This window comes from Musa acuminata, chromosome BXJ2-6, assembly GCF_036884655.1.
Source record: "Musa acuminata AAA Group cultivar baxijiao chromosome BXJ2-6, Cavendish_Baxijiao_AAA, whole genome shotgun sequence".
NCBI classification, from domain to species: Eukaryota; Viridiplantae; Streptophyta; class Magnoliopsida; order Zingiberales; family Musaceae; genus Musa; species Musa acuminata.
Genome location: NC_088343.1, coordinates 15,346,669 through 15,418,757, shown reverse-complemented (window position 1 = coordinate 15,418,757; position 72,089 = coordinate 15,346,669). Strand labels below are relative to the sequence as shown.

General features: G+C 36.2%; 4 protein-coding genes, 1 long non-coding RNA gene and 2 pseudogenes across 7 annotated transcripts; 4 read left to right on the top strand and 3 right to left on the bottom strand.

Annotated features, from left to right (window-relative positions):
- Positions 1-17,887: 17,887 nt before the first annotated feature.
- On the top strand, positions 17,888-20,131 carry LOC135613531 (uncharacterized). Its single transcript, XM_065110563.1, has 3 exons — positions 17,888-18,238; positions 18,466-18,595; positions 19,666-20,131. The coding sequence occupies exons 1-3, from the start codon at positions 17,946-17,948 to the stop codon at positions 19,699-19,701; spliced, it is 459 nt and encodes a 152-aa protein (XP_064966635.1). The 5' UTR covers positions 17,888-17,945; the 3' UTR covers positions 19,702-20,131.
- Positions 20,132-22,498: 2,367 nt separating this feature from the next.
- LOC103988177 (histone-lysine N-methyltransferase ATXR3) lies at positions 22,499-40,786 on the top strand. 3 transcript variants are annotated; one of them, XM_009406731.3, is made up of 22 exons: positions 22,499-22,715; positions 22,905-25,093; positions 25,321-25,377; positions 26,322-27,572; positions 28,208-28,581; positions 28,661-29,233; positions 29,335-29,435; positions 29,695-30,541; positions 30,636-30,839; positions 30,931-31,002; positions 34,729-34,839; positions 34,930-35,030; positions 35,966-36,065; positions 36,145-36,240; positions 37,505-37,672; positions 37,762-37,887; positions 37,972-38,025; positions 38,916-39,163; positions 39,251-39,359; positions 39,458-39,566; positions 39,695-39,760; positions 40,313-40,786. In XM_009406731.3, the coding sequence occupies exons 2-22, from the start codon at positions 23,044-23,046 to the stop codon at positions 40,408-40,410; spliced, it is 6,915 nt and encodes a 2,304-aa protein (XP_009405006.2). In that variant the 5' UTR covers positions 22,499-22,715; positions 22,905-23,043; the 3' UTR covers positions 40,411-40,786. The 3 variants fall into 3 exon arrangements, with proteins under 3 accessions (XP_009405006.2, XP_009405005.2, XP_064969170.1); XM_009406730.3 differs by having other exon boundaries at positions 39,458-39,760; XM_065113098.1 differs by lacking the exons at positions 36,145-36,240; positions 37,505-37,672; positions 37,762-37,887; ... (4 more) ...; positions 39,695-39,760; positions 40,313-40,786 and adding an exon at positions 35,267-35,328.
- Positions 40,787-41,475: 689 nt separating this feature from the next.
- On the top strand, positions 41,476-43,232 carry LOC135615079 (uncharacterized). Its single transcript, XR_010487842.1, has 2 exons — positions 41,476-41,617; positions 43,020-43,232. It is a non-coding gene; the product is annotated as an uncharacterized LOC135615079 (long non-coding RNA).
- On the bottom strand, positions 41,617-45,120 carry LOC135615077 (uncharacterized; annotated as a pseudogene).
- On the bottom strand, positions 44,365-47,985 carry LOC135615076 (pentatricopeptide repeat-containing protein At3g29230-like). Its single transcript, XM_065113095.1, has one exon. It carries the CDS (start codon positions 47,866-47,868, stop codon positions 46,093-46,095), a length of 1,776 nt encoding a protein of 591 aa, XP_064969167.1. The 5' UTR covers positions 47,869-47,985; the 3' UTR covers positions 44,365-46,092.
- Positions 47,986-49,183: 1,198 nt separating this feature from the next.
- LOC103988483 (kinesin-like protein KIN-14H) lies at positions 49,184-56,171 on the top strand (annotated as a pseudogene).
- A 532-nt stretch (positions 56,172-56,703) lies between these two features.
- Positions 56,704-57,785, bottom strand: LOC135615078 (uclacyanin-3-like). Its single transcript, XM_065113096.1, has 2 exons — positions 57,522-57,785; positions 56,704-57,277 (listed from the first exon to the last, which is right to left on the bottom strand). Exons 1-2 carry the CDS (start codon positions 57,688-57,690, stop codon positions 56,844-56,846), a joined length of 603 nt encoding a protein of 200 aa, XP_064969168.1. The 5' UTR covers positions 57,691-57,785; the 3' UTR covers positions 56,704-56,843.
- Positions 57,786-72,089: the final 14,304 nt, after the last annotated feature.

Genomic DNA, 72,089 nt, shown 5'->3' with positions numbered 1-72,089 from the left:
ATGTTACTTGGTGCCCCACTTTGGTAAATATCAACGCTTTTTGAGTCCTTTATTTGGCCCATTTTAAATCCTTCATCCAACATATTTTAAATCCTTTATCTAGTGCATTTCGAATCCTTGATTTGTTAGCACCTCTTTGGAAGTATCCCAAAGGGACACTTATCTCAATCACGAGAGGAGAGAGATCGACTCCTTTTCTATAAATCCTTCCTCACCTCATGGGTGAGATTCATTCTTCCATTCGAGCCTTCATATTCTCATAAATCTTCTCTGCTTTGTCTCGATTCTCTATAGGGGGATTTAGTCCTCGAGTCTCTCATAGTCCCAGCATTGGTCGAGCAATAGATCAATCTTCTTCCATTATGCTCTTTCATCTCCTTAGGTTAGGATATCTCTCTTTTTTGTATAAGTTCCTCTTGATCCACTAACCACCGGATGGTCAAGGTCCATACTTCATCTTTGGATAGCCCAAGGGTGAAGGAAGTCCAATCCTCCCCTTTGTCGAGGGATGCAGTTCCCATGAACTCGAAAGTTCTTCGGGACTTAGAGTCCATGAAAGGCTCGCATGACTATAATTTAGTGGTGAGTGCACCACTTCTCGATCACCTATGAATTAAGTATTCCATCCTAATCAAGTTTGACTTACAAGTCCCTTGACCCAATCAAGTTTAATCAAGGTCCTTTTGCTTATCCTGTGATGCCCTCGAGATGAGTCTTTGTCTCTCTCTCCATCTAGTAGTAGTATCTTGCCTATATTGGTAGAAGATATCACATTCTCATATGATGCTCAACTCATGAAGTTATCTAATAATGTTCATTCAAGAATGTTAGCATGTCGATATTACTCCAACCCACAAACTTTTTATGGCTTGTTTTTTACTATGTAAGGTAAAAAGTGGCTACTCCTTGGCTTCTCGGGGAGGGGGCTTTAAAGTTAGTGGAGCCCCTTCCAACCACAAGGGTTTGAAGGAACACTTCTTCTATGTAAGTTTAGGTTGAGATTTGAGGTTTTAACCTCGCCTAGTCGGCACATGTTAGGACCCTTTTTCTGAGCTTTTGAATAATGTTTATTGAGTCTGTTTAGTCCAATTGTTTATTGAGTCGGTTTGGTTCGGTTAGAGTCAAGTAGAGGTTTATTTAATATTTATTTATTATTAGAGTTCAAGTCATGATGGACTATGGGTGGAACTCTATAAATAGGGATGTAACTACTTCTTTTCAGTTATCTATGAAAAATATTATTCTGTCTTTTGACAAACCCTAGAAGGCTGATCCCCTCGAAGCGATCAAGGAGGGCCGATCCCCTCGAAGCGATCAAGGAGGTCGATCCCCTCAAAGTGATCATCCCCTTTCTCTTCTTCTTTTTTACGATAAGACTTTAGGGTCTTATCATTTGGTATCAGAGCGACGATAAGACTTTAGGGTCTTACCATTTGATATCAGAGCAACGATAAGACTTTAGGGTCTTATCAGCACACTGCATAGACAATACCCCCTTTCTTATCGAACAAGGAGGCAAGTTAAGTGCTTCAACTGAGGGATATACTCTTTTCCTTTATAGAAATCTAGAAATTAGACGAGAACTGATTGATCGACGCGGGTCTCGTATGACCTAAACCTCCAATTATTTTACTTTATCTCTCTTTTTAATCCTTTGCAGCCTTATGATTGTGATGCTTTACAGACATGAATTTGCATTCCTTAAAGAGGAAGGTGCTTGGCACCTCTTCAAGCACAATCGTGGCTTTTTCAGCTCCAACCACTATCCACAAGCCATCGCTCGAGGTGTTGAGCTCAACTTAATCCTATTGAATCTTAAATTTTGATGATGAAACTAATTGATAAAGTTATGATCTAATATGTGTTTAAGTGATGAAAGACTGGCTTCAATCAGACAAAGACAAATCAATTAAAGCAATGGAATTAGAGGTTGGGCCAGAATGGAACATGTCAAAAGATTGTATGTCGGGTCAGAGGACTAGTTGACGTGTCGATAGAAGGTTTCGTGGCATGAGTTCGACCATCGGGCCAGAAGGATCGAAAATTATGCCGAGGAGATCGAATGTTGTGAAGGTCAATATGATTGGGCAATACGCTAAAGGAGAGAACAATGCACCGAAAGGATGGACAAAGTGCCAAAGTGTTGGACAAAGCATCGGATGAACCAATGACATGTTGGACAATATGTGATTTATGCTTCTAATCAATTATGTCTTGATTGAAGTAGTTTAAGTTGTAATTGAGTTAATTTTGAATATAATTAGACCAACTTAATTAGGGGCCCATTGGGCCTTATTTTTGGTTGATTTGGGCCCATTGGTAGGCCCATTTAGTGATCTAAAAGTTGGGTAGGCGGTGGAACTACTAGAGGCTCAGTCTCTAAGAGTCTAGTCTCCGAGGTTGTTAGGCGGTAGTACCGCCCAAACATAGTCTTCTAGACTGTGTCAAGTAGTACTAGGCAGTGGTATCACCTAGTGTCAGCCTATAGACGATGGTACCGCTTAGTACTAGCAGTGGTATCACCCAATACTAGCGGTGGTACTACCAGTACCCTAAAAACCTAAGATAAGACCATTTTGGCTCCAAATTTAAATCTCTTTAGAGCCTATAAATATCTCACTCGTCCCTGCTTGGTTTTAACATGAATTAAGAACAAAAATTAGGGAAAACACTATTGTAATCTTGTGAGAATCCTCTCCTCTAGCTCTAAGTGTTAATTTCAGTTTAAGAGAGAGGTGAGTGGGTTGTAAAGGTTATCTTCTAAACCTATGAAAAAGAGAAAAGGGTTGTAAGAGAGTAATTGATATTTTCCCATTAGAAGAATATCGATAGTAGAAGCTGGTTGCCTTGACGGAGGAGGAATCGGGAGTGGACGTAGGTCACAACGACTGAACCACTATAAATTTGATGTGCACTCTCTTTCTGCTCTTCATTTATATTATTCTCTGTTTTAATTGATTATTACATTTACTTCAAGTGAAGCACACTTTAGATATCATTTCCGATATAGGCTTTATTGAAACAATTTTTCTAAATCATCAAAGTTTTTCAATAGTACTAATTTACCCTCCCTCTTAGTGTCGATTTCGGTCCCACTAATTAATATCGAAACGATTTCGGTCATAGGTTACTCGAGAAAGATATTGAGATAACATGATAGACCAGTACACTATATACTTATCCATATGATAGAGGCAGCTGGTCTCATGGCCACTCTTGTGGGGATACTAGAGGTATAATGCAAGTGCTCATTGGAGAATGAGTTTACTAATTAATCTGCTTATGGAATATTGGGTGGTTAATAATACCTGATGTCAGGCAGCAATTTTGTAGTCCTAATTGTGTGTCTGGTCTTTAGACTTGAGATATTAAAAATGTCTTGTATGAGTACTTCATTCTTTGATGCCAGACTTACAGGTTTGAAAGTTTCAGATCTAGTACAGCCTGTTCTCGGGAATGACAACCAATCTTATGAAGGTAATTGAGTGTCAACAGAGGATCATCCACTCTCGATATCATGAGAGGAATATCTCATGTGTGTTCACTCAGATAAAATCCTTAGTCAGGGTCGTTCAGATTGAGAGAGAAAGAGTTCTCCGGGAGAATCTACTTAGAGTGAGACTCATACAGGATTCTATATGGGTCTAACGTTACCATGCCCAATATATGGTCTTTAGGATATTAGATGGATGAGGAAATATAGACACATAGTAACTAAGGACAAACAAGTTCGATAGATTAAATCCTTTGTACCGTATGGGGACTATGGCATAGTGGCCTAGTACGTCCATAGTTGATGAGTCGAGTGAATTATTACAAAGATTATAATTCACTATATCGGAAGGAGTTTTGAGTTAGAAGGAGTTCTGATAGGATCATTCATGGCCAGCTCGGTATCGAGCCTAAAAGGGTCACATACATATGGTGGATGTTGCGATGAGTAGAGATACATATATGAGATATTCGCGGAGCCCTTAATTTGGATCCTATGGATAAGATCCAATTGGATAATTCAATAGAGATCCAATTGGATAAGTGGATAAGATCCAATTGGATAATTGGATAAAAATCTAATGAGGATAATATCCATTAAGAATTAAGATACTTGCACCTCTATAAATAGGAGGAGCCTCATGGTTCATAGGCTAGAACTATTGGTGGTCACCCCTCCTATTCTCCTTAGCCTCTTCTCTTCCTCCTTGGCTTTGGTAGCCTTGCGGTCGTATGGAGAGGGAGATTCCGCAATAATCTAAAAAGCGTCGTCGCTGCATCCGCTATGTAGATCACCACTAGAGAGGAGTACACAAGTTCTCCTTCATTCACTCTATCATATCTGAAAATTTTAGGGATATACAATCTTCCTAGGTAACACTTCTAATATAATACGTGTGGTTTTTCAATTTTACGATTTTCTCACACACCAATCATCGCACAATGATCAAATACTTGACTTTGGGAAATCTAGTTTTATTTTTATTTTTCGCTATGCATGATATGCTGACCCATGATTTCCTAGTAGACTCGACCAACCATGGTGTTCGATTAAGTCATCACCATCGTTACAAGATGAGTCTAATTCGATGATATGCCCTCAAGGGACTCGACCAAATATACCATGTCCTCAAGACATCGATGGCATCTCTATGTCATAGGCAAGATATCATATCGCGGTATAGGTGAGCCTCAAGGGACTCGACCAACTCAACCTACGTCAAGAATCAATTCGTACCTGTAACGATGGAAGTGTTAGGATTAAGAGCGGCACTAAGAAGGGGGGTAAATTAGTGCAGCGAAAAACTTTCACGATTTTAGAAAATTGTTCATTTCATTTAAAACTGATTCCGATGTAAATAGTTTTGATTCAATCTGTTTCGAAAAGAAGTTAAACTTGAAAGCTTTCATAAAAGTGCAAGAGAAGATTAAAGAGGTTTGTAGTAAAGTAAATTGCACAAATGAAAAGCAAACCAGAATTTAGAGTGGTTCGATCAATGTGACCTACATCCACTTTCGGATTCCTCCTCCGGCGAGGTCACCGGCATCCACTAAAGGCCTTTCTTCAATAGGTGAAGACCGAACACCTCTTTACAGCACTTTCTCTTTTTCACGGGTTTAGGAGAGAACCCTTACAAGTCTCACACCTCTCTTGAATGATCTCAAAATTTAGAAAGTGAGGAGGAGGACTCTAGCACTTATTTACAACACTTTTACACCTCAATAACTCAAGATTATTTCAATATTTTTTGTGCCCTTTATGTAGAAAATGGTGAAGTTTTTATAGGCCCTAATGGCTTCAAAATTGGAGCCAAAAAGTGTCACATCCTTGGAATCTGGGGTACTGACAATACCACCTCTATTACTAGGTGATACTACCGTCGCTGATATGACTCTAGGTGGTACCACCGCTGGTAGCATTGCTGCCAGTGGTACCACTGCCCAGTCTAGGCAGTACCACCACCCAGAAAACATGAAGCACTGCCTTCCAAGCGGTGCCACCGCTGGCCATATTTTCAGGGGCTGAATTGGGTGCTCAATTTAGCCCAATTCAGCCCTGTTAAGAGCCCAGTTGGCCCCTAATTAAGTTAATGGGATCACCTCTCAATCTTAACTTAATTTATGCTCTAACTATGATAACTAAGACATGATTACAGTGCATTTTGTTAGGGTGCGTTAATTGCTCTTCTGGTGAGCTTTCGACGTACTTCCGACGAACATCTGACGAACTCTCGACAATGTTCCGGTGGACTCCCAGCAAGCTCCTGGAATTTACGATGATCTTCTTGGTGAGTTTCGATGAGCTTCTTTGGCAAGCTCTTGGACTTCTCGGTTGGTTCCGATAGAACTTCCGACGAATGTCCAGATATCCATCGAACTCTTGAACTCCCAATGAGATCTCGATCTTGACTCCAGCACAACACCTGTTTTATGTCTTACTACTATCGTAGTTAGTCATGCACACTTCTCTCAACATATAGATTAGATCAAACAAATTACAATTGATTTCATCATCAAAATCCGAGATTCAACAATCTCCCCCTTTTTGATGATGACAATCAATTAATGACAGAGTTAACCTTAACTCCCCTATACCATACTTGAGAAAAGACATTTTTGAATTCAAGACCATTGAATTCAAGAAACAAATTGCTAAGATAAGTTAGTTAAACTTATCAACATGCACATCATGATTCCTATCATGATCTATCATTCTCAAAATACAATGCCAAGTATGATGTCAAGTCATGACATCCATTTTCAAGTATGATATTTCAAATGTGAAAGATGACAAAGATAGTAATTTATTATTCTATGACAAGATATCAATTACAAAATAGCAAGTTAAGCTATAGATATCTTATCATAATGAAAGAAATTTATCAAGTAACATTTCAAGTATATATGATGATATACATTGCATTCATTTTTCATCAATTTACCATATTTTGGTATTATTTCTCCCCCTTTGTCATAAAAAAAAAGGAGAACAATTCAACAATGCAAGTGTGGTAAAAAAAATCAAGCAAGTTTCACACTCAAAAGTTCTCATCATTAAATGTTATGAACATTAAAACGATAGATTCCAACAACTTCTCCCCCTTTTTCATCACATTTTGCATGAAAAAGAGGAAAGAAGATAAGGAGGGAATCCATTAAGAACTAAATTTGTGAAGTGATTTGAATCAAGTCAAAAATGATAAATAAGTTTTCGTTAAAACATGCTTTCATTTTGACAAAGAGAAGGAATTCATGAAAAGAATCAAGATATCCATATGAAATCAAATCCCTACGAAAATTATCACACACATACTTTCATTATCACATACGAAAATTTATCTTTCAAGGATTAATATATCCATTAGAATTCTTTCAATTATTCATGGGAGAGTTGTATCACATGAAGGAGAAATTTATAAATAAAACTTTATAGTGAGAAGAGCATTACATCAAATCCATTTCTCATTTAAAAATTCATGAGAGTGAAATCTATGAGAAAACACTTCATGCATTTATAAAATGTTTCGTCATAGCTTTTCATCACTACTTGCATGACGTAATTCATTAGTGCTTGTGGCACTCAAAAATTAAAAATCTGATATTGCATCATGTATGATTAAAACTTCTCAATATTCAATAGAGATCATAATCATCATCAAAACACAAAAGAAGTTTTAAGTTTAAGTTAAAACTTTCTTGATTAATCAAAGTAAACAACATCAAGGTAAACAATTTTTAGCTTCATAGGAGAAGATTTTAAGTTTGCAACATTTTAAGTTTACAACATCAAGATAAACAATTTTCAGCTTCATAGGAGAAGATTTAAGTGAGTGATCCAAAGAATCAAGAAAGTTCGAAAATAAATTTTAACAAATTCATGCATTCGAACAAATTAACATTCCTAATTCTCTTCTAATAAAATCAAATTATTCTTCACTTAAGGGCTTTATAAAAATATCAACTAATTGATGTTTCGCATCAATTAACTCTAAGATTACATCATGATTATTAACATGATCTTGTATAAAGTGATGCCTAATATGAATATGTTTAGTTCTAGAGTGTTGAATGAGATTTTTTGTTAAACATATTACACTTGTGTTATCATATTTTATAAAAATGTTTTTAAGATGAATCTTATAATCCGCTAAAGTATTTTTCATCCACATAACTTGTGCACAACATACATTAGCTGCAATGTACTCGGCTTCGGTTGTAGATAGTGCAACCGAATTATGTTTCTTGGAAGACCAAGAAATAAGTGCGTGTCCTAAAAATTGATATATTCCGAATGTACTTTTTTTATCTAATCTACATCCAACAAAATTTGCATCAGCATAAGCAATTAGCTTAAAGTTCTCAGATTTTGGATACCATATTCCTAGATTTGTGGTTCCTTTAAGATATCCGGTCTAGGATTATATTGAAACCTAGGACAAAGTCCTACACTAAATATGATATCTGGTCTAGTTGCAATGAGGTATAATAAACTTCCTATCATACCCCTATAAGCTTTTTGATCAAAGCTTTCTCCACTTTCATCAATGTCTAACTTAGTGGAGATGCTCATAGGAGTGTTGATAACCTTTGGGCTATCCATATTAAACCTTTTTAGCAAATCTAAAGTATATTTTGTTTGACTAAGAAAAATATCATTGCTAAGTTGTTTAATTTGTAAGCCTAAAAAGAATGTTAGTTCCCCTATTAGGCTCATTTCAAACTCTAGACTCATACTTTTAGCAAATAATTCACATGGAGATTCATTTGTGGAACCAAAAAAATATCATCAACATAAATTTGAACAATAAGAAAATTATTTTTAAATTTTTTGATAAACAATGTAGTATCGACCTTGCCTTTAGAGAAATTATTTTCGATAAGAAATGAGCTAAGTCTCTCATACCAAGCCCTTGGGGCTTATTTCAATCTATAGAGAAATTTAGTTAATTTAAATACATGATTAGGGAGATTATCATTCTTAAATCCGGGAGGTTATTCAACATAAACTTCTTCGGAAATAAAGCCATTAAGAAAAGTACTTTTAACATCCATTTGAAATAACTTAAAATTGTTACTACTAGCATAGGCAAAGAGCATCCTTATGTCTTCTAATCGTGCCACAAGAGCGAAAGTTTTTTCATAATCGATACCTTCTTCTTAGTTGAAACCCTTGGCCACTGATATAGCCTTGTTTCGAACCATGAATATCAAATTCATCTTGCTTATTTCTAAAGACTCATTTAGTACCGATAACTAAATGGTCATTTGGCCTAGGAACAAGCTTTCACACCTCATTTCTCTTAAATTGATTTAACTTATCTTGCATTGCGATGACCCGTGAATCATCTTTCAAGGCCTCATCAATGCATTTTAATTCAATTTGGGAGAGAAAAGCGGCATTGACACAAAAATTTTTAAGAAAAGAATGAGTTTGAACCCCTTTAGATGTGTTTCTTATTATTAGCTCCTTGGGATGAGCATCTGCATACTTCCATTCCTTAGGTAAGGAAGTTTCAGAAGAAGATACATCCAAGTTGCTAGGTGGAGAAGGGAATTCATTTAAATTCAAAGTATCAAAATTAAGATCATCATCAAAATCATTTTTCTTAACTTCAGAAATTTTAATAGATTCTTTTATAACTAAAGTTCTTTTATTGAAGATTCGAAAAGCCTTTGAAATAGAAGAATAACCAAGAAAAATTTCTTCATCGGATTTTGTATTAAACTTTCCTAAGGTATCTTTTTCATTTAATATAAAGCATTTACATCCGAAAACTTTAAAATATGAAACATTGGATTTTTTGTTATTTCACAACTCATAAGGAGTTTTAAAAAGTAATGGTCTTACTAGAACCCTATTCATGACGTAGCATGCCATATTTATAGCTTCGGCCCAAAAATATTTAGGTAGGCTACGTTCATTTAACATGGTTCTAGTCATTTCTTGTAAGTTTCTATTCTTTCTTTCTACTATATCATTTTATTGAGGATTTCTTGGAGTAGAGAAGTTGTGGTTGTATCCATTAGATTCACAAAATTCTTGGAAATCACGATTTTGAAATTCACCACCATGATCACTTCGAATTGATGAAATCATAAATTCCTTTTCATTTTGAACTAGTTTACAAAATATAGAGAAATACCTAAAGCAATCACTTTTGTATGCCAAAAAGTAAGTCCATGTGTATCTACTAAAATCATCCATAATGACGAATGCGTATTTGCTAAGCTTGATGTAGTAATTGGTCTGAACAAGTCCATATAAATCAATTGCAAAGGTCTAGAGGTGCTTATTTAGTTCTTAGATTTGAAGCTACATTTTATTTGTTTTCCTAGTTGACATGCATCACACATATTATCTTTAACAAACTTGATATGAGGAATTCCTCTTACATGTTCTTTAGATGAAATTTGAGAGATTAGTTTCATGCTAGCATGACCTAATCTCCTATGCCAAAGCCAAACATCATCATTCAAAACTAAAAAGAATATTTCATTACATAGATCATTAATGTCGATAGTGTATACGTTATTTTGTTTGAAGGCAATCATAGATATGTTTTTGTATGATTTTTCAATAATTCAAGCATTAGATTTAAATTTAACAATATATCCTTTATCACACAATTCACTAATGCTCAAAAGGTTATACTTTAAGCCATCAACCAATAACATATCTTTAATAAAGAAGTTGGATTTGTTACCTATGGTTCCTTTGCCAATGATTTTACCCTTATTATTGTCTCCGAAGGTGACATATCCTTTGTCTATGTTAGTGAGCTTAGAGAATTGAGATGGATCTCTGATCATATGCCTTAAGCATCCACTATCAAGGTACCATCTCTTGCTTCTAGCTTGTGATGATAAACGTTTTTATAAAAAAATAATGATTTTTAGGTACCCATTTGACCTTGGATGCCTCAAAAATCGATCTACATAGTTTATCATATTGCATTGGGTCATTTGAGGTTCTTTTAGGAACCCAAATCAATTTGTGTGGACTACATTTCTTAAATGGACAATGATAAGCTACATGCCTAAATTTGCAACAAAAGTTACATTTCTTTCGGGGTGAAATATGCAAAGTAGGGCCTTTAACAAAGGTAGTTAGATTTTGGTGAGAGCTACTCACAAATCCAATTCTGCCTTTTCTATGAACGTGACCCTTATTGGTAAGGATCATGTTCAAGGATTTGCTATCAACCTCAAATTTTTCTAAGGTTTTCTTAAGTAGCAAATTTTCTTTTTAAAGTAATTCTAGTTCATCACATTTCATACATGAAGCTAAACTATCGTTGTGCTCAACTTTTAATCTATCAAAATCGCTAATAAGAGAAGCATGTTCCTTTTTTAAAGAGTTATATTTTTTACTCAAGGTTCTACATTCATCAAATAATTCATGAAATGCATTTAAAAGCTCATCAAAAGATAAATTTATGCCTAATAAACTTGTTACCTCATCTTCAATATTCATTAGTGCATAGTGAGCAACTTGCTCGGTGATGGTAGGCTCCTCTTCTTCGGAAGCACTTGAGTCGTCCCATGTAGCTTTGAGAGCCTTCTTCTTTGGTTGCCTCCTCTTTGCTTGGGGACATTCACTCTTGAAGTGTCCCGACTTCTTGCATTCATAACATATCACTTGTTCTTTCTTAGGTTCAAATTTATTTTTAGTATTATTTTTAAATTTATTTTTTTTATGAATCTTTTGAACTTCTTTGTTAAGAGTGCCACGTCATCATCAAAGTCCTCATCACTTGAGTTTTCTTTCAAGTGGTCTTCTTGTGTTCTTAGTGTTATATCCTTCTTGTTCTTTGGAAGGGTGTCCTCAAGCTCTTCATGAGCTTTACATGTTATTTCATATGTCATTAGTGACCCAATTAGTTCTTCAAGAGGAAAAATATTTAGATCTTTGGCCTCTTGAATGGTTGTTACTTTAGGGTCCCAATTTTTTAGAAGGGATCTTAAAATCTTATTAACAAGTTCAAAATCCGAGAAACTTTTACCAAGTTCTTTTAGACCATTGACGACATCTGTAAATCGAGTGTACATGTCTCCAATGGTCTCACTCAGTTTCATTCGAAACAACTCATAAGAATGCACCAAAAGATTAATTTTTGACTACTTCACTCTACTAGTGCCTTCATTAGTCACTTCGAGTGTATGCCAAATGTCAAAAGTCGTTTCACAAATCGATATTCGATTAAACTCATTTTTGTCTGATATACAAAACAAGGCATGTATAACCTTGGCATTTAAAGTGAAAGTCTTCTTCTCCAACTCATTCCAATCATTCATCGAAAGACAAGACTTTTGAAAGTCATTTTCTACAATATTCCATAATTCGAAATCCATTGAAAGTAGGAAAATCCTCATTCTAGTCTTCCAATATTTGTAATTCGTCCTATTGAACATGAGTGGACGTGTAATTGAATGGCCCTCTAGGTTGTCGGTAAATGCCATCTTTCTTGGGTTTAAAACCAAATGAGAGTGAACCTTACTCCGATACCAATTGTTAGGATCAAGAGCGGCACTAAGAGGGGGGTGAATTAGTGCAGCGAAAAACTTTCGCGATTTCAGAAAATTATTCATTTCGTTTAAAATCGATTCCGACATAAATGGTTTCAATTCAATCTGTTTCAGAGAGAACTTGAACTTGAAAGCTTTCGTAAAAGTGCAAGAGAAGATTAAGGAGGTTTGCAATAAAGTAAATTGCACAAATGAAAAGCAAACTAAAATTTAGAGTGGTTCGGTCAATGTGACCTATATCCACTTTCGGATTCCTCCTCCGACGAGGTTATTGGCATCCACTAAAGGCCTTCCTTCAATGGGTGAAGACCGAACACCTTTTTACAGTACTTTCTCCTTTTCACAGGTTTAGGAGAGAACTCTTATAAGCCTCACACATCTCTTGAATGATCTCAAAACTTAGAAAGGGAGGAGGAGGACTCTAGCACTTATTTACAACACTTTTACACCCCAATAACTCAAGATTATTTCAATACTTTTCATACCCTTTCATGCAAAAAAGTGTGAGGTTTTTATAGGCCTCAATGACTTCAAAATTGGAGCAAAAAAGTGTCACATCCCCGGAATTCAGAGTACTAGTGGTACCACCATCGTTACTAGGCAGTACTACCACCGTTAACATGACTCTAGGCGGTAGCACCGTCGAATAGGGGTGGTACCACTGCAGGTAGCATTGCTGCTGGTGGTACCACTACCCAGTCTGGGCAGTACCACTGCCTAGAAAACATGGTGCACTGCCTTCCAGGTGGTGCCACCACCGGTCATGTTTTTAGGGGTTGAATTGGGTGCTTAATTCGGCCCAATTCAGCCCTGTTAAGGGCCTTGTTGGCCCCTAATTAAGTTACTGGGATCACCTTCCAATCCTAACTTAATTTACACTCTAACTACGATAACTAAGACATGATTACAGTGCATCTTGTTCCGGTGCATCAATTGCTCTTCCGGTGAGCTTCCGACATACTTTTGACGAATATCCGACGAACTCTCGATAATATTCCAGCAGACTCTCGACCAACTCTTAGACTTTACGATGATCTTCTTGGTGAGTTCCAACGAGCTTTTTTAGGAAGCTCTTGGACTTCTCGGTTGGTTCCAACAGAACTTCCGATGAACTTCCGAACTTTCATCGAACTCTCGAACTCCCAATGAGATCTCGATCTTAACTCCGGCACAACATCTGCTTTTATGTCTTACTACTATCGTAGTTAATCCTACACACTTTTCTTAACATATAGATTAGATCAAACAAATTACAATTGACTTCATCATCAAAATCTGAGATTCAACATAAAGGCCACGTGGGTTAATCTAATTACTTTACGTTTACCAACTTAATATTATTGAGAGAGGGTATTTTGATTCGGTATCTTATGATGTGTCACACATATATATATTTAATATATATCTATATCGCATGCAAATATATATACATATCTCGTAGGTGTATAAGCAATTACACATCATAAGAGCAATCATACTAGATGATCATGAACCATAGCCTAATGTGATCAGGCCCAAGCCATAGGTCAAGTGAGAGATTGCTAGTTATATGTGCCCTGCAAGCCAATCACATGAGTGATGACACATATGATATGATACGTAGTCTTTTTGCTTATTATGATTATTATGATATTTTTTCACTTTATATTTCTTATTACATAAATATATTATGATTTTGATGGATCTATGCAATGAGAATCGAATCACAATGAGATTACGATAATGAGATCGATTCACTTCTAAACACAGATTCTAAATAATCTTGGTCATAAGTTATTCAAGAGGAACATCAAGATAAATGGACATATTGGTTTACTATATACTGGTCCATATGATGGAGGCGGTTAGTCTCATAGTTGCTCATGTGGGGACACTAGGGCTATAGTGTAGATGCTCATTAGAGAATGAGTTCACTGATTGATCCACTCACGGAATGCTAGATGGTTGATGATGGTTTATTGTCAAACAGCGATTTCGTCATCCTAGTGGTGTACCTGGTTCTTAGACTTGAGACACTAAGGATGTCATGTATGAGTACTCCACTCTTTGATACAAGACTTATAGGTTTGGAAGTTTTAGATCTAGTACAATCTATCATCGAGAGTGGTAGCCAACCTTACGAGGGCTATTAAGTGTCAATAAAGGATCATTCGCTCTCGATATCATAAGAGAAATATCTTATATATTCTTGCTTAGTCAAATCCTTGACCAAGGTCATTCAGATTGAGAGAGAGAGTTCTTTAGGAGAATCTTATTAAAACAAGACTCAATGAGAAACTATATGGGCTTGATAGCACTATGCCCAATATATGATCTCTAGGATATTAAATGGATGAGGGACTATAAGTACACGATAATTGAGGATAGATAGGTCTAAAAAATTAGATTCTCCTATATCGTTTGGGGATTATAGCGTAGTGGCATAGTACGTTCGCAATCGATGAGTCAAATGAATTATTATGGAGATAATAATTCACTGAGCCAGAAGGAGTTCTAATAGATATGACTCACGGCCAGCTTGATATTAGGCCTAGAGGGTCACACACATATAGTAGGGGTTATAATAAGTAGAGGTTTGAATATGAGATATTCGTTAGAGCCCCTTTCTTATTGGATATCCATTAAGCCCCTGAATTATTGGATCATATAGATAAGATCCAATAAGAGCTAATAAGATATTATTGGATAGAGACCCACTAATCTAAGAGGCTTGGATAATTGGATAGAGATCCAATACCCAATATGAAAGGATTCATTATGGTTAAGTTGACAAGGGACATCTGTAAATATGAGAGAACCAAAGGGCTATAGGTTAGGCTTCTTGGTTGTCACCTCCTATTCCTCTCTCATTCTCCTCCTCAACCAATAAGTGTGGAGATTTGGATAGTGATTTGAGGAGCGTCTTCGCAGCTCTTGTTGTGTGGATCACCACTAAAGAGGAGGACGTTTGACCTCCTTCATCCTCTCTCATAGATCTGTAGGAATTCAAGAATATATGATCTCCCTAGGTAACACAACTATCTCACGTGATTTTCAATTTCGTGAGTTTTTGTAAACCAATCTTCCCACGATGATGAACATCTTTTGGAAAATTGAGGATTTTTGTTTTATGTTCTTCTACTGCACATGTGATGTCGCCCCTATATTTCCCTACACCTACTTCACTTTCATCATAATGCCAGCACAAATCCTTTGTTGTTCATTCTTTGAGTTCCTCTTGGATCAGTCTTCTAGTATTAAAATTTTGAGTAAGAATGGTTGGAGTAGTTGACTTGCTAGTCACATATTTATTAACACTCCTGGTTTGACAATTTTTCATGTTAATTTTTTCTTCATGCACTCGTGCAAAAGAAATTACAACTCTCATAGTGCAAGGTTGGTGAGCCTTAACTTCATAACAAATGTCTGGATTAAGAAATTATTAAATATTCTCATAAATTATCTTTTAGACTAATCTTTAGCTCGATTTGATGGTTGTTCAAATTGACTTTGATACTCTAACATAGTAGAAGTATGACAAATATTGGGAAGCTGTCCATTAACATTCTCATGTTCAAATAGTCCAAAATGAATAAGAAAACATTTTTTGAACTACTCCAAAACTTTATGATATATTTCATACCAATCATATCATTGAATAGCATCTTCATCTAGTTGGATTAAAACTATTTTTACTTTTAGAATCTTTTGGAATTCTACGAAAGCAAAAAAATTTCTTTGCTCTAAAACTCTAACTAGTTATATCTCTATCTTCCCATCTAGAAAATTCTACTTTTATACAAGGATAACCATTATCATGCTCTTGGTAACATCATTTTATGACTTCAAATCAATCTAGTTGTTTAATTACATAAGCTAGATTTTCATCTTGTTGATTTTTGTTAAAACTCTCAAGTAAACTATTTTTGAAATCATTGAGTTTCTTGCAGCCTGCTCTTAGTTTTTGCTTCCAAGACTTTAAATTGGGCTTTCGATTTCGAGTTAAGAGCATAAGCACTACTTGGCAATGAAGTTAAAGTCGTTGTTAGTAGCGTAAACATTAAGGCCTATGGCAATGTCGGAGAGGAGATTAAAGCAATACCGATGACACACAACAAAAACTTTAGAAATGTCGAGGACACATCGTCGAGGAAGCGTCGATGACACACTGCAAGAACTTCAGAAATATCAAAGAAAAGTCAAAGTAGCACTGAGGACATATGATTCTGATACCAAATGGTAAAACCTTAAGGTTTTATCTAAGAAAGTAGATAGGGATTTGATCACTTCAAGGGGATCAATATCCAAATTGGCCAAAGACTTTGAGTTATACTTGATTACTTAAGAAAAATAGTCAAAGATATTATATATATATATATATATATATATATATATATATATATATATATATATATATATATATATATGGTTATTAATCCTTAGTTGATTACGATTTCTAACGAAAATAAAAATTGCGATCCCTAATTTGCTATATCAAGGACTCCTAATATAATTAGAATAAACTTAAATTTTATTATCATAATTAGAAAAAACTAAATAAAAATTAAAAACTAATATCCAGTTCCTAAAAACAAACAGTTGCCTCGTACCGCCGCTTGATGCTTCCGACCACAACTGAGAAGACAATTGTCGAGATGGAGGGAGAAGCGCTTGCAAGGAGTTCTCAGTGACGATACACAAACACAATAAAAGTACGCGTCCCAAATTACGGGCAGGCCCTAGCGCGGTGAAGCCTTTCCATTTTCACTTTTATGGCCCCCACGCTTATGAGTCAAGTAAGATGTACTCGTGAGATTTAAACGTGCGTAAGTAGTCCAGAAAACCGGGGGTTTTGATAGACTCACACCTCCGTCCAACTACTCGACGATTTACCTGCCTTGTGTTGGACAAAGCTGGGCCCCTCATCCGACGACGAGTTAAGTGAGACAGACCACGCACTCTGGCGCTCTAGAAATAGGACATGTCGGACGTATTAAGACCATCGTCTTAAATTCTTGTGCATGTATTAAGTCGAATGAGACGTCAACAAACACTGTTCGTAGAGATCCAGATATTTCACTCAGATCCTTTCTTGAGCAAGCATCTTGCACAAGTCAAATCCACATCTATTCTATCTCGTATTAATTGTTGATCCTGCAAAGCATGAAGAAGATGAAGATGCTGATGATGATACTGGCCCTGCAGCTCACTCCAACGCAGATGACAGTGACTCAACGCCACAATGTTCGTCCATGGCCACGCTGACACCATTCATCCACCTGTGGTGTTCGTCGATGCCTTTGCTCGTTTGGTCTGCTGCAGAGGATCTCATTTGTTCTGGTGCACAACAACAACAGAAGTAATTGCGTGACAGCGGCCTCACAGAGTCACCGGGGACCCCCCAACCAAGAGCCCACAGTCCCAGGGAATTGTTCTTTCGCACCTCCTCCTCATCTGGCTCACAAGAGCCACACACAGCGATTCACCGGTCATCTTTCTTGAGGGATCTTGTTGTGCTGTAATCTGGAGTCTTCTCCAGTCCTCCGATCCAGCAACAGCCACAACTCAGTGCCCCATTCGATGCCTCTGATTGCAACGCAGCCCTTGGTAGGAGGCTTCTGCTGTTCCCTGGGCCAACAAAGATCCGATCTTTACTAAGGTTAGTGAGAGACTAGTAGTAGGCTGTTCACTTGACCTTAGAATTCCTTTCTCTTGATTCACCACAGGATCTGAGAGGGCAGTGGGAGTCCATCCCTGTCCCATCAATAGCCTTCGAGCATTGTCACCAGAATCCTGCCTATTCTAATTTCTGCGAAGAGGACTATGTGATGGAATGTAGAGGGTATTTTGGTCCTTTTAGCGGTCCGGCAGGACCTATATAAACGCCACGAGAGGGGAGCAGAAGAAGAGGAAGACGGGCAGCTCCGCTGTGGTTGCGACGACAGCAGATGAGGCTCGCCAGCTTCCTCCAGTGCGGTTGCGGGGCGCCGCGGCCCGAGGAGAAGCCGCAGGCGGCCCGAACGGGGACTGATCCCCGTGACCGTGGCCGCCGTCGCCGCAGCCGTGGGAACGACGCCTCGAAGCCCTGGAGGCCGTCGCTCGCGGCGATCTCCGAGAACGGCGCGCCGACGAGGGCGGCGGCGGGTGCCCGAGATGGAAAGATGACCGCTGACGGGGCAGAGAAGCACAAGGCCGTCGTCTCTCGTCGGGTCCTTCCTCGCGATCACAGTGACCACGACCGGTAACCCCTCCCACCCTCGAAGTCTTCTTGTATTGATTTCTAGGCTTACATCGATCAGAAATCGCACGAATGATCATCACAGCTTTGGTTTGTTTGATTGATTCAAGGAACCTCGAAGCAAACAGTTGAAATGGCAACTGTTGTTGACCTTGTCTGCTTCTGTAGGATTCTCGCTTTGACATGTTTGCAGAAATGACAACTGTTGTTGGTCCTGTCTGCCTCTGTAGGATTCTCTCTTTGATATCACTGTATAGTCCCGCGGTCAGATTGGCTGTTATTAGTTACTATGCTCCAATACAACAGATTCATCTAAAAACTATGGGTTATGACAATTGCAGTGGCATTCCTCTGTACAAGGTATTGTTATTGAGAAATTTGGATTAATTTCTATGACTACTGTGTAAGCTCAAATACATTTAATTCGGAATCTGGCACAGTATTTGTTCCTCTCTGCATTGAGATGATTGGTAAATCACAGACTTGTTTCTGGATGTTATTTGTGAATAGATTGAGGAGTTCTTATTATTTTCTAGTTTTCCAAAAATTTCTTCAGAATTGTCATTTTAGTTCTTGAACTCATCATGTATGCATATTAATCTCCAATCTCTTAAACCATATAAATCTAAGTCAACTCTGTATGGTAAAGCTACAGAGATTACATCCAAAGTTCAGTTTTGTAAGACTAGAAGATGTTTGTATAATTCTATGTTTTCTTTCTTATTCTTATCATTTTCTCCTGCCATAATCATCCGATAGTTCCCTATTCTCCTTCCATCTTTCTTGTTAGAGATTTAGTGGTTCACCAGCCACACTTCCAGAATCTTAAAAGACATACCTCTCTAAACCTTGAAATACACACCTTTATGCTTAAAACTTGAAATAGAATGGGAGAGAATAAAGCCTTTATGCTAATGGAGGGATCCTAGGAACTTTGGGATTGCAATTTGGGAATCATGAGAAAAGAGTAAAGGTCATAGACTAATTCATTTAGCTTTTGAGGAAGTGAAATTTTTGGGAGGAACAAGATGGATCACATCACCTAAAAAGCATCATCTCATTCGAAGATTATACTTTTAGTCAATGGTCAAATTATAATTCTGAAGTTAAATATGATGGAAAATTCTATGATTTTGGCTTCAAAGTTTTAATATGCAAGTGCTTGTGCGCCCACCGGCTAGCATCTTTTGCCGAAAGGACCAAAGTTAACCGGTTTTGGACCAGGGATTAGCATCTTGAACTTAGTTCATTTTTGTGCTCTGATGAGCATGCAGAAGCCTGTAAAGTAAATAGTAAAGAACATGAGAAATTTCATTTAATTTCCAACTAGTGCTTGTTGATACTGTACAGAGGAAATATTTGGAGTGGAAGTAAGCTTTTTTCTTAATCTCCTTTTGATGCATCCTCATGGCACTTTTTTCTATTTTCAGGTATTCAGATGTTTCTTCAGTTGTGCCGGCATTTAGTCCCACTGCCTTTTTGTTCTAGTGCCTAATTCAGTGTTCATCTGCGATGAAAAAGAAGGAAGAGAAGAGTGAAGGATGACCGGAAGATGAAGAATGCTTTGTGCAAGATTTAGTGATTTTGTGCCATTTACTCAGCAGTCACTTCTTCCTATTCATCCTTCCTTTTCTGTATATTTTCCCTTTACAAATCCTTGTGTATACAAAAGCTAGAATGAAATATGTAAATATCAGAACATGACAATTCAGATCAGTATCTCATGATGTCTGAAAGTTATGTAATTCTTGACTTCTGCAGGAGTGCAGTTCAGAAGAAGCTTCAAGCTGAGCCACACTGTGGCTGTAGCTTGAACTTCTGCATCTCTCTTGTTAAAAGGACAATTTAAAGTTTCTTGCCCTCCTGTTTATTGAAACATTGACTAATTTTTGTGTTTGTGTTCTTGTTAATTGATAAACTATATTAGTTTGATATAAAATCCAAGTAGAATGATGTTACTAAATTTACTCTCATCAATAACTATGATCCCAAACTATTATTTATAAATTTATTGCATACTGTAACAAGACATTTGAGAATGTCTGTTTTTGTTTAGTTTTCATTGCATTGCAGTATGTTGATGAAACTGCCTTCTCATTTTCATGAAAAAAAATGAATCATTTATCTAAATATGATAAAGGAATATGTAAGCCAATAGGTAATGGATTCATTTCACATGTGTAGTTAAGAGTTACTGATGGAGGGTTACAAACCATTAAAATGTTTAACTGAGAAAAATTAGAAATTGAAATATATTATTAAGGGATATAATATTAAAAGATGTAAATAGTGATATATCTGTAAATACACTAACACAAAATGATCCATACATATACAAATAGCGCTTACATTTTCAAGATGAACATGAAATTTGAAAAAGAGTGATATGAAAATTCACATAATTTTTTCTTTCTGTTTCTTAGGACAATTATTTTACTGTCTTCTCATGCCAACACCTTCTTCTATGCCCATTACTAATTCTTATGCAAAATGAATTAAAATAATCATTCGTTTAAGCTCACTATATATGAAGATTAAGACTTCAAAATGGCTGATATCACCATCTTTCTAGTGCACTAAATGATGTATCCACAGCATAAGGGTCTCGCCAATGTGAGATATGGGAAGAGTCAATATACACAGCTTTTAGGAGGATATGCAGAGGGTCAATATACATAGTATTACTTTTAAATATATGCTACTTTACCTCTAAATTTACATAGTTTTATCTCGAAATATACGGTAATATGAAGTTTAAGAAAAGTCAATATCCATAGTCTTATTTCTAAATATAGAAATATTATTTTTTTAACTCGAATCCTGATCTCCAATATCACAAGTGAATAATTTGACCTTTTATATTAAGAAATAATATTTTAATATATAAACATAAAAAAAAAATATGATGACAACAAAATGAAAGATGTTACATTATTAGGTTTATTTTAGCTTTAATAATCATGATGCTCTCAAATAGGTCAAAAGAAGATAAAACCATCATTAATATTAAGTATGATACAAGACATATGCAAATTTATACAAAGATATTTACCAGAAAAAATAGAAGGCTATTATAAGACCTCATAACCTACAAATAGGTGTATATGATGGAAAAAAAAACCCTAAAGTGATATCTCCATCTCCAACTTACGATTTAAATATTTTCGAAACTCTAAAGGCCACCATAATCAAAATAGCAATGAGACATGTTAGTCATTTGACCTACTCCTACCGCTCAAACAAGTAGCAATGTATTTAACAATTGAGATAAAAGAACAGAGATCTATGGACCCCATTCTTGTCAACTTTTTTTTTTTCGGGGCAAAATTGCACGTGTATCCCTTCAAAGTCAATGGTTTATATATTTATTCCTTTAAATGCACTAAATATAATTTTAATATATATATACATATATATATATACATATATATATATATATGTATATATATATATGTGTATATATATATATACATATATATATACATATATACACATATATATATACACACACACATATATACATATATATATATATACATATATATATATATATATGTATATATATATATGTACATATATATATATATATATGTACATATATATATATATATGTACATATATATATATATATATACATATATATATATATACATATATATATATATATATATATACATATATATATATATATATATATATATATCTTGCGGCACTCAAAAAAACGTATAAATAGGGTTGTAGCTAATCTCATCCTTAGCATAATAAACATTAGTTATCTTAAAAATTATCTTCATAAATTAATATTTTTTGTAAAATATAGTAGCATTTTTGGAACTTTAAAGCTTAATTTTGTTAAAACTCATTAGTAATGGTGCCTATACTTATAATAGTAATTAATTAACATGAGTTTATTGAACATATGCTCACACGACTGACATATACAAAGAATTTAAATATTTGAAAGAGGTATATTATATATCATATTAAATGTTAGAGGGGCAAATCTGTTATTTTAGAACATTGAAGATATATATGTATCTATATATATATAATTTTTGGCCTTTGAAGATATATATATATATATATATATATATATATATATAAGCACTATTTTCTTGTTTTCTTGCGTGTTGACCGCACCTTAGAGTGCCATATTCGAGATACAAGCAGATGGTACGCTTACCGCCTACGCCGTTTGGTATACCGTAAAGTCCATATTCTACACATGTAAATAACTACACGAGCACGAAACGGGACGCGATTAGTTTAACATTATTCGCACTCCGTCTTCTCCCCCCCATCGCGAGGGAGCGAGCGAGCCAGCGACTCACCGAGAGCGGCCGAGCCAAGAAGGTAACGGCGAGCCAGAGAAGGCAGGCAAAGGGAGTTATCGAGCGAGAAGCCCCTCGGATCGGCCCTTTCGGGCACCTCCGCCGTAGATCTCCGGATCGACGACTTCGCTCCATCGACTCTCCGACTGGTGAGCCCCCCGGCGACCCCCTTCCCTCCTCCTCTTTCTGCTTCCGCACGAATTATGGGGTTTCCGATGCGGAATTTTGGATTCGCCATGCCGGCGTGTTGGAATCCGTTGCATCTGTGTCGATCTTGGTTCTTGATTCGTCATCATTCTTTGGGTATTGAAAATATTTAATGTTGCTTGTGTGTTTAGGTTTTCATTCTTGGAGCTGGGAGCCGAGGGCACTGCGAACCGCGAGATGAGCATCGACAGTCCTGGAACGGTGGAAAGATAGGGTTTTGGCGGCGCGGGTCTGGCTCTGGACCCCATTTAGGGTTCCGGGTGGAGTTCCATGGGAGAGGGGGGAGTCGCGTGCGCACCCTCGCAGCATATCATGGAGAGGTTCCCGATTCCGGAGTCACTCTGTGGGGGCAAAGGCGTGCTTGCTTCGAATCCCTTTGGGGCGGAGAAGAAGACGAGGAATGGCGAGAGGGGGGATGAGGTCAAGAGGGAAGATGAGTTGGGTGCCGAAATAGGTCTGGAACTGGATAGAAGGGCCAAGAAGGGGGAGCTGGAGAGGCATCGGAAGGGGGAGTTGGAGGAGGGAGAGTTGCACAACGGAGAACTGGAGAAGGGGGAGCTTCGAAATGGGGAATTCGAGAAGGGGGAATCAGCTCCAAAGAAATGGCGGAAAAGTGAAGTGGAGGTTGGAGATCGACGGAGGAGAGATGAAGCGGAGAAGGGAGAAATCATTTCAGACAGACGAAATAGAAGAGAACTAGAAAGGGGTGAGTTTGTGCCAGATAAATGGAAGAGATGGCAAGATTTGGAGAAGTCGCAGAATCAGTCAACCAGGGGAAGAAGGGTGGACTCGGAGAAGGGTGACGTCACAGAGAGATCATTGAAGAACAGTCAGCAGAGCTCCCTGGAGGATAGTCACCGGAGAAATGTTAGACGTCCGTGTGATTCCGACCATAGGAAGAGGTCTTCTTCTTCGAGATTGGATGGCAATGTGCATGAGAGGGATGCTAAGAAAAGCTTACGAGTTTCTGAAGTTGAACCTGGTGAGATTAAGCATGATAATAGCAACGGAAGGAGCAGGGACAGGGAGGGCAAGGTGGGAAGGTGGCATAAATGGCAAGCTATAGAGTCTGAGAGCAGCAACCACAAGCACCATTTTGATTTGTCTGATCAGTCAGGCTCAAGAACTCATCGGAAATCTGAAGAGATTGGTCGTTCCACTAACCCGGAGAGGTCACATAGAAATGAATCATCTTCGACATCGAAGGTTCCATCATCCAGCAGGTACTCATCTTCTAGGTATGACGATCCATCCTTCTCTTCTCGAGGTAGCCATGATAGGCAAGGCCGCAGCCCAGGCCATTCTGAGCGGTCACCAAAGGAGCGCAGCCACCATGCTGATCACAGGGACCGAAGTCCTCGTCGCTTGGAGCGATCTCCACATGAAAAGAGTCACCACTCTGATCACAGGGATCATACCCCAAGTCGCTTTAATAGGTCTCCACGTCAACGAGCTCGTCACCATGATCATCAAGACCGAACTCCAGCTCATTTGGAGCGGTCACCACATGACAAACGGCACTCTGCTGATCACCGAGAATCAAACAAGAAAAGTCAAGGTAGCGAAAAGCAGCAGTCCAGCAGACATGATGAGAGATTGGGACGAAAGGAGTACAGTGAAAAAGATTTTCTCAAGAATAAGCCAAGCAGGAGCAGTTGTGACAGAAGCACTATTGACAGACTCGATAAGGAAAAACGGTTCCAAAGTTCAAGTAGGCATTCCAGCGAGACTCCACCTCCTCCTCCACCACCAGTTCTTCCGCCGCCTCCTCTGTTACCTGCTCCTCCACCTCCTCCTTCTCCCCCTTTAGGGGTTATTGAAGAACCATCAATGGAAGAGGATATGGATATATCAGACACCCCGCCACGAGATCCTATAACATCTGATTTTGATGCTGGAAAGTGGTTTTATCTTGATCATTGTGGTATAGAACAAGGACCCTCAAAATTAGTTGATCTCAGACGATTGGTTGATGAAGGGGTCCTCCTTTCTGATCATTTGATAAAGCATGCTGACAGTGACAGGTGGGTAACTGTTGAAAATGCTGCTTCCCCCTTGGTGCCTTTGAACTTGCCCTCTATTGTTTCAGATGTTGTGACCCAGACGGCTAGCCCTCCAGAAGCCCCAGGGAATTTGTTAGTCGATGCTGGAATAATATGTCAGGAAACATCCAGTTCTATGCTGCTGCAAAAGGAGGCAGTTAAGGGGCAGTCTCCAGTCATAGCAGAATGTTTGGAAGATTATCATATAGATGAGAGGGTTGAAACTTTGTTGGGTGGCTACACCATTGTAGGTGGAAAGGAGCTTGAGATTATCGGAGGTAATTTTGTTGATTTTGTGTTTCTTGATCTTTTACTGGACCTTCTGTTAGAGCAACAGTAGGGCTGTTCTTGGCCCATGTTAGGATCCAGATCCTACCTAAATGAGGCCCAAACCAGAATGGTGTAAAAAGCTTGTAGCATATTTCATCTGATTGCATTTCTATATACTCCCAAGGTTTTATGTCAATGATTAACCTTTTCTTGGTTGGCATTTACAATCTTGCAGAAGCACTGAATACAACATTTGAACATGCAGATTGGGAAAAGTGGGGTCAATCTGAAGGTACAGAAAATTCCTCCTCCCTCTTTTTCAATAAATATAAAAACATGCATGCAAGACCTCTCTCTCTCTCTCTCTCTCTCTACTTGTCTCTTTTTTTCGTTCTATGTGACGTGGTTTTACCTTGAGCTGTTTGTCCTTTTGTTTTCATATATTTTATCCTCTCTTTCTCTCCCTCCCTCTATTGTGGTTTCACCCTAAACTTTTTGTCCTTATTACATTATCTGTTACATAGCCTTTAATTTGTCTTTCCTTTGGTGTGGAAATTTGTTTGTGATCCTTTTCTTAAATTTTGTAGCATTCCTTGTTTATCTTATTCAAATGAATTTAGTTCATTTTGGCATGTGTGTGATATGAGTTACGGAAGTTAGCTAGTGATTAGATTATCCTGCCTCCACTTTATCTTTTCTGGGCAATGGTCAATTTCTTCATTGGGTTGTTTTAAACCTTTGTTTTCAACTTTTTTCTTTCTCTTCTTATTCCAATGGGTACATTTCATGGATTTCACATGTGAAATATGGAGCATGGATTCCAGAAAAGAAAAAGCTTCTGATTTGTCAGCCTTCTTAGTGTGTGTGTGTGTGTGTTTTTTTTTCAATTTCATTGGTCAGTTTGGATTCGCTCTATTTTTAACTTCTTCCTTAATTGCCACAAATTAGAATCAGAATATATATAAAAGAAATATGGATGTAGATCCTGAAAAGAAAGGGGAAGACTGATATTGAAAATGGATCAAATATGTAATCTTTTTCGTTTGAGGTTGTCCCTTATGTTTGAAGAAATTCAGTCTGCTATTGTTTGCTTCCTTTTTTCGTTTCTTTGATCCTTGTAATATTAATTGACATAAATGATTTACAGACTATGAGAAGCAGGTGTGTGCTCCATTTTGACATTTTCTTTTTTATGCTGCAACTAATGGTTTTTCTAATCTCTATGTGTTTTTGCAGGTTTCTCAAGATTTAAAGCTCAAACACCATCCATATATCCAAGAGAGGAGGGATTTGGTGGAGTTTTTAAAGGTTTCTCAACAGAAAGCAGTGAAATTAAACCGGTTTTTGCAACTTCTGCGAAGGATTATGCTGGTCCTAGTGGTGGTTCAAGTGATTGGTTTGTTGGCAGGTGGTCTTGCAAAGGTGGCGACTGGAAGAGAAATGATGAGGTTGGTCAAGATAAATCTTATAGACGGAAACTTGTCATCAATGAAAGCTATCCTCTTTGTCAAATGTCAAAATCTGGGCACGAGGATCCCCGTTGGCACAGGAAAGATGATCTTTACTATCCTTCCCGCAGCAAAAGGCTTGATCTGCCCCTTTGGGCTTTCTCGTCAATAGATGATAATACTGATAGCACCAGTGATCCAAGCAAAAGTGCTGTTGCTAGCAGATCAGCACAAACCAAGCCATTGTCCCTTAGGGGTGTGAAGGGTACGATTCTACCTGTGGTCCGGATTAATGCATGTGTTGTGAAAGATCAAGGTTCTATAGAACCTCATATGAAAGTCAAAACCAGTGAGCGGCATGTTTCAAAATCTTCAAGGTCTCACTCTAGTAGTGACAGGAATTCTCTTCATGAAGGTTCCTCTCGTTCAAGGAAGCTCCATGAACATGACTTTCAGAGTTTGCAAAGATGCCGGACTATACTCAATATTCCAAAGGATCATATATGCACTATTGATGAATTATCTGTAGATCTGGGCGATTGGTTCTATTTAGATGGTGCTGGTTATGAACATGGACCATTATCATATTTGGAGTTGCAAGAGTTAGTAGGTAAAGGTGCTATCCTAGAGCAGAGCAGTGTTTTCCGGAAGAATGATAATACTTGGCTTCCCATTACCATGAAATTGAAGTCTTCTGAAGCTGTCAACTCTGAAGAAGAAGCAAGGACATCCACTGCAAGATTTTCTTCATCTTCCCTTGTGCAGTTGTCATGTAACAACATGAGTACTGCTTCTCATTCATTTCACAGCTTGTACCCTCAATTTATTGGCTATACACGTGGAAAGCTACATGAACTTGTCATGAGGTCATATAAGAACCGGGAGTTTGCTGCTGTTATAAGTGAGGTTTTGGATCCATGGATTAATGCGAAGCAACCAAAGAAGGAAATGGATAAACATTTTCCATTTAACTCATCCATCACAAAAAGCTCTGCTGTTTTATCTCACGATTTGTCAGTGAGCAATATCTGGAACTCGGGTTTGTTTCTCGATTCTTGTTTTCATTCTAATGGAAAAGCATGCTGTCATCTTCTGTTGCACTTTTCTATATGCCTTTACCACCTAGGAAGTTTCTTGGAAATGCTTGTACTGAATGATTGTTTGACATGCACCTGAGCATAAAGTTTAGACTGATCACTAGTGTAGGAAACGAGGCCCCCTTCATTTTGGCTGTGAAAAGATACTGCACATTTGAATAATCTCAGGGGGTATCACCAATAAGCATTTGCAAATATACTTATATGTATATAAGCTAATAATACACATGAATATGCAGACATATATTAAGGAGGGCAATTCATATATATATATATATATATATATATATATATGTATATATGTATATATATGTATATGTATATATTTATATATATATACATATATATATACATATATATATATATATATATATATATATACATACATATGTATGTATATCATCAAATTAATGTACTCCTGAGTCCTGCCAAATTCTATGGTTTGTCATTTGAATAGGTGTCCAGTTTTTCTGCAGCACCATATTCGAGTGGCCTTAATTATCTGCACCTAAGAACATCACTTTATGTGATATCTGTTTCTCTGATTTCTTATGCTTAGTTTTCTGCCCTTATGCAGAGGATGGGATATATCGTGAAGGAAAAAGATCAAGATTTCTTGTTGATGAAAGTGATGAGGACTCTGAAATGGAAGACGCTTTGCTATCCAATGAGAAGAATGATTGGTCGTTCGAAGACTTATGTAGTGAGGCTGATATTTTTCAGGATAATGCTACGTCTCAGACGGAGAATGGAAGCTGGGGTCTGTTGAATGGTCACATTCTAGCAAGGGTCTTTCATTTTCTAAAAGGTGATATGAAGTCACTTCTCTCCTCTGCTACTACTTGTAAACACTGGAATGCGTCAGTTAACTTCTACAGGAGTATATGCAGACATGTTGATTTGTCCTCAGTTGGACCAAAATGTACTGATACTGTATTGCAAAGTCTTATGGTAGGTTTATTTTCATTTGTATCTTGCACTTAACACATTTATTTGCTTGTTACGTGACTAATCTCAGTTGGCTCTGCAGGGTGGTTATGGCAAGAAAAATCTTATGTCTCTTGTTTTAAAGGGGTGCTTTAATGTTAGTGCTGGTGTTCTTGAAGGAATCCTTCAGCTCTTTCCGCACATAGCTAATGTCGACATCAGAGGATGCAATCAATTTAAGGAATTACAATTCAGATATCCAAATATAAACTGGATAAAGAGATCAAGTTCATTTGGAGCTAAAAATCAGGAGGAATCTTATTCAAAAACAAGGAGCCTTAAGCAGATAACAGAAAATAATTACTTAATATCAAGAACTTATAGGTCCTTAAGTGGTTGTCTAGATGATTCTGGCGATCTAGAAAATTTTGGTATTAGTGAGTCGAATTCTATTGATAGGAAGGATTTTTCGAGTCTCCAATTCAAGCAGGGCTTCTACAAACGACCAAAGTTACTTGATGCTAGAAAGTCCTCAGAACTTCTGTCAAGGGATGCACAGATGCGGCATTGGTTGCACAGGAAGTCTGAAAACAGTTATAAGAAGATGGAAGAGTTTATTGCCAATAGTTTGAAGGACATTGTGAAGGGAAAGAAGTCTGATTTTTTTATGCCTAAAGTACTACCTAAATTCTTGTCTTTCATTATAAAACTTTTAATACCTGCTATTAGTGAAAATGACTTGTATATGTTCTCATTAATGTTAAATTGATGTTACAGATTGCAAAAATCGAAGATAGGATGAGATGTGGTTATTATGTTCGGCGTGGCTTGAGTTCTGTCAAGGATGATATTAGTCGAATGTGCAGGGATGCGTTTAAGTAAGATAATGATTCTTATGACATGTTTGGCTTTGAAATGAAACATATTATTTGTTAATGAGTTATAATGACGGTTGAACTGTGTTTATGGAGTTCTGCTATTTTATTTTCACCCACTTTTAAAAGTAGCTCTAGGGGATTCTTGTCAATGTAGATATCCTGTTGCTAACAGAACATGTTGCTACATATGTGTGCCTCTGGAGCTTTTCTTTTATATTTTTGTACTGATTTTTTACCTAAAATTTGCATACTTCTACAGATCAAAAAGCCAGGGTGACGCTGTAGATAGGAGGAAGATTATCATGTCTTTCATTCAACTAGTGAAGAGATTGGAGAACCCAAGGTTGATTATTCAAGGAGACGAATTGATTAAGGCAGTAAAAGACGGTTCTGAAGCAGGATCATATTTTTCTGAATCTAAATATAAAAAGAAACAAAGCAAAGTTTTGAGTGAAAAGAAGAGCATAAATAGGGGTATCAACACATCTTATGCCAATGGAGGAACAGATTATAGAGCCTATGCATTTGATCGTGAAATTAAAAGGAGTCTCTCTAAATTAAAAAAGAGAGAGATGGATTCTGATAGTGAAACATCTGAAGATGATGGAAATGATTTCTCTGAGGATGACAGAGGTGAAGATGAGAGTACTGCTTCTGATACAGAAAGCGACTTGGAAATTCATTCAGGAAGTGGAATGTGGGACTTAAAAGGGGAAATGGATGAGTCCTCAGAGTCAGTGGTGACAGATGACCGTGAATGGGGTGCTCGCATGACAAAAGCAAGCCTGGTTCCTCCAGTTACCAGAAAGTATGAGGTCATTGACAAGTATCTTATTGTAGCAGATGAGGAGGAAGTACAAAGGAAGATGCAAGTTGCTTTACCTGATGATTATTCTGAAAAATTGTTAGCACAAAAGAGTGGTATCGAGGAGTCAGACATGGAAATTCCTGAGGTCAAGGACTACAAACCTAGGAAGAAGCTTGGTGTTGAAGTTTTAGAGCAAGAAGTGTATGGAATAGACCCTTATACACATAATCTCCTCCTGGATTCTATGCCAGAGGAACCAGACTGGCCCCTTGCAGATAGACATAAATTCATAGAAGAGGTATGCTGGAGTTTGCCTTTTTATGTTTTTCTGTTGTCCTCTTTTTTGTTATTGCTTTGTTGCATTCAGATTTTACATGAGTTTTCTTTGTCAGTCGCTTCTTCGTACATTGAATAAGCAAGTCAGACATTTTACTGGTACCGGTAATACCCCAATGGTTTATCCTTTGCAACCCGTTATTGAAGAAGTGCTGAAGAATGCAGAGGAAGTGGGTGACAGACAAGCTATCAAAATGTGCCAGGGCATCCTAAAGGCTATGCGGAGTCGCCCTGACGATAATTATGTTGCTTACAGAAAGGTATGTTTTTTTACTGCACAAACTACTTACATTGTCTAAGCCAATTTGGTTTGTTTATCCTTCATTTTGCTCCTTTCATATGTTATATTAGGGGCTTGGAGTTGTCTGCAACAAGCAAGAAGGTTTCGAACAAGATGATTTTGTTGTTGAGTTTTTGGGAGAGGTAACATGGTTCCATTTTCTTATGTGATTTTTTCATTTATACATGGTGGTAGAGACTTGTATATATCATCTTGTGTCTCTGCCTTTGCAAATCATTTTATTTTTTTCTGCACAAAAGAACATGTAGTAGTAGTACTATTGGTGACATGATGCTAATCTGGGTTGTTCCATCTCAGATGTATTTGCTATTTGTTGTCTCCCTTAGACCTTATCCTTCAGGTTTCATGTTAGGTTTTGGGAAAGTAAATGATCATCATAAATCCATTTTGTTTAATTGTAATTTGGCTTGTCAACTGGATTATCCTTTGTTAACTTTATTTTTTTTTAATCTAACACATTATTTATATATTTCTGTCATCCTAGTATAACATACAATCTCATGCTTTATACTTTTTTGTTCTCACCAATTTGTCCTATCTATCATTAAGCTGGTGATAACTATTTTACCTGTTTAGCTGTTCCAAGCTAAATCCACTTTATAACAGTCACCTTTACCTTTTTCTTAATGTTTGAAATTAGTCTGTTGTTTGATTTTGTTGGTTATATTTCTCTTGATATGCTTAAGTCATTTTGCTGGTGTATACCTTCTGTTAAATGCGATAGCTAGTTCTTTCAGCTCTTCATAACTTTTTCAGTCATCAGATTTTTGTCTGAACTATTAGGATTTGTGCATTGGCTGTTGATTTCTTTCATGCAGTCAAATTACCTGGGCGAATTGCTTCCTGATGTTATGTAAAATTTTTCCATCTAATTAGCAAAATTGTTTGAATTAGATTCTTTTTTTTACAATATCTTCTTCTGTTGTCATACACTCGTTGATATATATAAGTTATTTTTTTTCTACAATTTTCTTTTCCTTGGAAATTTCTAGTTTTCTGAGTAGATATATGTTCTTTTGGTGGTGAATCCCGATCCTCCTTTCTTATTGAGTGACAACAGAATAGAAAAAAGAACATGCGGGGAATAAGAAAATGATAAAGAAAGCTGTAAAAGAGGAAGAATATGAGGAAAAAATACAAAACATGCAGAAGAATACCAAAGCTATATGTAAGAGAAGAGGATGTAGAAAATAATCAAATATCACATCAGAAATACAAGAATATAAAGCTCTTGAGGTAGAGATTTTTGGGTGTTTTGAAATGAGATCTCCAAGAGTTTTGTAACCAGGTATTCGTTGTCTGCACTATATTTTCAAAGCAAGTTGGCGTAATTAGCATTGGCTAAAAGTTGATTAAGAATTTAAATTTAGAAAAAAAAAATGAAAGATACAAATATGATAAAATATATTTTATCATGCTGATGCACATCTTTGATGCCCTGAGTTGGATTTTTGGAAATGAAAGAGCAACAATTGGTGTTGCCTCATCAGCTCACCCATTCTTCAATTGGATAGGCCGATGGGGTTCATGTGGAACTTACAATTCAGTTCTATGACTGTCTTAATGCTGTAGGTTGTTCCACTTGCTTTTTTTGGTGATAGAGAAATTAGCTAAAATTGGGTCAGTCCTGGAGCAAAATTTGAAGTCACTATATGGATAAATTAGCATATGGTTTGCTTTAGTCTTTTTACATGCTTTTTTTCTTAGTAATTCTTGACATAGGAAACTCAATTTCCTCTTGACTGCTTTGTACCGACTGGTACTCACTGATCTAGGCATGAACCGAGATGCTGTCCGGTCCCTTTTATTTCTTAATGGTAGATGATTTGTTGTTGTTTTCTTTTAAAGGCCCGATGCCTTCTAGGGCTCATAACTTGCGAGCTCGTTTCCATCTTTGTTTCACTTGAGCGTATGGCTTCCTATGTGTTATTATCAAGGTATGCAATATCGTACCATACAGATGTTTCGAGGTTGGCTTATGGTACGATACCGTGTATCGAGCGGTATGCCAGGGCGTATCGAGCGGTACACGAACCCTCCGAAAATACTTGAAAATAAAAAAAAAGTTAGGATAGAGTTTTTAAGTTAGAAATAAATATAGTAATATCATAAGTTTAGCAAAATCAATGTAAATTAGGTAAGAATAGTATCACATATCTTTTTCGGGCTTTAAAGAACATCTTATGCAAGGTTCGTATTTCAGTCCATTACGGATTGTCCTTATGTAAATATTGAAATATTTATAGAAAAATCATTTGAATAGAGGAGCACAAATATGAGAAAAAAAAAGTTTGTAGAGTTTAGGAGAGTATAAAAATGTAATGGAGTGTTCTTTTGTAGAATTTAGGAGAGCACAAATGTGAGAAAAAAAGAGTTTGAGATAGTTTAAGAGAGTATGAGAATGTAATAGAGTGAAATAGGGGAGAAGAAGGGTTTAAATACTATGAGAAAGGGCTCCAATGGTCAATTTGACCGTTGGAGCACTGTAGCATTGTTACAATGCGGTAACGGTCGAAATCGACAGTTACCGAATTGTGCCGGACCTGAACGGTCGAAATTTCGATCGTTATTGCCCGATATTACCCTGTATCGTCCGATACGGGGCGCTTTTAAACGATCCGCCTGGTAGCAGGCGGTCCGCGTACTAGTATGCTGTCGGACCGGTATGTACAGCCCATACCGGACAGTACCGTTCGAAATTGCATACCTTGGTTGTTACATCGATACATACCGGACCTGTATCATTCCGGCACAGGTATGGATCTGATATCCGGGACTTGAAACCTTCACAGGAACTGTTGCTGTTTCAACTTTAGTCTTCAATAATTCTTCCAAATCCTTTCATGTGGCATTAGTTAATTTTCAGATTGCTGTAATGCTGGCCTGTAACTCGTGCATTTTAGTCTGATAGTGTTTCGTGCTTATATGTTTGTGTTTGTTCATGGTTCACAGTAATAGTCTTCTGTTTTTGTGCTAAATTACCATGTCAGGATACTTGAAGAATATTTAGCTTATACCAAAAGGTTTTATGTGATTATTATATTGAGAAGTAACATCTCATATTGTCATCTTACATACCTATTTGATCTAAAGTCTTAACTCTGTGCTTGAATATTCCTATCTTATAGCTGTTGGAAGCTGAATATGGAGCTTCTGGAAAGATTTACATTGTTCTTTTTTAGGTTCAAGTACTACAACAACAATCTTCTTTGGGGCTCTCTACATAGATTCTTTGTCACCATTGAGCCTTGTTTAGGGCATTATCACTATTCACACCAAGATCAGTCATATGTTGGTTCAGATATGTTGGAAAACTTGTATGGCCATGGAGAATCATTTTGTTGGAAGTTTCCTTGAACGCCATTTTTTTTTGTGGAGGATAAAGTTGGCAGTTATCAAGGTTCACCGTACTGTGATATATCGCTTGGTACGGGCGGTACATACCGGTCTGATAGGAGATCGATAGGGGTGATACATTGGTACACCTTTATATACCATGTGTCAGCATGCTTGGTACAGTTCAGTACAGCTCGATACGTATCATATCAACATCTAATCAATATACCGGTATAGACCAGTAAGGCGAACCATGTTAGTTATTCTTTATTTCACTGTAGTTAAGGTAAGTAATGTATATGCAGAACTTAATGCTTGTTGAAAAAAATGTGTGGAGTTTTCCAAGGGGGTCTCCAGCTGTTTTCCTTCATATACCTTTTATGTTTGCTTTTGCTTTTATCAACTTTTACAAACTAGTCTTGTTTTAATTTCTTCCTAAGAAGTTTTGGGGTGACGAATTTGTACCTATGTTGTTACTCAGGTTGACATGTTTAATTTCATTAATATTTCAGGTCTATCCAGCTTGGAAATGGTTTGAGAAGCAGGATGGTATTAGGGCCTTACAGAAAAATAGTCAAGATCCAGCTCCTGAATTTTATAACATTTATTTGGAGAGGCCAAAGGTGCTTTCTTTGGTTAACACACTTTTCACACCTCATTCTCGCTTGGTTCCTGTCATTCAAACAGCTGACTTGGCTATTTAATATTAATAGGGTGATAGTGATGGGTATGATTTGGTTGTTGTTGATGCTATGCACAAAGCAAATTATGCAAGCAGAATCTGTCACTCCTGTAGGCCTAATTGTGAAGCAAAGTAAGTTCTGTCTTGTTTGCACTTTCCTCCAGTTGGCTTATATATGTCTGAATGCTATTGATAACTTTCATAAGTAGTGAGCCATTCTACATAATGAAGGTTCATATGGATAAATTGTATAAGGTTTGTTGGGAATATCCCAACAGTTTCTTTTAATTTAATGGTGAATTCCATTTTGCATTTTTGTAAGAAAGTAAGGTCTTTTTCATAAGGTTCTTCATGTTCTTTTGTTCTAGGAAAAGTCCAGACTAGTTGAACGTGACAGTGCATAGCAGGAGAGCTGATCTTGGATGTTTAAGTGAGCTTGTATCTAATAAATTATCTTTTATTTTAGTCTTGTTAAATGAACAATGTTTATACAATAGCTAGGATGAGAGATTTATAAGATCTTAAGAACGCTGTGGTCCCATGCCCATATATTAGTGCTTCTCTTGATTAAATTTAGGGTATATGTACTTTGGCTTGTTTTAGTAGCTTTCATTTAAAAAGAAAATTGATATAAATATCCCTAACTAGATTTTACGATTGAACATGTTCTGATGGGCAATTGAACTGCAGTTTTTTTTTTTATCTTTATTAAGCAGTTTTTTTATTGACAATACAGGAATTTAGATGATGACATGTAATTTATAGTTTGAGGAACTGGTAGTTATTAAGATAGCATATTGCTGACAGAACTTTCTGAGTTATACATCTCCAATGTATTTGAGCTGTATGTGTGCCTTTCTCTAGGCACCTTTCAGTCCATTACAAATTCAACTACTTGATGTTACACATTGTTGGAGTTGGTTGACTAGAGGGGCCAAATGGAGATTTTAATAGGATTATTTCATTACTCCATTCTGTTTAAACCAGTTTCAGTTATGTGTATATAGTTTTTCTCTGAACATTCATATTCTTGTAGTAATGTTATCTTCAATTTCTATTTGGAGCAGAGTCACCGCTGTGGATGGTCAATACCAGATAGGAATATATTCTCTACTACCAATTGGTTATGGTGAAGAAATCACTTTTGATTACAACTCTGTGACAGAGGTTGGCATCATGCTGGAGAGATTTTATCCTCTTCAACTAGATGGGATGTCATTTATTTATATCTATTTTTTTGGTGCAGAGTAAGGAAGAATATGAAGCATCAGTTTGCTTATGTGGTAGTCAAGTTTGCAGAGGCAGCTATCTGAATCTTTCTGGAGAAGGAGCATTTGAGAAGGTATGTGTGGTAGAGTGTGTCCTGCTGTTAAATATATTTAAATGTTCCTCTTTTACCATTCACATACATATCTTCTCTTTCTATTTATTAGTATGTAGTCATGGCACTTTTTCAGTTACTGAATCTGGCCAGAAAAGCTGTGAATATACTAGTTTTACAACCATAGTTTTTAGAGCAATTCTGGTTTATAGATTTTATTTAGCGAGTCAAAGTCTTGGTTTACTATTTTTTTGTTGTCCTGGAATCCAGAATGATTTTTTTGTTGATCTATGGTAGGTGTCCAGATACAATGAACCTGGACTGATTTGACTTGGTTTGAGGTTGTGATGGTTTGGGTTTAGTTCTAGTCAACATCTATAGCTCAGTTCCAGGTTTGAGTCAGTTCTGGGTTCATATTTAAGTCTATGTGGAGTTCTTGGCCAAATTTCTATTTTTCAAATTGTCATATATCACTTTGAATTACAGATTTTCTGGAGAACTAATGGAATTAAACTTCTAGAGGATTGCCAACTGTTTGCAATTTTTTGTCGTACTGAAATCAGCCCAGGTTTGATCAAGGAAAGAAGATTTCAACAAGAAGATAGATCGGATAGAGAGGAAGAATCAAATTGTAGTACATATGGTGTATATTTCTTTTCTGTGAACAGGTTCCTTGGAACCCTATATAAGGGATTCTAGTTAGTCTATTGTAAGAGGTTTTTTAATGAAGTGTTAATTAATATTTTGATTAAGGGTTGTGTGACCTTGATTATGTTTATTTCCCCTCTTAAATATGCCATTTGGCTTCTAGTCAACATCATCCTTATACTATTTTCTAACTCCCTCAAATTTCACTCTTTTTATGGCTTGATAACCATGGTCATCGTCTTTCTTCACTCGAGAGATTTGTCATGCCTTTAACCCTTAACTTTTGTAGTGTAGTCTCCTACCTCATTCTTCACTTCCTTTGTAGTATTTGTCTTGCATGTGCTTTCATCTACTCCTGATAAATATGTTTTAACCAACTAAGATGTACATTTTTCCACTGAATACATGCTTATGTTTTACGAAAGCATTCAATCGTTTGGAGGTCGAGTCTTTGGGTGAGTGAACTTATAGTTATACAGCATATATGTCTTGATTAACATTGGTTGCAAAATTATTGATACATCTAAAATCGTATTAATATTTTAACAATTTATTGAGTGAAACTGCTCCATTGATTAATATTGGCTATCATCTTTTCTGAAAGCAAGAGATTGCACTGACCGGGTACATGCATCAGGTGTTGAAGGATTGCCATGGAGTACTGGACCGTCATAAACTAATACTAGAGGCTTGTGAAGCCAATTTTGTTTCACAAGATGATTATATTGACCTAGGAAGGGCTGGTCTGGGCACTTGTCTGTTAGCTGGGTTGCCTGATTGGCTCGTTGCTTACTCCGCTCATCTGGTAGTTACTTTTGCTGTATGTTTTTCATATTGCTTCTCACAATATCTAATTGGTCTTTAGTCTTATGTTCATTTTTCCAATCAATGAAGGTGAGGTTTATTAATTTTGAGAGAACAAAACTGCCTGATGAAATTCTAAGGCATAATTTGGAGGAGAAGAGGAAATTCTTTTCAGACATATGTCTTGAGGTCGAGAAGAATGATGCAGAGGTTCAGGTGCATGCTGAGCTCCAATTTTCATGCTCTCGTTTATTTGTGTCTGATCTGCTCTAATCACAAATTTTTTCTTGGATGTGTCAGGCTGAGGGTGTCTATAATGCAAGACTTCAGAATATTGCACTTACTCTTGATAAGGTGATCTTTTCTACTTAGTGAAACTTCCCTTTTACATCTGGCATATAGTTCCTGTGCAATTCTTTTCAAAGACTTGTACTTATTTCTTTTTCTTTTTTGTTATTCTGTGATTGCTTGTTGCTTGAGTTTAGCCTATGACCTAAGAGGTAGAGACTCCTACCACAACTTACTTTTTCAGGTCCCATGGCAATCATTTTCTTGTGTGAATTTGGGTTCTCTAGAAATTTGGCACCAGCTGTAGACGTCGGTTTAGTAGTATGATTCTTGTATTTTCTTGATAGATTTTTCTGCAACCCTTTACTGGAAGGGGGAATGCTTGACCGGATGTTTATTGTGCTGGTTGTTTTGGTCTTACTCTTATCCCATTTTATCTAACAAGTTAGTGTCACTCTATGCATTACCAAGTGATATGTTGGCTAAAAAACAACTATGGTGGACAAACCACAGATAGAGTCTCTGAATTTTTTTTCTTAAATTGTAAAATGCATTTTTCTGGTTATACTTGTAAAATGTTCAAGTTTTGTCTACATATGCATTTTGAATCTGATTCCTCATGTTCTGGCTAATTATTTAACATCCTTCATGCCCATGTGATGTCAGGTGCTGCATAAGAGAAAAACTATAAAATCCGATCTAGTTTATCGTAATCGATTAGTTAATATGTTGGTTAACCATATTCCGAAATGCCGAAAAAAATTATTGGCTTATCAACTTATCTATGGAGTGATGAAAAGGATTCAGTATTTCTGCCCATTACAAATAAAGTACTCACAGCAGAAATCTACTTGGAGACATTGTTACTTGTACATAGGCAAATATTTAGCTTTACAATATATGAGTTACGCTGATGACCTACAACATACTTTTGCTCTGTTTGGACTATACTACAGGTAAGGTATGTCATGAGGTGCATGTTTGGGGACCCTAAGAAAGCTCCACCTCCAGTTGAGAAGCTTACCGCAGAAGGTGTGGTTTCAGTCCTGTGGAAAGGGGAGGGTTCCCTTGTTGAGGACCTGCTACATTCCATGGCACCACATGTGGAAGCAGATCTACTTAGTGACCTCAAGTCCAAGATTCAGGCCCACGATCCATCTGGTTCTAGTAACATTCAGACTGAACTCCGCAAGTCATTATTATGGTAAGTCCTAGTGCCTGCCTGGTACAATTTTTCTCTCATATATTTTGTATTTAGGTTCTCAATGTAGTTTTATTTATTTATTACTAGGTTGAGGGATGAGTTGCGAAATCTTCCATGTACCTACAAGTGCCGGCATGATGCTGCTGCTGACTTAATTCACATATATGCCTACACAAAAGTCTTTTTTAAGATCCGGGTAAGTGTGCATCAAATGGTTACAAGTGGAAACTAAGAATACTTATGACCGATTTATTCTTTTGGGCCAATCTTGACAATTTGAAGCACAACATGCAGGAGTACAAGTCTTTTAAATCTCCCCCAGTTTACATCAGCCCTCTTGATTTGGGTCCCAAGTATGCTGATAAGATGGGGTCAGGCTTCCAGGAGTACTGCAAAACCTATGGTGAGAATTATTGCTTAGGCCAGTTGATCTATTGGTACAGCCAGATGAATGCAGACCCAGATTGTAGATTAGCTAGGGCTTGCAAGGGTTGCTTGTCACCGCCTGACATCTCATCCTTCTATGCGAAGTCTCAGAAGCCGTTGCGAGAACATGTCTATGGTCCAAGAACCATGAGATTTATGTTGTCACGAATGGTGAGTGTCTTTGGCGGCATATTGTTTTACCTGTCCTTCATTATCGATGCTTATCCTATTGATTGCATGAAATAAAATTAGTTGACAGACTTGACATATTTTATATAATTTTGATAAGGCTCAATAGTTTGTAAAATGTAGCTACAAATTAGCAGCTTTTATAGTGAAGGAAAATTCTCTTACTCTTGCCTCTTCTTTGTTTAGCAATCATGTAGACATCTATAGATCTGTGAAGTTATTTGACACTTTAGACACTGGGGTTTGCCATTGTGCTAATGCTGACGACTCAAAACAAGGATTGTGCTGGTCTCATGGATCCACACATGCCATGATGAAAATGTATAGTGATGCCAATGCAGGTGATGCCTAGTTCAATTTTTGGCCTGCGACAGTCTGCACATCCTGATTGGCACATTGCAGTACCATGCCATACTTGAAAGCTATTGACATACATCCCTAGCGCCACCATGTCATGCCAATCCTTGATTATAATGCTAAACTATTATCTGCTACATCTGTTCTAATGGTGAAACATGCTAATTGTTGTAACAGGAAAAAGAGCCCCAAAGGCCGTGGCCCAAAGATCGTATATGGCTATTCAAGAGCAACCCAAAAATTTTTGGCAGTCCAATGCTGGACGCTGTTCTTAATAAGTGTCCATTGGACAAGGAGATGATGCATTGGCTCAAGACTCGGCCATCAGTGTTCCAAGGCTCGTGGGAAGGCTGAAACAGGCCACTCCAAGTCCTCTGTTTCTGGAGTAATTATTGACCACATTCTTTGGTTCTCACATAGTGCGCCCCCTTTTAGCCACGGGAGTTTGGTTTTTGTTAAAAGCAGCATATATCCCCGCTTGTACAGTTTCCCCAGGGTTTGTAATTTGTATTGATTATTTAGTGAATAGAGCATTGGTCTAACTAATGTAGTATTTCTCTTAAAAGTTTGGTTTTTCTCCCTAGTTTACTGAGGTGTTGTGCTAACATACTTGTACAAATCTCATTGATACGAGGGGCTGGAATTACTGGATGGCATCCTCTTTGTGTTTTTGGCTCTATCAAGAATTGCTCTTGTCCTCGTTCGTAGCTGTATGATGTTTATCAGCCTGCTGGACATTAAGATCATTAATGTTTTTTGTTAATTCAGAGTCTGGTTGTTGGATATTTAACTGTTTAATTGTCTGCACCTGCTATTCTTGTTCGTAGCTGAATAATGTTTTATCAGCCTGCTAGACATCACTTCACTTCATGATGTCGGTTGAAGAGATCTCGGAGTTGAATCATTGTATCGTGATGTTTTTAACAAAGCTCCTGTGTTTGAAATAAGATTTCTGGGTCCATAAGATTCGGCTACTACTCCTCTGATGTGTTAGTCTGATGCCTGGGTACATAAGATTCAGCCTAGTAGATGCCTAAGTATCGAGGGAGTTTTGAAGTCTCAAACAGCATATACTTAAGGTCTTTTTATAGTGCAATATGGTATCATTCTATTTAATATCATGATTAAATGTTCAGAATGATTACACAGATCGATCTTTATTAAACAATTCATAGTGGTGGTACGATCCATCGAGTCGCATCAATTTTTTAAGAGTTGCTTCACGTGTCCAGAAAGCGTTGTGGACGAAGGGCGCCAGTGCTGCTGCTTCCAATTCCAGCCACAAGGCGCCAGTGCTGCTGCTTCCAATTCCAGCCACAAGGCGACGCCGGGTGGGAGAAAGGTGCTACGCCCATGAACAGTTGCAAAGAGGCGCGACGTGAGTCGTTCGACTGCCGCTAAACCACGTTTGTCTGATCTCGTCTTTATCATCGCTGCTCTTCTCTGCCCTCGGCGAAAGCGCGCGGACTCCACCCCGAAGAGGTGACATCTCCTCCGCCCCTCGTCCAATCTGATCCTTGAAAGAAATCAATGTTTCTGTACGATCGGATTTCTTGGCACGCTTCCCTCTTGATTTCGCGTTGTTGCTTCCCCCTTGGTCCGATGTCGGCTCATCGATCTTGTTTCCTTGTGCCGTCTGATCATGGCGGGCGTGCTTGCTTTTCCAAAGATGTTCGCTTCAGCACGTTCTCTCCGTGAATCTTGGAAGTACTGCAGTAATTAGGCTGTTCCACGATCTCAATAGAAGAATTACCCCAAATCTATGCACAAGAATGACAAAATATGCAAGTTTTTCAGAACATGAGAACGGTTGTCGAAGTAACGCATGGGCTCTAACAAAATCATCTGCATCCGGATACTGATTTTGAGAACCTGAGGTCAACAAATCGAGGGTTGCAACCTTCCTAGGCTTAGGGCAAAAGACCACCATAGCATCAATATCTCCTCCTATTTGCTTAGCCACACCATGGAAAGGGGGGAGTATGAATATTAGAGAGTAGCTTCAGGGAAGCAACAATTCTCAAAACAATAAGCTATACTGTGAGTGCAAAACAAACTGATATCATCACATTCAAAGGCTTGCCAAAAACTTTGAATTCGAAGGCCCAACGGTAACACCAGGGACTGGAGGTCTAACATTTCTACTTCAGCCAGAATTATTGCTATGATATTACACCCAATCATATTTCTTAGAACATTGTTATTCAGGTGGACTCATTCAGTAGATAACATTTTCCTATTCCTTATGATTAAATTGGCTAATTGGTAGATTATTGCACCACATGCAGTATAGAGGGTTCCAAAATAAATTGACAAGAAGAGTGCATTAGCTACTGATCTATTTTTGAACTTGGAGTTTCATGTAACAAAATGGTGGAAGCAAACAAAATTTCTTAGGTTAATTCTGCAGAAAAGTGGTATTGAGTCTGCTGTTCATGTCTGTAAACCTAAAGGTAGCAATTCTTTGGAAGAAAGGTAATAGGAATTCCTGCTTCGTTGCATAGAAAATCTGACATAATCTTTCGACCTTTTGCGTCATTGGAAGCAGCTAAAATCATGTAGTTGACATATAATCTTTGTGACGAGGATGACATCAATCATTCTTTTAAATAGGCCTTATAGATCTGACAAGTAGGGGAAGTCGAGGCCAAGGCATACACAGTGAGGGATGCTATGGGATGAGCGGAGAGTTGCAATTTAGATACTAACAAATCTTAGAGATTGAGTTAAAGCAGACAATTGAGAAATCACATGTATAAGTCCTCTTCAAGGAAAATCCAATGCTTTAAAACAATCATACTGCATGTCTAGTCAAATGCATTTGATATAGACTCGGAAGTGCCGCAAAAGGTAGTAACAGTTCAAATTTTTTCATGGTTTACAGATTACCGCAAAACATGGTAGAAGAGCTCTTGCATTGAGAAGGTAAAGCTCCTCGACTTGCTTGGGGACCGAATTTTCCTGCCACTGAATCAAACGCAGACTGACCAGCCAAATTCTGTAAGTTGTCCACTGGCTTGTGAACCCTCCCTGCAATTACTCTGAATATCAGCAAGGCTTTTCTTATAGAAGGTTGATCCTCAATAACTTGAATTGATTCTAATGCTCTCCCACTCGGTGGAAGTTGTGAACACTCCCACCCCTCCCTTCATTTCCTTCTTTCTGGAGAATCCATGCCTTAGAATGTGGCAAATGCTGCACTTATCTGATGTGCAAAGGTTTGAAGAACCATGTATACCTAGAGAACAACAGATTGTTGTTCCATAGAAACTTAACAGTTCATTTCCGTCAGCCAAGCATCGCCGGTGCTTTTTAGGAAGCTTGCTGGCTCTAGTCTTTTCCATTTCTCAGTACTCTTCGGATTGGGTGAGAGTCTTTTGCATGTTATGGACCTTAAGGACTCGTTGTAGCCGTCCACAACTGCTCTCAGACTTTGACCAACTTGCTTTGCATATAATTTCTACTATCTTCCTAGAAGAGTCTCCTTCCAGTAGTTCACTAACTGCCAGGATAAAGAATTAGATTTATTTGATATATGAAGCTAAAAAAGTATCTTTAGTAGGAAACGATACACAGTTGTGCATGCTTTTATAACTGATAGAATTAGACAATAGAACAACAAAATGTTGGCTACTAGAATGGTATAGTCATCACAGGTTGGTATCAGGATTGGCAAAATCTGGTATTAGGGGGAAACAACAATAAGACACAACATTTCATAGAAAGAATAGCAAAAAGAAATAACAAATAGTATTTTCTTTTTCTAGCACATAGGAAGAATAAGGTCAAGTGATAAATTCATCTTTCTGATTGCTAGTAGCTGATGCTGGTGGTCTTAAGAAATATGTGTTTTTTAAAAAATGTTTCATCATAAATGGTGACTTAAGCTGAATTGAAGAATAAATAACTCTTTCTGATCTTAGAAGAGGATAGCACAGGCCAATAAATTTTTTTGAGCCTGAAATTTGCTAAAACAAATGGAGAAGCATAGAGTGGTAACAGATTAATGAAATAGACAGCAGAGATCCTTGGTATTTGAGTCTTCACATACAGCTGATAGGACATTGAGGACACCAATGAATCCATATTGCAAAGTATATATAGCAGCATTTAACTAGGAAAAGAGTGAGAAACTATTGGCAAGTACTACAGCATCATGTTAAAAGAGATCTAATTCAAACTAGGATTATCAATAGTAGAGCTGAAGATGTCAAACATTTGGAGAGATCTAATAAGAATGTCAATTTCAGAAATTTATTCAGTTTACAGACAACACAATATAATTTGAATCTACAGATAGCATCAAAAAGAAGAAATGCTAAAATGTCAAGAGAGGGAAGCACAGAAAGATCAGGAAGAGAGAAGAGAAAATACCCTCCTTTACCTGCATGCTTGGACAGATTATGTGCCTCCAAATCCTCCCATCTGCCAAACTGCTCCCTACATCTATGGCAGAGTGAAGGACTAGACTGACCAGTAGAAGGCCAGACTTTCAAAGAAGCATGATCAGCACCAGCATTGCCAAGAACAGCATCAGAAAGTGAAGAATAACCCTGTCTATCTGCAAAGATGTAAGTGGCCTTCCTTAGGGCTGTGGTGCTTCTTCCTCCAGGGCCTGGGGTCCCAGGCCTGAGGGTGCCCACATAGGTGGATCCCACGTCACCACCACCCCCATGGTAACTCTCTGGTCCAGTAGCTATCTTGAGCTCACATCTGGTGTCACTAAGAACCACCTCATGGGCTATGGGGTTCAGCACCTCACTGCTCCCAATAGACCTTGGGCTGCTGCAGTTTGGCTTCTCCATCTGCCTCCTGGCTCCATGGATGACATCTCTGAGGTCGGCTATGGATCTGGAGCAACAAGCCCTGGATCTCTTCCTTCTCAAGAGGGTGCCAAGATGGCTCCTGCCCTTTGGTTCATGGACATCAGGGTTGCCAGACTTGCTATGGAGAGATTTCTTCAGTGTGATCCAAAGAGTAGGCATCTTCTTCCCTTCCTCTCCGTTCTAACCCTTCTTTTTCTATTCCCTCATGCACCCTCTCCAGCAACTATGGCAACTTCCACCAGCCCATTCGTTGTATCCCACCTGGAGAGGGTGATTTCCTTCCATCCATAGAGATAATTCCATTAAGTCTGCCTCCCTCCTCTTAGAACGGATGCTATCAACCCATATCGTGGGTTTCACAAGAGAATCCAATGACTCACTGCATCAAAATGGCACCTCCAATTGTTTTCTATTGAAAAGAGAGACAAGCATTGGCAAGGCAACAAAAAACCAGGCATGATCAGGACACCAACATCAGAATCACAAAACAGAGAAAAGACAAGACAAATGGGTACTTCGAACATGGAATTCACCACATCCAACCAGCAAAACTTGGTTAGTTGCATTTATTTGTTGTAGGTAGGTACTATCCTGCAACACAGAGAGTGAGATAGAAAGGAGACAGTGAGAAGTGATTACTATGGATCTGGATTCCTATAGGAGCTTTTGATTCAATCTGAACCTGTGGAACACTGGAATGCATGGATATGGTACATTCATTTAGTAGCAGAGATCACAGAGTTGGAAATCAAATATGCCAGATCTGAGAGAAATCTTGACATACATGAATACAGGGAAGATCTTGGTTGAAAACATGCAGTTACTTGATTCCTTAAACATACTCCCTATCTTGGCTGATAAGAATAATCATAGACATGAATGGCATGACAAAGCTTCATAATCATGCTAGTTTCATCTTTTTAAGGATTCATGATAAGTTCATGAGAGGACATTAATTACTGGAGTTGAGCTCCACTTGCATTTTCACAAACAAACACATCATATATTTTTCATATCAGTAAATGAATCCTATTTCGTTAATTTTTTAGGGGGTAGCAGTCAGAAAACTATTTGAGTTTAGCTATATGAAACTTGTTCGGTGGTTAAATACTTCAATGTATCATGCAGTAATCAGAAGATTAGTGATACCATCTTTTCAAGGCATTGCATTTGACAACTGCCAAGAACTTCATATATTTCCTCTTTATAGGGATGTGAGCTATCTCCATAAACAAACTCATGGATGCTGCCATCCACCTCTATTACACTCCTTCCTGTTTCCTTCTTCATCCCTCTTTCACGCATCAACTTCCTCATCTCCCACACTTGGTTCCACATTCCCTCTGCTGCATATATGTTCGACATAATGACATACACCCCGCCATCATCTGCTCCCAGCTTCTTCAGCTTCTCGACTGCAATCTCAGCCAACTCCACGCATCGATGTGTTCGACAGGCCGCGAGCAGTGAACCCCACAAACTTGAGGTGGGAGTCCCTGGCATCGTTTCTACGACTTCTCTAGCTTCCTGCAACCGTCCTGCACGGCTGAGGAGATCCACCAAGCAACCATAGTGTTCGACCTTTGGCTCAACCCTGAAATCCCTCATCCTGTCAAAGATCTCACGTCCTTCACAGACCAACCTGGCATGAGTACAAGCTGTCAGAACGCCGAGGAATGTCAGATCATCCATCGTTGCTCCTCTTCTTTCCATCTGGTAGAAAAGTTCCACAGCTTCACATCCAAAACCATTCATGCCAAGTCCTACAATCATCACGCTCCATGTGACCACACTCCTCCTAGGCATTTGGTCGAAGAGCAACCGGGCAAGGTCTAAGCTTCCACATTTCATGTACATATCTACCAAGGCAGTTTCGACAACAACATCTAATAAGATATTGTGCTTCTTCACGTAGGAGTGTATCCATCGACCTTGATCGAGTGCACCCAGCTGAGAACACGCTGAAATGGCACCTACTGCACTGATTACGTCAGGCCTTACACCCTGACCAAGCATACTTTGGAAGAGCTCCAAAGCTTCCTTTGGATCCCCATGTTTCACGTAGCCATCGATGAGGATGCTCCACGATATAATATTCCTTTCGGGCATTACATCGAACAGCTCTCTGGCAGCGCGCATCATGCCGAGTCCCACGTACCCATCAATCATGGAGTTCCAGCAAACTAGGTCTTTGTTGGGCATTTTATCGAACAGGTCACGAGCACGGCTGACGTCCCCGGCCTTCTTTCCGTATCCATCGATTAAGATAGCCCAAGAGAAAGCATCTCTCTCCGGCATTGCATCGAAAAGCCTCCCCGCTTCTGCGGTGTCTCCACAGCTGACATAACCAGCCATTAGCGAGTTCCAGGATACCAAATCCCTCGACCGAGATCCATCGAACAGCTTCCGGGCCGCCGCGATCTCTCCGCCCTTGCAATACAAGCTGATCAAACCATTCATCACGAACGGATCCTCCCCCAATCCTTTCTTCAGTACATCCCCATGAATCGCAGCACCTTCTTCGAGTCCAGCCAGCAAAGCACAGGCCTTGAGGACAAACGGATACGTGTAGTGGTCAGTCAAGACACCAGCTTTACGCATTCGAGCGAAGAGCAGAACGGCCTTGTTGGGGTTTGAGGACCGGACATGGAACCTGATGATGGTGTTCCAGGAGAAAGTGCTTGGCTGATGACTCTGGGAGAAGACGAGATCGGCATAAGACGCAGGGACGCGGGCGGAGAGCTCGCAGATGGTGGAAAGGAGCCGGCTTGCGACGAACGGGTCGCTGAACAGGGCTCGGGTGATCAGCTGGGCATGCACTTGGTGGACTCGGGAGACAGTGGTGGAGTTGTGAAGCAGGTCGAGGAGCTCGCCGCGAGAGAGGAGGCCGGGGAAGGATGCGACCATGGCGAATTGAAAGGGAAGCCATTCGCATCAGCGTCCGGCCTTATCACCGTGCACGAACAGCATACATGAATAGCTTGTATATTCGTGCGAAGGTCCTCGGATACTTCTCCCACTCGACTTTGCATCTAGTCCTCTTTCGCATCCTAATTTTTAGATTTAAAATTTTATATTAGTATTCTTATGATTATGAAAATAAAATATTTAATTTTATAAAAGTAAAATATTTAATTTTATAAAAGTAAAATATTTAATTTTATAAAAATAAAATATCTTAACGTTATCAATTTTATTGATGGAAGATACAACATATATAAAAATGACATAAAAATGATAAATAATAATAATTTTAATATCTCAATTACGTTTTTTTTTCTTAATCGATTTTTATGGTGGCGACAAATGACGACGTCACTAGAGATTACGAGTGACTATTATGATTGTGGTCGAAGAGAACGATGTAGGGATGCCCTTAAACGCAAGTGGGTGGAGTCAAAAGGGTGGCGTTGAGGAACTTCTATGATTTCTTGTGGGTGAAGAAGAAGAAAAGGGAGAGCAATGATGAAAGATGAAGTAAAGGAAAAGAAGGAAGAGGACGACGATGATAATCACACTAACATAAATACAGAGCAATGCTGCTCTACTATGCATTTGCAACTTCCTCTCTGCATTGCCTTTTATTTGTATCGACGCTGCATGCGATCAGAGTGGTGCTCATCCTTCTTCCCCATTTTTTCAATCCCTCATCCTTCTTATCCCTTTCATCATTTTGCATTTGTATCGATGCTAATCGTCTTGCATTTTCATCGACATCGCTCTATATCTACGTTGGCGCACTCATTGTCTTTGTTCATTTTCTTATCTCCTTTTGCCTCACCTCATGTCGTCATTCTGTCTCCTCTTCCTCCTTTAACACTGCTTTGTATAAGTGTCAATAGAATCTAAAGCCTTTATCTCACACCTTTCGTCATTGTAATTGTAAAGTGATACCAACACAAATGAGTTATCGGGGATATTAAGATTATTTTTTTACCAATTATTTTTTATGTTATTTTTGTACGTGATATCACATCTTTTATTAATAAAATCAATAAAAGTTAGAGTAAATAAAATTAAATATTTTTATTTTATAATTATATAAATTTTAATATAAATTTTTTAAGTATAAGCACTCGAACAGAAAACTCTGATTATAACTCTTCAATCTTTTGTATGTTCTTGATTATGCAGCGAAAATCGTGTCAATAAAAAGAAATAAATATATGTAAATAATCTTGACCCTCCATTTCGAAGGATTCATTGCTTCGGTCCGGGGCATTTCCGTCATAACACTCACCCCGTCCCCAATTCAAAATGGTTCGAACGACGCCGAATCCCCTGGCCCTCTTCAGCTTCACCTCCATGTCTTTATCTGAGATCAAGAACTAGGAAGGACGGAAAACCTAGCACTGGCGCTCAAGAAGATTGAGTGAAAAAAGAGCCATTTATATCTCCAAATCCCCCTCTCCTCCTTCCTTTTCTGCCCATCGAAGTGGCGGCTCACGTCGCTCCATCGCCTTCCCTTTGGCTGCACTCCGACCCACCCTCGGCCCTTAGAAAGCCATAACCCTGATCCCATTTTACCCCCTCATCCAACCGTCCCTCGACATTTTCCTTCCATGACCTCTCGGATCGTCCAGGGCAAGCCTCCAGGCCCGCCTCGGAGCCCTTCCAATGTGAACCGCTGATCTCTTGTCCCGCTATCGGTTGTTTTCTAGTGTTTTAGTTCGATCTGTTGTGGGGTTCTTGCAGAAGAAGGAGAATTTGGACGAGGCGCCCCTCGACAAGCGGCATAGGTTCGGGGTGATGGGGAAGATGATGGGTCCCGCGACCGACCCACGAACGACGCAGTCAGTGCTGTCCTCCGTCAACGGCGGCCCCAATTCTGGCGACCAGGCGGCTGCTGTCTCGGATGGTGGGAGCGCCTCTGGGATTGAGTTCAGTTCTAGGGAGGACGTGGAGAGGCTTCTGGCTGAGAAGATGAAAGTCAAGACTAAGAATGACTTTAAGGTGAAATCTTTGTGGTACTTTTTCCCCTCAGATGTAATTTCAGTTATTCTCTTACTGATTTTTGATTTTTTGTGATTCCTTTTTTTTTTTTTTTTTTGCTTTCAATTGTATAGGGGAAGAGTGAACAGATGATAGAATACATTAAGAAGTTTCGGATTTGCATTAGATGGTATATGGAACTGGAAGATGGCTACTTGGCAGAGCAGGGGAAGCTTCGAAATATGTTGGAATCTGAAGAGAAAAGGCACAGAGAAATTGGTAAATACCCATGGTGGAAAAAAAGTAACATATTCTTTTGATTCAGATTTGTGATTCCCATGTGTGTTTTCCATGCTTATGACTTGATTGATGTCTTGGTAGAGTTTTATCTTCTAGAGTCCCGGATGAGGGCTGAAATTGATGAACTAGATGCAACAATAAGGGAGCTTCAAGACCAGAATTCTTCCTTGCAGGAGAATTTAGTGAATGAAGAAACTGAGAAATTGGTGGGAGCAATGAAGATTTTTAAGTAAATTAGCGAAATGAGTTTGACAGTGCCTGATTGGAACTTACAAAGTTCTGCAGGTTGCTATTAAATCTTACGAAAATGAAAGACAAACCAGGGTTGCAGTTGAGAATTCTCAAGATGCTCTGTCCTTGGACCTTCAAAGAGTTAACCAAGAGAATAAACGTTTGAGCGACCAGGTACCTTATTCCATGGGTTTAAATAATGCAGTTCCTTGATTATCCAATATGAACTCTTCTTTTGTATAATTTTCCAGTTGAAATTGCTACAAGAAACTAATAGGAGATTACAGGAGTACAATACCAGTTTGCAACAGTACAACAGTAATCTTCAGAATGAGGCCAACAAAAATGGTGAAACAATCTTGAGGTTGCAGAAGGAGAAAAGTGCCATAATGGAAAGCCTGACTAGTGCAAGGGATCATGCAAACTAACTCAAAAATCAATTGGACCCTTCTAAGGTTTGTTTTGTAAATGTACTTTTTCTTTTGATACAGAAGGAGTTTTAGCTTCATGTCTTTGATTTGTTCCCCTTTACTTCTCATTTATTAATTTAATCTGAGTCTTTTTTAGTTCATTCTAGAGATCAAGAACTTGTTTTACTGCTGAGTGCCATATCTTAATATTGTGTTCAGTACCCATAACTTACAAAGGCCAATATTCCTTAAGTTGCTAGGTCCTTTTTTTTAATTTTATTTTCTGAGTCTTCGCAACTGTTTTTGTGATTCTTTTATATTCTGCATGATATATCATAATGGTACATCTATAAATTTCTCCCATTGTTATGCCATGGACAGAGGTAGGAACTTATCTTGCTTTAATCTCATGAGTAACATTATATTATGTTCATTTTCAGCCACTAGATACATATAATGTCTGTTTCTCGAAGCAGTTGGCACATACTTTTGTAAAATGTTCTCAACAGATCCTAGGCTATGATGCCACTTGTAGTCATCTTGCAGAATTAGTTTTAGAGTTAGCCTGGCCTTACCTTACCTTCTTTGATCACACTAGTGATTTAAAAAGCGTTAGGCGCCAAAAGACGCTAAGGTCCAAAAACGGTAGAGGGCGCTCGCTCGAGCGAAGCGAGGCGCTAAAATATAAAAATATATAATATAATTAATAAATATAATTATTTAAAATTTTAAATAAAAATATGCTATTAAATTAAGAAAATCTATGATACAAAATCATAAATGAAAATTGGAGACTCTATTGAGTTGCTCTGTACACTTGCCATTTATCTTGAAACCTAACAATAATTTCAAATAAATAAAAATTAACAGTATTAAAATCAAAATAATATATTATTAATCTATTAACAGTATTGAAAATTAATAATTTCAAATAAACCTAACAATATTAACAGTATACAAAAGGAGAAGGAAGAGTGTAAGGGGGTGCTGACTGAGAAAAGAGGAAGCGGCAATGACAGCGGGAGCCGGAGCCGGAGTGTAAGGAGGCAGTGGCAGCAAGAGCGGGAATGTAAGGAGCCAACGACAGCGGGAGTGTAAGGAGGCAGTGGCAGCGGGAGCGGGAGTGTAAGGAGGCAGCGGCAGCGGGAGCGGGAGTGTAAGGAGGCAGCGGCAGCGGCAGCAGGAGCAGGAGCAAGAGCGGGAGCGGGAGCAGGAGTGGCGAGCGGCGACAGCGGCAACGGTTGCGAGCAGCGACAGCGGCGAGTAGCGGGTGCGGGAGCGACAGCGGCAACGAGCAGGGTTAGCCGGTTAGGGTTGGGTAGCGACAGCTGATATCGATTTTAGTTGGTTTGATTGAACCAACTAGCCACCGGAGACCGAACCAGACCTAAAATCCTGGTTCGGTCGCCTGGTTTAACACAAGCGCTCGCCCGAAGCGCCCAACGCTTGGGCTTGGGCGAGCACCTAGGCGACGCCTCTTTGAAACGCGCTGCCTAGAAGTTTAGCGAGGCACTTGGGCCTCGCCTCGTCTTGCCCGAGCGCCTAGGCGAGCGCCTTTTTAAATCGCTGGATCACACACATCATGACAGTGGTTTGAGGTGTGATTGCCAGGATTCCAACCTTCCAAAATAGAGAAGAATCACAAGGTATATACTCGGTGCGCAGAATCCTGAAGTGGAAATTTTAGGAAGCTTAAAACTTTAGTATAGTGTCATTTAGGAGAGAGATGGCAGAGTCTGTAATCGTTTTACTTGTGGAAGATGGTCCTTTTTCATACTGTGGCCCTTGTAAATTGCCTAGTCATTATAAGGAGTGGGGCTCACAATTATATGAAGCGTTGGCATGGTCCGTGCCAGTCTAGTTGTATCTACGGTTATGGGCTAGGGTGTTGGAAGAGTAGAGTGGCAACTGGTGGTTGTTTTTGATGATTTATTAAGAGATATGTTGTTTGCTATGTTGTGCATTCTCATTGGTCATTTGGAGGGTTCCACGGCCATGTTCCAATTATAGAGAATAATGAATTTGCAAATAATAATATCTTGTTTGATTTAATAAGGTACACACTTGACATGTATCATTGTCCTTCATGTTTCATTGCAAGTATCGTTGTTAGGATAACCTTTTCACATTACTTAATTTTTTGGTGGTTTCATGTTTTGTGATCGTTTGTATTATTGCTGTTCTCTAGTTGTTATACAGTTATCAGTTCAGTTCTAATGATATGGTTTCTATCTCAGTCTTCTCAGCAAGAGGCCATGAAACAGAAAGAAGAATTGAAAAAGGAAGTCAGTTGTCTTAGAAGTGAATTACAACAAATACGAGATGGTCGTGATAATTTATCAGTGCAAGTGCAGAGGTTGACCTCAGAGTTTGATAACTATACAGAACTAACTACAAAATCAATAAAAAATTTGGATAAAATAACCATAAAGACTATTGCACTTGAGGTTTGTTTCATATAAAGTAACATCCTCATGCATTATGAGGCTCATACATTAGTGTGATATTACTATGATTTATGGCTTTCAGGAGACATGTGCTTCCCAAAGAGAAAAAATACAACTTTTGCAGCATCAGCTTGCTGCTTCCAATGAGAAGCTGAAGGTATTAAAGTTCTACAAATAATATTGTCATAGCGTGGCTGTATAATATTATCTTCCATAGCCTTAATGTGAGGTAAATAGGTAAATTATGATGGCTTTAGAATGATGAGTAATACATAAAAATCATGCATAGATCTTTTTTCCACGTTTTTGACATCTTTGTTGCTTTTGTAGAGAGCTGATTTAATAACCATCAAGACAATGACAGAGTATGAAAAGCAGAAAAACACTATTATTGATTTGCAAGATCGTCTTGCAGAGGCAGAGCTTCAAATAATTGAAGCAGAGAAATTACGTAAAAAACTGCATAATACCATATTGGTAACTATGCGACTCTGTTTGACAAATATATCATTAAATTCTTGTAGTGCTAAGCCTCCTTTGTACAGGAACTTACAGGAAATATTCAAGTATTTTATAGAGTTCGCCTGCTTTTACTTGATACTGATTCGGGTGGAACAGATGATGTTGTTTCATATCCGACATCCCTTGAATATCTTGGGCGTGGCATTGACTTGACACATAATGGTATGACGAGCTCTTTTATTTTCTTTGCATTGGATACTGGATTCCCATTGTGGTTCAATATTATATTTATCATGGATTATACAATTTTATTTATTGATCAATATAATCATGAACAGCCCAGAAATATTCCTTCACTTTTGATAAAGTATTCAATGAAGCTTCACAAGAAGATGTATTTGTAGAAATCTCACAGTTGGTTCAGAGTGCACTCGGTGGATATAAGGTGCTTTAGTTGATATATTAATTCTGTTTGTCCATTGGTATCTTTACTCATGTCAATTACTATTAATATAGTTTCATTGGTAAAAATCAAATGTTGTCTTACTGCATTGCTTGTGTTTACTGATTCTTGACCCTTTTTCCAATATGTTTTTTCTGTCGTATAGTCATATTGGTTCTAGAATTATGCTTTTAAATACAATGATTTTGTGAAAATATAGTTTCTTTTTATTTTGTGAAAATACAGTTTCTTTTCTTTTATTAAAAGACCGATCATGTGGTTAAAGTTGGTTCACAATTTGTATGTAGCAGATTCTGAAAGTTGTCAACTATTGTAGGTGTGCATATTTGCATATGGACAAACTGGTTCCAGTAAAACTTATACTATGATGGGCAATACTGAGCATGCTGAACAGAAAGGCCATATACCTCGGTCATTAGAGCAAATATTCCAAACTAGTCAATCATTACAATGCCAAGGCTGGAAATATAAAATGCAGGTAAGCTTAATTCTTACATTGTTTTGACAGCCCTATTGCTTAATCTTCATTTTCACCAATTTGCTTGGCTTATTCTTTTTGTTGGTTTAATTTCTTTCGTAGGTGTCCATGCTGGAAATATATAATGAAACAATTCATGATTTGTTATCACCTCGTCACCCTAGCAGTTTGGAAGCAAGTGGTGGTCTTAGCAAGCAATACAGAATCAAGCATGACACTTGTGGTAATATGATTGTATTTGATCTTACCATCATAGATGTTTGCAGCATCAAAGCAGTTTCATTCCTCCTCCAGCAAGCTTCACAGAGTAGGTAAAACATGCTGTAGTTCTTGTCTAATGACTAATTTTTGAAGACCTGTTAGATGAAATCCATTTCATCATGTGCAAAACCATTCATATTCAGAACAAGTTTGAAAATGTTATACTTGTGTATGCTAGTTGTATATATTCAAGTTCTCTTTTGTAGCGCACAAGCATGAATTTGATTCTCGATGAAGTTACTGGATGATGAAACCAAGTTGGATTAGTCTCTATATTCACTAAATTAAAATGGTTGGTGAATATTATCATATAGTTACTATCCCAATCATTATGCAAGTGAAACCGAGTGCAAGTAGCTTCTCATCTTATATTTACTTGTCGTGGTAACTCTTGCAATAGTTCTTTGTGGATCTCCAATTAGGACAGTAAAGCTGTGCTAGTTCTCATTAGAAAATGTAGATGCTAAAACACAAAGAACTCAAAGATTGAATATTTGGAATTAAAAAATGAAACTCTTTAACATCTTTATATGTTTTCTTCTTAATGTTGAATGTTTTGATATTTAAATGTATTGAGTCAAACATATTTCACAAAACATGCAAAATCTTTTATTTTTATGCTTCTCGAGTGGTTTAAAAAGTTCAATTTTGATGTTATCAATAAAGTTTGCTGTGACAGACACTTGGAAGATGTATCTGAGTTTGATTTTCACTTCCATATCTACACAAACTGTTAATTAGGATATCTTCTCTCCTATTTTTTTTTTTTTTTTTTTTTTTTTTATGTGCGTATGTATTGTTTGTTAATGTGTTTTGTTGGGGCTGCTGGTGTTTGATGTCATACTTTATTGAGTGAATAATAAGTTTTGCCTGATAATTTTTAATTTTGTGACCAGGTCTGTGGGTATTGTATCGATGGGAGATCGAATCAATACCATTTGGTTCGACATTGGATATATTGGTACGTATAAAGTTTTGAAAATTCTTTAAAAAATTTCAGAAATAAAAAGAAGTCATCTTTGGATCAAACTTGTACTAATTTGTATCGTCCGGTGGTACATTCCCTATGTTGGATTTATCCAACAATACAAGCCTTGTATTAAATATGTATCACCTTGTTAGTGTAGTTAGTGTATTGAATCAGTAAATACTGCTCGTAGTGTACCAGATAGTATTGCAAACATTTCTTCCATGGATTTATTCAATCAAATTGGTCCAAAAACAAATCTATCCTTGTAGTGTTCATGCTATAAACTCTATCCTTATAAGGAGCAAGAATATTGGATCTGTCAATCAATTTGTGAATCTAAGATAAGGATCCACATCTGACATTTTCGATTGGGTTTTGGGTTATAGGGCTCTATATTCCACAAGAAAGAAGAAGAAATATTTAGAATTTTATGTGTGAAGTTGTACACGTATCATTTTCAGTCAATAAAAAAAATTACCGATAGAAATATTAATTATGATGGATTGGAGTGGTTTGAAAGAGAGTGTTGAAAGAGACCAATCTCAAATGGATCTCCTTATGACCTCTATCTATCATTTCAAGTGTCCGAAAAGATAGCATATAATAAAAATTACTAGAAATGTGCGGGAAGCAAACTTGTTTTGTAAGTCATGCTTCTGACATCTCACCATAGTCTCACGTCGTATCATTCTCTAAGTATTTTTAATCAACAATTTAGACTCATTATCAAGTTTATGACTTAGATATTCGATCAAATCATGAAAAATAATATGGCCTAATATTCAACATGGAAAAAACAAAATAGAAAAATAATATCATAGTACTGAAAGGTACATCGCGACAGATTATCACACCCTTCGATTCAATTAGCTTGTAAGATTAGAATGAGTCTACTATTATCGACTATGACAGCGATTGTCATCGGCTCTCACAGGGCCACAAGCATCAGCATGACGATTCCCGAACCGAGTCCGAGGGTAGCCTTCTTCGCCTGCAGGCAAGCGCCGCTCGGTGTCGGCGGCGACGCTGTGGGGGCAGACGGCGGAGGAACGGAGCCTGGGGTCGAAGATGACGGCGGAAGCGCAGAAGGCGAGCGCGGGGAGGGAGCAACAGGGGGGGAGCGGGGGGTGGAGGAGGGAGAAGGAGGAGGAGTTGAGGTCGGGGAGGCGACGTCGATCTGGAGCTTCATGCCACCAGCGCAGTGTCCGGGAATTCCGCAGACGAAGTACCTGGAGCCGGTGCTGTTGAGCGTGACGACGGTGTTGCCGCCGGTGCTCGTCGATATGGGGTTGCTCGTCGTGCACGAGCTGTAGGCGGCGCTCGACACCTCCAACACGTCATGGCTCGACGCATACTTGAATGCTGCAATCAAAAGGAGTATAGCTTCTAAGATATTTATGTTGCAATAAAAATGTGAATTTAATTATATACAATATTGAATATGATTTTGATTAAATATTGAGTTGTAGACAATTATATTTTTAATAAAAGATAAAGTTTAGATTAAACGATCAATTTAATACGTTTATTTTTTTACGCTTAACTATCATATACTTTGACATCATAAGCAATGTAGAGGGGGGAAACGAGGAAGGAGAGGACTCACTCAGTGTGTCACCCACGCGGAATGCCTTGCCGGAGACCCACTGCGTGTAGTTAGTGGCGAGATCCCAAGAGCCGGCGGGGCCGCCGACGTCGTAGTTGGCGCCCATGGCAATCGCAGAGATGGCTGCCACCGTCGCTATCGCCATTACAGCTCTCAGCATTGCAGCCATCGTCACAGAAACAGAAGGGGCTGCAGAGGAGGAGGAGGAGGAGATGCTTGCTGAGCTAGAAGAAGAAGAAGAAGAAGAATGTGCTTATTGCGTGGTAATGATGGGAAGCTTGCAGAGGTTATATAGAGTTGGTGAGGGAAGAAGGATTCATGGAAGAGGAGAGAGTGATCGTTAAGTCTTCACCAAAAATAGTCAACGATTTGGGGCTGCCAAACAAAACGCGGGTGACAGACTGTGTCGTATGCCGGAAGTTGACTCAGCCATGTGTTGTCTCGGAGCTACTTGGAAACTTTCAATGTGTGTATATGATGTATTCATTGACTGCTATCTTATATTGAGGCTTGAAAGCTTGTTGAGATAATAATATGGATGAGATGAATTAAACGTCACACGTTTTCCAAAACCAAGTCAAAAGTTGTTGCTATTAGCTACGAGGGCAAGATTGTTAGAAATCTTTTTTGGGGAAAAACAAGTAAGCTAAAATTAAAAGGACTCTATTACACAATAATAATAAGGTTAAAACATCCTACCAATATAGATTTTTTATTATTGATAAAGTAATCTTTTTATCTTGATCGTCTTGTTAGCTTTGAATAATAAAATAAATATCATAAACTTAATTTGACTATAATGAATTGTCGATTGAGATAAAAAATAATGATGGAATGAGTGACTTTAAAACGACCTTTAAAATTAGAATCCTCTTCCATGTGATTGTGTCAAAATAAAATAATTATTAAAAATTAAAAAATATGTTAAAAAATAATCTTACATTACTAAGATATATTGTATTTTTAAATAGCTACAATGACATTGATAATGTTGACTCCAATCTCCAATTAACAAGATAGGACTAAAAGAAGCTCATGTAATTTTAAAAGTTTCATTATCTATTGTTTAGAAGCATAAACTAAATAAGGTTGATGTAATTTTAAAAGTGATACACACTATTCTCCGCTACAAAATGTAACAAAAAGACTGGCACATACAAACTGGCTTGTGAATAGTGTTTTTTTAAATTAAATATTACCTCCTTAGTTAACTATGATTAGTATTATGGTCTCTAGACTTTAAAAAATAGTATTGGATCCCTACACTTACGAAACTGAATTATTTAACCCTAATTCTTCTCACATCATTAACTTTATCCAAAAATTTTTTATATTTTATCAATTGCAAAAATAGCACCAATAAAAAGGATAAAAAATAATTTTATTATTTTTAAAATTATTAATTTTATATAAACTTATCACTCTGCAATGTGGAGGCTTTCATAGAAACCACTTTCCTCCCATCCAGTTCCCTCTTCTCTGGTTGTGCTACCAACGATAGACTAGCAACGACATCGATGGCGCACGAGGCCAGTGGTATTCTATAGGAGATTTGAGTGTCGCCTCTAATTGTGACTTATTTTCTCCTCCCCTCCTCTTTCCAACTTGCTCACCTGTTGCCCCTATGTTGATCCTTGTTTTCTCGTCACACTTGCTCACTCGTCACCTTATTTGCATAAGCAAAACCATAGTTACATGGCGATTATCTTTTTATCATTCCACCAGTGGCCAGTGTTGAGGACTAGCATGTCGGTGTTGACCTAGTGCTTGCACTACCAATGCAGGGCATCAAGATGGATGGAGGTGCAAATGTGATTAGGGGAGGTTGGGAGAGGGTGACCAACGACTGTGAGGAAGGACATGGTCAGAGGAAGGTTTTGTCACTTGCAAAGTGCGCTCGCACAACGGATGTTCTGCGATCGTTGGCACGTGATGTCCTCCCCGACAAAGAAGGCGAAAAGGTGAATGGGAAACTGGAAAACCAATGGTGGCGACTCCCTTGCTATGGCGCCGTACTCCTTTGAGTCATTGAGCAACGACATTGCCACCATGCCACCGGGGACGAGGATGTCTGCTCCTCCAAAAATGCTACCTCCATCTTATATTCCGATGTCCTCGGTCATCTGACCTAGCCAGTAGTTGATGAGGATGAGGTTGAGGATGAGGGATGCCTCTTGCTGGAGTTGGGTATCACCACACGATAGCTGTTGCCTCTAGCCATAGAGGTTGCTGCGATGCAGCCTCACATAGCTGTGGACTCATCCACCTCCTCGCCTTTGAGCTTTGCTACTGTTGGTTTCTAGAAGGGAATGACAAGTGGTTTGGTGGAGCTGGAGGCCAACCTACAACTGCAGCAATGATATTAGTAGCAAGTGAAGAAGAGCAGAAGAGGACCGAGGTCTCGTAATTCACGATATCGTGGAGTTACCTTCTACTAGAGAATCGACCTTGTGTGCTACTAATGCCATCGCTGGTTTTTCATCCACAGTAAAGCCAGAGGAGTGGGAACCGAAGGGGGAGGAAAGTGGTTTCTATGAAAGCTTCACGCTGCGAGTGAGAAATTAATAATTTAAAAGATAGTAAATTTACTTTATTATTCTTTCCATTCATGTCCTTTTTATATGAGTTGTGTGATTTTTTCAATCAACAAAGTTAATGACATGAGAAGAATTGAGGTTAAATATTTTACTTTCATAAGTGTAAATATTCCAATATTAGTTTTTAAAGCATGGGAAATGATATCTTAATTATAGTTAACTATAATGGATAATCTATAATTATCCCTAGTTTTTTTTTTTCTGTCCAAATTAGAATTGAGAAAAATCAGACCTATAGGCATGGATTGAAACCTTAAGAGTGTCCAAAGTCCACATCAAGTCACCTTGTGATTTCCTAGTGTTCATGCTATAAACTCGATCAATTTGTGTCCACGGCAAGAATATTGGATCTATCACTAGTGATCTAATCAATTTGTGAATCTAAGATAAGAATCCACATCTGGTATTTTGGATTTTAGATTCGATTTTGGGTTACAGGGCTCTATATTCCACAAGAAAGAAGAAATATTTGAAAATTTATATGTGAAGTTGTTCATGTGTCATTTTCAGTCAACAAAACACTACCAAAGGTGATAAATATATTAATTCTGATGGATTAGAGTGGTTTGAAAGAGAGTGTTGAAAGAGACCAATCTCAAATCGATCTTATTATGATTGATAAATTTTCAGTACACTAATAGTATATAAATAGATAATAAAATTTTTTATATCTTAGACTTTTATATATAAAGTTGATTCATTTAAGTTTTTTCAAAAATTATGTTGAAGAAAGTATTTATCAATTCTGACATTGTACTGATTTCAAACTATATAATGCTTTATCTTCTAGCCCTTTAATTTTAAATTCTTCAAACTGCTTTGCATAAACCTTTTTTTTTAACTTTCCATTCAAAAAGGTTGATTTAATATGAAATTGATAAAGTTATCATTTTTTTTATGCTTCTAATGCCAATGCTCTTCTACTTATATCAATTCTAGTAGTTGAGAAAAAAGTTTCTAAAAAATCAATACCTAAAATTTGAGCATACTCTTTGTTAACTAAGCGAGCTTTATGTTTTTTAAGCAAACGATCAGTATTGTACACCCACTTGAGTTTAATTGCTTCTTTTCCTAGGGCCAAATTTATCAACTTTCAAGTCATTTTTTTCCAATAGTTTGTAGCTCATCATTTTCTTGTACCTATTATTCTTTCTAAGTTGCAAACTCAAAACAAGTAGGTTCCAAAGTAAAACATGCAAAATCACTAGAGTGATAGATTTATAGAAGGCTGAAATGTTCTTATATATATTCAAGGATCACTAGAATCATTTGAATTAGAATTATTTAAAATATGAGAAGATTCGAGTATTGTATTAACAATAGGCAATGTATCATGTGCCTTATAGATTTCTTCTCCTATAACTACTGAAATTTTAATTGCTTTAAAGTTTTAAACTTCTTCATTAAAAATAATATCATGACTTATAATCAATTTCTTAGTTGTAGGATTATAAAATCTAGAACCTTTTGTCTCATTACTATGCCTCACAAATATATATTTATCACTTTTTGTCATCAAATTTGCTTCTTTTTTCTATAGAAATATGAAAGTAAGTAATATAACATAGTACCTTTAAGTGACTTATATTTAGCTTTCTATTCAACCATGCTTAATAGGATATTTTTCCTTGTTCTATCTTGACAGGAAGACGATTTAGCAAATATATTATTGTACTTACAACTTCTATCCCAAAGTCTTTTGATATTATTTTTTTAAAGTATACACCTAGTAGTCTCGATCACAACTCGGTTCTTTCGTACTCTTACTCTATTTTACTGGAGGGTATAGCTTGTAGTCAATTCTTTGTGAATGACTACATTCTTGCAAAACACAAAAAAATCCTTGAAAGTGAATTCACCCCCTCTATCAATACATAGAGTCTTAATAAAATAACCACTTTGTTTTTTAATATATACTTTGAAACTTTTAAAAATAAATAAGGCTTTAACTTTTCTTTGAAAAAATATACCCACATCATCTTTGTGTAATCATCTATAAATAATAAAAAATATTTATTTTCACTATATGAGATAGTCTGCGGCCCATAAAAATCTGCATGCACAAGTTCCAATCATTCTTTGGCTCTCTAAGAATGACATGTCTGAAAGGAATTTCTATGTTATTTTCTAAAAACACAAGATTTATAAATAATATTTTTATTCTTAATTTTAGATAAACTAACTATCATATTGTTATGATTTAATAGTTCTAATCTATGACCATGTCTATGTCAATTCATCAATAACAGTGACAATGAATGCACATAAAAAGAAATATGAAAATAATAAAGAAAATAATTTATTTTTTATCATTTGATAATTACTATCAATTTTTTAATTTTCATATTATAAATCAAATATTTTTATCTAAAAAATAGCATAATATAATTTTTCATTAATTATCCTATTCTAATAATATTTTATTTTAAAATAGAATAAACATCACTTCATCAATAAATTTTTTATTAAATTTGATGTTTATGGCAATTATTCATTTCCTTTCGACTTGAACCTTATTGTTGTTTTCCATCTGTATTGTAGATTTGATCAAATCATCAAGCTTTCGAAATAAGTTTTTACCCATATTATATGATTATTGCATCTACTATCTAAATCTAAAAACTAAATAAATCTAGATTATTCTTCATCAGATGCCATAAAGAAAATATTTTCTTTATCTTTATTATTATTATTATTATTATTTTCATGATAATTTGCTTGGTTTTTGTTCTAACAATCTTTTTCAAGATGGCCATATTTTTTATAGTAAGCAAAGATGAATATTTGGATTTTTTTTATACCAATAATCTTTTGCAAAATATCTTTTTTTTTTAATCAAAACATTGATGTGTTTCTTTATTACATTCATTGGAGTTAATTTTACTCTCATTTGATTGGCCTCATCACGTGCCTCGAGTGTCAGATTTATCCATGACCTCTACCATTCTAACCTCTCTCTTGAGATCTAGTTTTAGAATTTTGCTTTTGTTACATCTTCTTATTTATTTTCATTTGAAGAGTATGTTATGAAGTTTCATTTGAAGATTGTTCAATTTTTATTTATAAACTAAAAGCAAGCCCATTAATTCATTAACTTGTATTTTTAGATTCTTTTGTTGCAGTAGAAATCATATCAAATTTTAGAGATAAACTTTGTAAAACTTTTTCTATTATTGTTTGATCTTTTAGGTTTTTAACACAATACCTCATTTAGTTCACAATAAAAGAGACTCTGAGACAAAAATCAATGATAAATTTAGAATCTTTCAATTTAGAATCTTTTAGGTTTTTATCTTGTTTGTGCCTCAAAATACACTTTTTAATATTTTTCAGGCTTCTATTAATATTGATTATGATATGATTTAGGGAAATAGAGGCTTGTGTATTGTTTATTGTAGTACGTAGAGAGCTCTTGCATCTTTTTATATGTTTTTATTTATTTGATTCTTTTGATCTTTAGTAATATTGGGATCCAACATATCATACTCAACAAAACTATTTTCTATCGAATTTCATATTCTTATGCAATAAAGAAAGTTTTTCTTTTAATAGTTCAAAATCGATCATTTTCACCTTTGAAGATACGAAGAAGTGGATCAAAAACACTTACCCCAATGCGTGCCATCTTTTTCTTTCTTTTGAATCTCTTAGTCTCCCCTTCTTTTTTAATCAATATACTTTTGTTGAACTTCTTTTAACTAAACTCTGATGCTACGCTTATTACATTTCTATAGAATTTTAGAGAGAAATGAGAGAAAATAGTAGAAGAAATGAGTACTTCTAATATGTAATACTTTGGATCTATCTAAGCAAATATATTTATATTAGCCAAAAGAATAATGTACAAGTTTTCTAGGAAAGGAAGAAATCAACCAAAGTCCAACAAATCTCCTCATCCTTATCTATTTATCTTAATCTAAATCATTATCTTTTGTTACATCTAATCATAGCTAGTTGAATTAATTTTATCAACCTCTATGAATTGTCTGAAAAGATTATATATAATAAAAGTGAAGGAATCACTTATAGCATAATTAAAAATGTGCCATGTGCTTATTAAAAATGTGTGGGAACAAGAGTTATCTTCCGAGTCTTATTTTTGGCATCTCACCTCTATCTCATATCATATCATTTTTTATATTTTTTAATCAACAATTTAGACTCATTATCAAGTTTATGAGCTAGTTAAGCACTGATGCATGGATGGCATAGTTTAGTGTTCGTTGCTATCGTGCATGATATAGTTAGGTATCGACGCATGGATGACAGATGACACGACACAAATTGCAATGGACATACATATTGCTAGATAGCAACAAAGCTTTTGGTTCAGTGAGAAGGGTCACGAGATGGTCTCGACGCTGTAGAGGAGGTCGCATGACTATGCATGACTGTTGATGGTCAACAACACTATTACATTGCTAAGCAACGTTGGCCGCCAATGAAGAGCTTGCAACCATAGTAGCTGCGGCTAGACCGATGGGCAGTCAACCATGGAAAGGATGTCGCAGTATGAAGGCCATACATCGATGACAGTTGGTGTGTTGTCTCGTGTGACTAGTCGCATGCGTGAGCACGGTGGAATGCAATGACGATTGTGAGAAAGATAAATTAGGGTTAGTGGCTTTCACTTAAAAAGATTATTTTACCCTTCTAAATAATTCAATTCCAATTCGTGTTCTCTTATGATAGTTTTATCCTTCAGAAATCATATATTTTTAATATATGTCCAGATAAAATTAAAGTTTTGCCCTTCGAAATTCAAATAGTTTTTACTTATGTCTTTAACTTAAATTGACTAATTTGTTAGCTTTAATCAAATTTTGATCAAAAGCCCAATTTGAACCTAATTTTGATTGGTTTTATTGGGTTAATTGTAGTGTCTAATTTGAGTGGCCCAATTAGTTTAATTCAATTTGAATTGACTCAATTTGCAATGCACAATTAAATAGGACTGATTAGCTCATTTAGGCCATTTAAAAAATTAAAAAAATATAGATTATGATTTTTTTATAGTTTTCTCATATGACATATTGGTAAAATTTTGCTTGTGATATTTAAATTCAATTCTTATTTTAGATATTTTTATAGTTATTCACATACATATATTTAAAATTATAAAATAATATTTATTTTTTGTATAAAAGCATGATTATAATTATCATATAAGTTTTTCTTTATGTTGGTTAATGTTTAATAATTATTATATTTATTATTTTATTATATTAAATTATTTTTACATAAATTAGATTAATTAAAATTTAATAAATATTATTAACAACTTATATCCCTAAGTTTTATTTGAATAATAATTGCCAAAGAAGCCTAGTATGGTAAGTTTATAAGATGTGAATTACAATAAATATTTTTATCATTTATAAGATATTTTAAACTATATTTTATATTACTATATTAGTTTTATAGTCACCAAAGTAGCTTAGACCATTACATATAAAAATTAGTCCTAAATAATATTAAGAAAAATAATATTCATAATGACACGTATAATTAATAGATTTAAATAATCTAAAAAATATTTAATTTCAAATAATTATGTGATAGGGTAGGATAATATTGTTTTAGATATTTTTATAATTTAAGGTTATATATCCAAAGGTAATAATACTATATCATAAGGTTTATATTAGTCCTTCATAAATAATTTTGAGTGAACATTATATATATTAATATTTTCACCCAAATATGAAATATAAATGATATTAATTGTTCATCATATTTTAAAAAATTAAAGAATTATTATTATTTTATATTTTATAATAGTAGTTCCTTTTATACACTCTTATGTTTTTAGTATCCCTATATTCTCGAGTTCAAATTATTCAAAATGATTAGAGTATGTGCAATTTATATTGGGTGTATTAGATCTTGACGAAGAATTATTTGTTAAAAGACCCATTGACATGACTGATAAAAATACTATGGAACAAATTAATGAAATGAATATTTTGGAAAGATCTAATAGACTTAATCTAATATATATAAGAATGATAATTACAAATAACATCAAGGCTTCTTTATTGTTTATAACAAGCGCATAGGAATATTTGAGGGCTATAAAAGATAGGTATAGATTTAATGATAAGTAATTGGTTAGCACATTAATAAAATAACTGACTATAGCTCCATATGATAATGCTCAAGGGATTCCGTATATCACATCCTTAATATGACTAACAAGGTCATAAAATTTAAGTATTAGGCATAAATGCAGATGAGTTTTTCCTCGGACAGTTTAGTTTTAATTCTCTTTCTCCTTAGTTTGGCTTATTTAAGATTCACTGTAATACAAATAAGTATAAATGAGACTTGAATGGGTTGACTAGTATGTGTGTTAAAAAAGAATTAAGGTTAAGATAGAAAATATCTCATAATATTATAGCTATTACTCAAAAAGCTGGTAATAAGAAAATAAGGTTAAAGCGTTATCCACCAAATAAATTTATCGAGTCTAAAAATGTTAAGCAAACTAATTGAAAGAAGGCTTTTATAGTAAATCATTTCTTTTATGGCAAGAAAGAACATATAAAAAGGATTATATTAAATACAAGGTTTGGTTGGAGATAAAAGGTATAAACTTGGCCTTTGTATGTTTTAAATCAAATATTACTAAGATTTCTTATAATACTTGCTAGATGATTCAAGTGCTTTAACTTATATTACTAATAATATATTAAGATTTCTTATAACCTAAAAATTAAAAAGAACATGAAAGATCTATTGTTACAGGGAATCGTCTTAAACAAAATTGATAGCAGCGAAAATTTATCACTTAAGCATAGAGACGAGTAATGTGATGGATTTTATGGACACATATGCTATGTTTCTACTATTTATAAAAAATTAATTTTTCTATCCAGAATTGATGAGCTAGGATAATGTCTTTCTTTTGGTAATGATAAACTCAGTATATTTTATTATTCAATAAAAGTTTATTTTAAAATTATATATGATGGTTTGTATAGAATTAATTTGAATCATAAGTATACAAAGACATCGGTGATGCTATAATCAAATGTTGGATTGAAACATAATTTTAATAATAAAAAATCTTTTATCTTATGGTACAAACATTTAGTATATATCTTCAAAGAAAGAATTAAAAGATTAGTAAAGGATAATATTTTGAAAGATTTAGACTTCACTAATTTTGATATTTGCATAGATTTCATCAAAAGAAAGCAAATTGAGCACATAAAGAAAAATATCATAAAAAATAATGAACTCCTTGAGATTATTCATACAAATCTTTGTGGATCATTTTATATTTAATGTTTCAATGAAGAAAGATATTTAATCACTTATTAAGATATGACTATATGTCTCTAATATATAAAAAGCCTCAAGCTATTGATACTCTTTACGTATACATAAATAAAGTTGAGAGATAATTAGATTAAAAAGTTAAAATTATCATATCTGATACAAGTGATGAATTTTATAATAGATTTAATGAGTTAAGTCAAAATCCTAACCCTCTTGCTAGATTCCTAAAAAAGTGAGGTATTTGTGGTCAATGGGCCTTACTAGGTGTGTTCCAGTAGAATAATATTACTAGAAAGTGATTAGGAGCATGATGAATTAATTCTTTATACCTGAGTTGATGTGGGGTGAAGTTGTTAGGATAATTATATATATCTTAAATAGAGTTCCTAGTAAATTGATTCGATCAACTCCATTTAAGTTACAGACTAATACGATAACTAATTTGAGACATTTATATATTTAGGGATGTTTTATAGAGATAAGAGTCATCAATCCACATGAAAAGAAATTGAATTAAAGAATTATTTTTGGATATTTTATTGATTATCTAGAAAATTGAAGAGATACATATTTTATTACCCCAATCATAGTTCGAGAATTGTAGAATCTCATAATATAAGATTTCTAGAAAATGACAAACTCAATGAGAGTAAAAAATCTGAAAAGATTAATTTTGATACAGAGGAGATTCATATTAGTGCTTCTTTATTATTTTCTATTCAAGATGTTATTGTTCCTCAAATCACTAAACAAATTGATAAGAGTGAACAACAAAATAACTTTCATGTTGAGATTACTACTAATAATCTTATAAAATAATCATAACTTGTGGTTTTGAGAAGATCTCTAAGAAAAAAAAGATATATTCTGATGATTATGTAATATTATGACACACAAATCAAAAGGGACCTCTTAATGTTTTCATAAGTCATGGAAAATAATGATTTTGAAATATGATATGATATAATAAAGGAAGAATTAAGATCAATGGACTAGAATGGTTTTTAGGAATTTATTGAATTATCTAATAACTATAAAAGAGTCATGGTTTTTAGGAATTTATTGAATTATCTAATAACTATAAAAGAGTCAATTTATAAATGAGTCTTTAAGACAAAATATATCTCAAAAAGTAATATCGTTATAAAGTCAGACTTTTTGCGAAAAGATTTTCTTAAAAAGAAGGAATTGACTATAATGAGACATTTTCGTCAAATTTCAAAAAAAATTCATTAAGTATCATTATGACATTAGTAGCTTATTATGATCTTGAGTTATATCAGATGGATATGAAATCATATTTCTGAATTGAGATTTGGATAAGAAAATTTACATGGAATAATCTAAATGATTCATAGAGAAGGAAAAGGAAAGCTAGGCTTGCAAACTTTAAAAATTCATTTATGACCCTATACAAGCTTTCAAACAATAGTATATAAAGTTTCATGATATTATTATTTCTTTCAAATTTAAGAAAAATACTGTTTATCAGTGTGTGTATATATATGATGGTCAGTGAGAGTATATTTATTATATTGGTCTTATATATAGATGATATTTTTCTTACTATTAGTGATCATGGTTTATTGTACGAAACCAAAATATTTCTTATTAAGAATTTTAAGATGGTTGATATGAATGAGGTAGTTTATATTATTACCATTAAGATATTCAATGATATATCTAAAGGATTATAATATCTATCTTAGAAAGAAGATATTAACCAAGTCTTAGAGAGATTTAGTATATAATTTTGTTCTACTAATGATATATCTATTATCAAGGGTGAACAATTCAATCAAATTTAATGTCTTAAAAATGACATAGGAAAGAATCAAATAAAGGATATTCTTTATATATGCATAGTTATAGGTATATTATATGCTTTGGATATATACCAAAGCAACCAAAGAATAAAACATTAAAAAGCTACAAAAAAATCATAAAATATCTAGAGGAGATAAAAGATTATATGCTAACATATAAGAGATCATATCAACTTGAAGTGATGAGATATTCATATGTTAATTTTATAAATTATCTTGATTTCTAAATGTCTTCTTCAAGATTCATATTTATGTTACTTGGAAAAATAATTTTTTAGAAAAGTATAAGATAATTGTCTATTTCATCATCAACAATGGAAGCTAAATTTATAGTATATTTTGAGGTTACAAATCAAGCTTTATGATTATAAAATTTCATCTCAAGACTTGATATAGTTACTAAGCTATTGAAGATATCTTGTAATGATACAGAAATAAGTTTTTTTCTAAGAATGACAAATATTCTAGTGGTTCCAAGCATATTGAAATAAATACTTGATAGTTAGATATAGAGACTAGAAACAAAAAGTATCAATTGAGAACCTAGGTACCACTTTGATTATTGCTAATATATTTACTAAATTTTTACAACCTGAAGTATTTAAATAACTTATTCTTAGAATAAGGCTTATGAGCAACTCATAAAAGATATTATGATGCATATTTAAGTAAATACTATTATTAATATTTTTTTACTTATTTAATTAAAGTTATTTATTTTTATTATTTTATTAAATTTATGTATATATATTATAGTTAAATATAATAATATGATTATCTTAATAAGATAAATTACATGAGTCATTATAGACTATCTTAGGAAAGGCTAATAGTATTGTGATATATAGAAATGAGTCCACAATATTGACATACAACTATTATGACTCACATTGGTAGTTGGGTTTAATGAAGCATTATTTATTTATTGGTCTTATTGAATTATTTTAAAAATTCATAGTCATGTATAAAATACTTATAAAAAATTTTAAAATTTAATTAGATAAAATTATTTTTAAATAAAATTGTATTTTTTTTATTTAATTTTAATTTTTTTTATCTTACCAATTAATGGGTCAAGTGAGAGAATATTAGATTATATGACTTTGTTTAATTAAGTAATGTTATTGTTTGTGGATCGAATTACAATGTGTGTTCTCAAATAAAAAAGAATAGCACTAAAAGGCACATATATTTAATCTTCGATCTATGTTTATTTGATTTCAGTTTCTAGCATTAAATTATTTTTGAATAATAGTAGTAAGATTATAGTGTTTATACTTCAATTGGTATCATAGCTTGTTGTTATGAAATCAAATACCTTATATTGTAAAAGTTTAGATTTGTTTATATTATCATCTTTCGCTTGCATAAGGTGATTCGATCTATTTTATTTATACTATTAGTCATAGTTGTTTGCTTGTTAGTGATAAAGATTTTGTTGCCCACACAGTTGGTATCATGGACTACTGTTGACGATATCATAAGGAGTCATGACCATAGATTCTTGACTGCTAGTGTTGATTCATGCTAGTTTTAGTGGTGGTCGAGGATGATAGTCTTGTGACATTGAGTGCTGCGATGAGAGTCATTGCTATTGTATGCAACAAGGGGGCATGATGTTGTCGCATGTTGTATGCATGATTGCGACCAAAGCTAGCTACCTAAATGGCATAGCATTAAGGTGGGCAGAGACCGTTGCTAGCCCGATTAAGGGCTGTAGGTGACAGCGTAACGTCAAACACGACATCACAAGCAATGTCATCAACGATCGCTAGAACACTAATGACAATGAGTTTGTCATTGTTGTGCATGGCATAGTTATGCACTAGCACATAGATGACAAATGACGTGGCACAAATGATAGCGTAGGCAATAGATATATGTGTTGGTAGATAGTGCAAGATTGTTGTTCTGATGAGAAGGGCCATGGGGTGGTCTTGACGTTGTAGAGGAGATCATGTGGCTATGCACGATAATTTGACAAGTAATGGCACTACTACATCACCGAGCAGCATTGCCCACCGGTGAAGAGCGTGTGGCCATAGTAGCCATGGCCTGATCAGTGGGTAGTCAACCATAGAAAGGATAATGCGATATGAAGGTTGTGTGACGATTGTAGTTGGTGGGTTGTCTCACACGACTAAGCTTATGTGCGAGCGTGGTGAAACATAATGACGATTGTGAGAGAGAGAAACTAGGGTTATTGGCTTTCACTTAACGAAAGGATCATTTTACCTTTCTAAAATAATTTAATTCCACTTGATATTCCCTTTACCCTTTGGAAATATGATATTTTCAATATATGTCTAGATAAAATTATAGTTTTGCACTTCGAAAATCAAATATTTTTTTACTTATGTCTTCAACTATTAAATTGACTAATTTGTTAACTTTAATAAAATTTTAACCAAAGTCCAATTTGAATCTAATTTTGATTGGTTTGATTAGATTGATTGTTGGGTCTAATATGAGCGGCCCAATTAGTTTAATCTAATTTGAATTAGCTTAATTTGCGATGTCCAAGTAAATAGGACTAATTAGTCCATTTATATCATTTATATAATTAAAAATATAAATTATAATTTTCTTTTACAGTTTTCTCATATGATATATTAGTAAAATTTTGCTTGTGATATTTAAATTTAATTATTATTTCGGATGTTTATATAGTTATTCACATATATTAAAAATTATGAAATAATATTTATTTTTTCAATAAAGGTACAATTTATGTTTTATCATGATGATAGTCATCATATGAGTTTTTCTTTATGCTAATTAATATTTAATAATTATTATATTTATTATTTTATATTTATTAAATTATTTTTATATAAATTAGATTATATAAAAAATTAATT

What these genes read in the sequence shown, in the direction of transcription:
- LOC135615078 (XM_065113096.1), bottom strand. Translation starts at nt 57,690, where the DNA reads ATGGCTGCAATGCTGAGAGCTGTAATGGCGATAGCGACGGTGGCAGCC. An exon ending in CCGCGTGGGTGACACACTGA is followed by an intron (nt 57,278 to 57,521) that starts GTGAGTCCTCTC and finishes TTTTGATTGCAG; the next exon opens with CATTCAAGTATGCGTCGAGC.
- LOC135613531 (XM_065110563.1), top strand. Translation starts at nt 17,946, where the DNA reads ATGAGGCTCGCCAGCTTCCTCCAGTGCGGTTGCGGGGCGCCGCGGCCC. An exon ending in GATCACAGTGACCACGACCG is followed by an intron (nt 18,239 to 18,465) that starts GTAACCCCTCCC and finishes CTGCCTCTGTAG; the next exon opens with GATTCTCTCTTTGATATCAC. An exon ending in GTGGCATTCCTCTGTACAAG is followed by an intron (nt 18,596 to 19,665) that starts GTATTGTTATTG and finishes TTCTATTTTCAG; the next exon opens with GTATTCAGATGTTTCTTCAG.
- LOC135615076 (XM_065113095.1), bottom strand. Translation starts at nt 47,868, where the DNA reads ATGGTCGCATCCTTCCCCGGCCTCCTCTCTCGCGGCGAGCTCCTCGAC.
- LOC103988177 (XM_009406730.3), top strand. Translation starts at nt 23,044, where the DNA reads ATGGGAGAGGGGGGAGTCGCGTGCGCACCCTCGCAGCATATCATGGAG. An exon ending in CTGATTTTTTTATGCCTAAA is followed by an intron (nt 29,234 to 29,334) that starts GTACTACCTAAA and finishes TTGATGTTACAG; the next exon opens with ATTGCAAAAATCGAAGATAG. An exon ending in ATTATGTTGCTTACAGAAAG is followed by an intron (nt 30,840 to 30,930) that starts GTATGTTTTTTT and finishes ATGTTATATTAG; the next exon opens with GGGCTTGGAGTTGTCTGCAA.